The sequence below is a fragment of the Poecile atricapillus genome, chromosome 9, assembly GCF_030490865.1.
Source record: "Poecile atricapillus isolate bPoeAtr1 chromosome 9, bPoeAtr1.hap1, whole genome shotgun sequence".
NCBI classification, from domain to species: Eukaryota; Metazoa; Chordata; class Aves; order Passeriformes; family Paridae; genus Poecile; species Poecile atricapillus.
Genome location: NC_081257.1, coordinates 8,000,625 through 8,071,315, shown reverse-complemented (window position 1 = coordinate 8,071,315; position 70,691 = coordinate 8,000,625). Strand labels below are relative to the sequence as shown.

The 70,691-nt window shown below is 43.4% G+C and overlaps 2 protein-coding genes across 3 annotated transcripts in view; one reads left to right on the top strand and one right to left on the bottom strand.

The window, feature by feature from the left end:
- CISH (cytokine inducible SH2 containing protein) overlaps window positions 1–7,157 on the bottom strand; it is a 9,024-nt gene extending 1,867 nt beyond the window's left edge. The window contains exons 1-3 of the mRNA XM_058844849.1: window positions 6,404–7,157; window positions 1,610–1,833; window positions 1–1,160 (exon numbers count right to left, since the gene is read on the bottom strand). The exon at window positions 1–1,160 is cut by the window's left edge and continues 1,867 nt beyond it. Of these exons, the coding sequence (XP_058700832.1) occupies window positions 658–1,160; window positions 1,610–1,833; window positions 6,404–6,450 (774 nt within the window). The 5' untranslated portion in view covers window positions 6,451–7,157 and the 3' untranslated portion in view covers window positions 1–657. The remainder of the gene's footprint in view (window positions 1,161–1,609; window positions 1,834–6,403) is intronic.
- Window positions 7,158–14,395: 7,238 nt separating this feature from the next.
- On the top strand, window positions 14,396–67,561 carry MAPKAPK3 (MAPK activated protein kinase 3). 2 transcript variants are annotated; one of them, XM_058845208.1, is made up of 11 exons: window positions 14,396–14,493; window positions 15,254–15,603; window positions 47,329–47,468; window positions 48,302–48,366; window positions 50,446–50,525; window positions 51,962–52,085; window positions 53,542–53,617; window positions 53,797–53,921; window positions 55,768–55,853; window positions 58,488–58,568; window positions 59,928–67,561. In XM_058845208.1, the coding sequence occupies exons 2-11, from the start codon at window positions 15,379–15,381 to the stop codon at window positions 60,084–60,086; spliced, it is 1,161 nt and encodes a 386-aa protein (XP_058701191.1). In that variant the 5' UTR covers window positions 14,396–14,493; window positions 15,254–15,378; the 3' UTR covers window positions 60,087–67,561. The 2 variants fall into 2 exon arrangements, with proteins under 2 accessions (XP_058701191.1, XP_058701192.1); XM_058845209.1 differs by lacking the exon at window positions 14,396–14,493 and adding an exon at window positions 14,722–14,858.
- Window positions 67,562–70,691: the final 3,130 nt, after the last annotated feature.

The window sequence follows — 70,691 nt, the reverse complement described above, 5'->3', positions numbered from 1 at the left end:
TTCCCACTGTGCTCTGAGGTTGTGATACCCTCTTTAGCTAAGGAAGAAAAAACAAATAGTCTTTACCTCTGTAGAGGTGGGTCTGGATACAGTCATCTGAGTCTCACATACCCCAGAAGCCTAGGAGAGCTTGGATGTGGACTCCTGTAACCTGTCACAGGGACAGGCTCAAACAGAAACTGTTTGGATGTGAATCCAAATCCAAATTCCCAGAGACCTTTGGCTGCCAGTTGGCTGGGAGCCTTTATGCTATCTCTAATTCCACAAAAGAAACAAAAAAAACAATAAAGTAAAAGGTGCTTTAAAAATACCATGAGGAGAGAAACTGCCATGGAAATAAATAGCAAAAATAACAACGTTAACATGTCCGGTGTCACGGCAACTCTGACATTCAAGTAGTGTGGCCATGCCCACAGAGCTTCTCAGCCACTGCCGGCAGGGCCCGAGGGTCAGAGCTCGGCTGGTGCCCCATTGCTCACTGGAACAACCCACTCCTCCCTGGGGCTGGAATGGATGTGAAGAGAAGGGGAGAGGAAAGATGGATGCAGTCTCTGCTGACAATCAGGTCTTTGCTGTGCCCACCTTTAGCGGGACAGAGACACAAAGCTCTCGAGGTTGTATCTCTGTCGTTCGTGCCTGAGAGAGAACGGCCGCGCTTCAGAGCTGGAAAGGATATTGCTTCAGGTATTCCCACATGCGCCGGGGCAGGGGCAGCTGCTCCACGTTGGCCGTGCACTTGTTGATGCACAGCCGGCACAGGTGCTGCAGGCTGGGAATGCTGTCCTTGCGGCCCAGCGGCCGGATGAGCTTCAAGTGTACGGCAGCTGCTGCCATCTCCTTCTGCAGGGGAGGTAGAGGAGACGGAGGCGGGTAAGGAGCCTCGGTCTTGCTTTCCGTTGTGCAGGACGTGAGATAGTGCTGGATAAGACTGACCACGTCTGGGAAGGCCAGGATGCGAGGTTTGGACAGGTAGTTGGAGTCCAGGCGGAACTTGCTGTCAGTGTATTCGATGCGCACGTTGGTGGGCCCTCGGTTGGTCTTGACGGACAGTGTGAACAGGTAGCTGGGGTGGGTGCTGTCCCGCACCAGGAAGGTGCCCTCAGGCATCTTTTGCAGATGCTGCTTGGCCTCACTGGCGGTGATGGAACCCCAGTACCAACCTGGAAAAACATCCGAGAAGGAATTCGTTAGGGAAAGAACATATTATAGGATTGGCAGTATATTTAGGGAAGCCTTGAAACAACCGTGTTCAGGGTTCAGGAACCCTGTGTTCAGGGCCTGGGAAGCAACCAGAGCCAGAGTTGGCAAGACCTTCATAAATTATGACCAAGTTCTAAGGGTTTCCTGCCTATGCTTGGCATTGCTGTGCTGGGGCTTGGGATGAGGCTGGCGGCTGCTGCAGCAGCTGCAGTTTACAGAGAAAAAGCAGTTTGCTTTTTGCAATTCCTTCTCCCAATTCAGTAACAATAAATTAGTTCATGATATAAGTTTGTAGAGACTGCGGATACTTTTGCTGTGTGCACAAGAGCCAGCCACAGCTGTGACAGAACCAGGTTCCTGTCTGAAGTGGGGAATTGAGTCTTTTATTAATTAAATAATTGAGTCTTACCAGATTCTCGCAGGTAGGAGAAGGTTTTTGCAATGCAGAGAAGGTCTTCTTCAGGGTCCCGTGTCTGAGGTGGGTTGCTGTCTGGAACTGGAGCTGCAAGGGCAGGCGCAGACTCCTCCTGGAAGGCCATAACTGGGAGAGGCTGCATGATAGGCTCTGACAATTCCTCAATGCCCCTGAGTGACAGTCTCCTGATCTTTTCCTCTGCCAGCAAAGGATGAGGTCTGAAATGAAAGGCACACTCTGCTATTTCCCCTTGCCTTGAGATCAGTTGCAGGGTCTCTTCAGTGCATGCTACATTGTACTACAAGGTGTTATGTTTTGCAAACAGATCCTCAGCACCATTGTTTCTGAGAAAGGCAAAGGGGGAGGAAGGAACACAGCTAAAGATGAGCCTTTAAAAACAAGGACAGTGAGTTTGCCTCTTTGGCCTTATAGAAGGTGGTCAGTCTTGCCGTTTAGGATGATTTGAACCTGATATTTTTAGATGTTGCCTTTTAATACATATTTTGAGGGGCAGTAAGTTTTACAACAGCACTACGGTTTCATTTACATGATTGTGATGTTGGAGCATTTCTGTTTCCGCCAGTGGGATTGTCACTTGCTGCAATATAATGAGAAGCAGAATTGGGAATAGCTTGGATTTTGTCCTACCCACTTTCTGCTCAAGGATGACCCGATCCTAAATGAATCTATCAGAACTCAGAGTGAGCTGATCATGCAGGAGAACAATGGGAATTCTTTTTTTAGCCAAGCCTGTGCACTACACCCACCCCACCGTCAGCAGCTCAATGGAGGAGTCAATGTGGCTGTAATCCCTGCAGGACTGCAGGAGGAGGCTCTGCCATGGCCAGGCTGCTAGAACATGTATTCCCCTGTGGCCTAAAGTGGTGTAGCTATTCAGCATCTAAATGCATTTTCACAGAGCGTGGAGCTCTCATGGGTCATGGGTGTTCCTCCTCAGCAGCACAGGGATTGCTAAAGGAAAGCAGAGCTCCAGGAAGAGGAGGGATGTCAGAGGCCAGGAAAGTCTTCATTCTCAGGCAAGCTCCTGAGCTAAAATTAGTTTCTGTCCTAGTGTGTGTAAGCTCTTTGCCTCTGTGTCCCCTGTCCTGCTGCATGTCCTGTGTTACATCCCCCCACCATCCCCATAACACCTGAGGTGTTCTTTCAGACATTTTAAAGAGAAGATGGCTGAGGGAAATGCACTCAGTCCTCAGTGTGACGCTGCCACAGCACCACTGGAGCTGACAGTGATGGCACAGGGTGCAGCCACCTCCCCACATCGCTGAAGAGAAGCAGAAGGAGACTTTGAAGTCCTAAGTGCTTCCCTTCAGATCTTCCTCCTTCCCTGTGCTCTATGTGAACAGAGCCACTTTGGATACATAAATAAATGTGCTGGACTGCATCTCATCATAGCTGCACTCCACCACCTCAAACTGCTGAGAATCAAGTATGGGACAGAGAACAGAATGAAAATATGTGGGAGGAAAGTAGATTAGAGACAACCTGAAAACACCTTCACAGCTTGTAAGTGAGAACTATGATCAGTTCCACATCTCTGCATTTCTAAACAAACCATGGAGGTTTGGAGTATGGTTTTGTAAAACCACTGGTAAATTTAAATTTACAGAGGGATACTTCTTGCCCTTGCAATACATAGCAAACCCCTGCTATTCTGCTGGTATTTAGGAAAGAACATTCTTTCTTTTTCCATGTGTAAAATCACACTTCAGAAGAAGGATACCTGCTTGGCTTTCATGGTATCTAATCTATGTTTCTTAATTTCTATTAATGGGTAGGAAGCCAGGCTGAATAAAAGTGATTGCTGTCCTCACCAGGGACCCTTGGTCGCAGGACCTGCATTTTCAGGGGCTTTTGTACATCTGGATATATTTTTACACCTGGAGATCATTGTTGGGAAAGCTCTGAGTTCTCTTTTAAATCCTCCTGGAGATACATTTATACGTGTTGAGGGCTCAATTTTTCAAGATACTTGGATGACTCCCTCTTAATGTCATGGTCTTCACAAATGCCTAGCTACCTGTCTCCTTGGGGAAAGGAGATTCCAAATTCTCCATTACCCCCCTTTTTGCACAAGGAGGACCATTAACCAGCTCAGCTGCTTGGAAGATGGTGCAAATAACACCAAGCTCATGGATTTGATCCCCATACAGGTCATTCAGAGTTGGACTTGATCATCCTTGTGGGTCCCTTTCAACTCAGAACATTCTGTGATTCTGATCCTTGCCTGTGCTGAACCTAATTAACAATTGGTGCTGTGCAAAGGGGGTGTCCCAGGCCTGCTGGCAGAGCAATGTCTCTCATACCACCTGTTTCCTGAGCTGAAAATGACTGTGACTGATACTAAGGAAAATCAGTCCTGCACCATTCACTCCCCAGAACTCGAATACTGCAGTCCAAGTGCCAAATCTCTCTGAATTATTTTCTCCTGGACAGTTTTTCTGGCCTACCCTTCCAGAAAGGTTTGGAACATAAGAAAATTTTTCACAGCATGGAACTTTTCTTTTTATATACCAACTTCAGAGAGAAAATTAAGAATTGGCTGAGAGGCAGGGAAGGAAGGGAGAGAGAGCAAAGCTACACAGGGAAATGTCTGCCATGAATTGGGAGGAAAGTTGTTATGTCCAAGGGCTGTACCAGTTCACAGTTTGGTCCTCCAAAAAGCACATCAACTGTGTGAATTTGTCAGTAGGTTTCTCTTACAGAGCCCATGTGCTTGAGATGAGTTTTCTCATTGTACTTGTACTCTGCTGTCTTACTCTTTGTGCCACATGAGGCTGGAGGAGCCCAGATCCTGTGTAGGCACTGTGGGGATCCTTCCACTGCAGCCAGAGAAGGGCCGGGCTCACACATTTCCTATTTTCCTTCTACACATTTACCTTATGTCCCTACAAAACCTCCCAGTGCAGCTGTAGGCTCAGAGGAGCATGGTGGAAGAGAGGACAAGGATTAGAAATTTTGACAGACTGGGAGGTGCTGGTGTCCTAAACAAGTTTGTATGTAGGCTGAAGAAAGAAGAGCTGCTGCCAGGAGCAGAGCAGCTCCAAGCACAGGAATGGGAGAGCAGAGGGATCAGCAAGTAATGGCTGATAGTTCTTCTAATGCAAGAACACCTGCAAGAGGGTTAAGAAGAGTTTGCTGGGATAAGGACAGGTTGAAAAAGGTTTGCTGACATGAGAAAGTCAGCCCTTTGGTGGGGCAAAGAAAGGATTTGCAAATAGTGCTTGTAAGAGAGAAAGCAGAGGAAAGACGTGGAAAATCAGGACTGAATAGAGCAAAGTGTTCGTACAACAGCTGTGAGGAAGAAGCAAACAACCATATGAAATTTGGCATGTCTAGCTGGATGCACTCTCCAGAGAAACAGCAAATGAACTTCCCTATGCTTTGGCAATTAGTGTTTCAGAAAGCCGTGGAACGGCAAGAAAATTCAGGAGAATCAGATATGTCTGAGACCATTTAGTGTTTGCTTTGTAATTACTGTGCTGATAAGCTAAACTTTGTAACACAGTATAAACACTACAAGAAAAAGTGTGGAGCTGTGACCCTTCCCTCAGCCACATCCCAACACTCCAGTGGGAGCTTGGTCTGAATAGGATGGAGAATATGGAGTTCAGGATATATGAAATCCTAGAGGATAATGAAAATGGAGCAATAAAATAGACATGAAAAGAACAATATCCACACATCTGGCTCCATAATAAGTTCTTGGTGGGTAAGGGAAGCAGTAGCTCTGGTATGTTGACGCTGGAGAAAAGCTTCAGATAAGGGTTTCCCAAAGGCCAAGCTGAAAACCAAATTCCCTTTGCCATGGCTATTCATGGAACTAGGAACTGCAGCTACAGACTGAAAATAAGAGTGAAAAGAAACCTCCTTGCGTAGTAGGAAATTAGTGGTAAGCACGAGCTCTCCTTGTCTGTGGAACAGATTCTGGAGAGGGGGGAAATAGCAGAAAAATCCCCACGCTTCGGTCATTGCAAGCAGACAAGGAAGATTTTACTCTGAGGAAAATCCACCATACACCAGAGTGACAGGAAAATCTGACATGATGGCTCAGACTGAAACAAATGCTCACAATTTCCAAGTAAAATGTGTAAAAATATCAGGTGATTCCTGTGCACCAGGTATTCCTCAGCTGATGAACTGAGCTGGTCACAGGGACACTGAAGTGCCAACACATCAGTACTGATACCAGAGAAGGCACTTGGATGTCACCTGTTCTCCTGAAGGCAGATGTGGAATTATCCCTGTGCCCTCTGTAGCTCTCACTCTACAGAATGCTATGTATATGTACATACACTTAAATTTACACAAAATTGAAATTAATTTAGCATAAATATCTCCTTAAAAATAGACCAAAGCACCTAAACTCCAGGGAAGTTTTTCCCTGTAAGCAGTTTGATTCCAAGAGGACTTTAGAGAGCACCTATGGTGTTGGGTTGATGTTCACACTCGTGCTGTGTCCACCACGCTGAACAACACACTCCGAGTTATTTCTTACTCTCCCAAAGACTTTGAATACTGTGTAGTTTTTCAGCAATAGAAAGCACGGAAATCAGGAATACTTTATGGTTCTGTGATTCTGGCCTTGGAATCTAAACCCAGACACAGTAGGACAGACACGTAGAACTCAGCACTCGGCCAGCCAAAGTCATTCCCATTCCATTACAGTCACACATGACAACACACACGAGTGAAAAACTGTCCCAGAGAACCTTTCTAATTACAATTATCAAAGCACAGCTTTTCACGGAAGGCTGCAGAGTATCTTACCCCTGAACACAGAGGATCATGTCACTCCCGGACCAAGGGAAAAGCATTAAGTCTTCAAGAAGGTGGGAAATTATTTATCTTCTTCTTGCCTTCTTTGCTTTCCCGAAGCAGCGAGTTCAGCCTCTAGCTGGGGTTCACGGTGAGAGAAGGCTGGCGAGTCCCAGCAAACCCCTTCTGCAGGTTGTTTCAGACACAGGAAAAGCCAAGCAGAAGACGAGCTGTCCGACAAAGACTTCAGCAACTTTGGCCAAGAAAATGCGTGCACTCTCAGTGCTTTAGAAAAAATAATGTATTCTTGTTCTGCTTTTCAGAAAACAGCAGCAAAAAAAAAAGTTAAAAAAAAATAACCAGAGAAAAAGGAAATTACATATATTTAAAGAGGAACTGAACTTCCTTCAGAACACTCTGAAATAGTAATAAATAGGTACCAATAAATAAGATCTCCCCGAGTGCTGCGGGAAGAGCCGGAGCAGCGACCTGTCTCAGCGCTGGCTCCGGAGAAATGAAGCTCCGTGGAAAAAAAAAAAAAAAAAAAAAGGCAGACCTCCTTAGTAATCTTTTGTGTGTCCCTTTTAATCTGTTCCAGGAAGTGAGGGATTCCTGGAATCGTATTGTGTTCGCATCACTCTTCCTATATCAGCCACGAGGGGAGGGGGGAAAAGAAAAAAAGAGAGAAGGTATAAATAGCTGTGTCCAGCACGGCCGCGTCCATGCTGCCATGGCCGGGGAGGGAGCGGAGCGGAGCCCTCCCGGAGCGGGGCGGCCAGGGGAGGGGAGGGAGGGGAGGAGGGAAGGAAGGAGGGAGGGAGGGGAGCCGTGCGGGGCCGCTGCCGCGCGTGTTCGCGGAAACGCCTTTGATCCATTTCCAAGAACTTTCCAGGAACGCGGGGCCGGCGCGCCGGGCGCTGCCAATGGGCGCCGCCGCCGCATGCGCGGGGCCCGCCCGGGGCGGGGCCGGCAGCGCCCACCGCCTCCTGCCCGGGCTTGTGCGCTGATCCCTTTGATTGTCTCGCAGTTACGTGTCATTTTGCTTCCATTTGTTTTGAAGCATTCGTAGTTTTGCGGTGTCATTTTATGGCTCCCCTCCCCGGCGGTTCGGCATCCCCCCCGAGCTGACGGCGCCTCTCCGGGTCGCTTGAGCTCCGCTGCAGCGGGTGCTCGGGGACGGGCAAGGCCGTGGGACTGGAGGGACAATTTCCAGTGAAATCTGGGGAGTAGGAGGAAGATGTGCTGCAGGGTCTGCTACTCTGGGCAGCGACTGTGTGGTTGTCACGCTGCTTAGATTGTCTTAAAAGGGTTGTCTCGGTCACCTGAGAGTCTGCTGTGAGTCAGGTATCAGCTCAGTAAAGTCACCTGGGAAAGGCTACACCAGCACCCTTTTGTCCTGCCTGTATAGAATATTGTCGAGTTAAAATCTGGCAACTCACGAAGAAATATTTAGGTTTCTTTTAGGGCTATTGAGCCTTTTATATTGGAACACTTTATAACAAAAGCTTGGTTGCTTTTGTCTTTTCCTGCCACGAGTTGCCACCTCTTCGCTTATTAAAGATAAGAGAGAATGAGACATCTGCCACCTCCATTGGAGTAGGTTGAATACTTTAAAAATATTCCTTATACCACTCAGAACACTCAGAAGTGGATGAGGCCGGGAGTAGAAGGGAAGGCAGGATGCTGATAAGGGTGAGGTTAGAAGGGTGTTCCCTTCTAACCTCATGGACATGAGCCTGAGAGCAGGCAGCCTGTGTTCGGCTCCTGACTCAGCCTTTCACTCCCTGCAGTTTCATTTGGCAGCTGCTCAGCCTCCTCCACACTTCCATCTGTTTTCTGTCCTGCATCAGGGGCATCAGGAGCAGTGCAGTAATGAGGGCTGCTAATAATACACAGCTATGTGAAGAGAGAGGTGCTGAGGGCCATCGAAGTGTCCTGAGTATCCATCCATCCATCCAAGTACTCTGAGAGCCATGTCAAGGGAGTGGAAATGTCAGCCTGCAGGCACTCCTTGACCAGTTAGCTTCTGAGCCTGACAGACTTCAGCTCCCACTTCCTCTGAATGTGTGTAAATTCACAGAGGAGGCCAGGGGCTGGCAGAGGAATTTCAATCCTCACCTTTCCTGTGTACAGCAAGCACAACATTCAGACGATCATTCGGAGGCCTCTTTGTAGCTCTGGCTCAGAGTTGCAGAGGGCACCTGTGTGCCTGTGCCCCTTCACGTCTAAATCTGAGGTTGTTTAAACCTGTCGGTGGCGCAGCAGCACGATGCTTTTGAACAGATCTAGACTGCCTAGACTGAGCTGGGAGCAGCTCTTGTCTCCGGCAAACCACAGTGAACCTGCACATTCGGAAGGTATTTAATTCGTCGTCAGCCTCGGGGGGGATGCTGAGGTCCCAGCTTGGTGTGCCGGCAGGAGCGCTGCAGCCCGGCGCCGGCAGTGAGGTGTCTGCATCTTTTTTCCACTTAGAATCGGGCTCCATCTAGTGATCCTCGCCCAGAGAAGGCTTTTTGTGTCGGCTCTGAGCTAGGACTAAGCAGCCATTTGTATCTGAGGCTCAGGGAAGCCCCGCTCAGAGCTGTGCAGAGCAAACATCCCCGCAGAATCTCCAGCACTGGTTTTCCAGCCGCACTCACCGGACCCGAGCCGCTCTGCTCGCGGCCCTGCAGGACCCGGGGAGATGAGCATTGTCTCGAAATAGCTGAGGGTGTGCACATAAATGAAAGGAGCTTGAATTTGCAATGGAAACTTCTTTAGGAGATCATATTTAAAAAAAAAAAAAAAATAAAAAAAAAAAATCAGGCTAATGCCTGGGCTGTTTTATCTGAGAAATCAGTGATCTGGTTGAAGTCAGGAGCACTCAGCAGTGTGAACGTTGTGCTCACTGGCACTCCTCGGGCACAGGGCAATGCCCCAAGAGGGGAAGAGCACACTGTGCCCGATGTGCCAGTGTCCCAGGCCCTGCAGTCAATATAAATTGCAGCCATTCACACTAATTAGTTGTTTAAACCCAGTTTATATTCATATAAACGGTTTTCCAGAGTACTGTCCTGAATAATAAGGACATTACAGAGGCAGTAGCAAGAAATATTATTGAGTGATATAATTGAATGCTAGGCTTCAGTTATGAAAGGTATTAAAGAAAGCTCAAAACTCGCAATAAAGTCAAGGAAGAAAATCCAGGAACAGCGAGGCAGTTAGTCCCTCAGGAAAGTTCACTGACACAAGAGCACCATCTGCTGCTAAATGTGTGCTTGGAAAAACCGGTGGCCAGAGTCCCTTCCCACTGCGGGTGTTACACGGCTTCTGCTGGGCATTTGGACATTCCTGTGATCTTGTAGAGTTGGTGTAAATGAAAAGTGTCATCCAGAATCGAAATTCTTGAGAGGAGTCTGTGTGCCCGGGGACTGGATTTTACCTTAACCAGTAGCTTGAAAGACTGAAAATAAGTCACCCCTTTGGTTGCTGCCTGGCCTTTACCCTGAGGAACACTCTGAGTGACCCAGCGTTACCAATAACAAGCAGCTGTTCCTTGTTTAGAGGGGCCAGCTCGTTATTCGAGTAGGACACACCAATTCCTGTAATCAACAACAGGTGGTTCATTTAATGTTGTGGTTTTGATTTCCCAACCTTGTGAGTAACAATGGAGGAGTCTCCAGGGTGTGGGATGTGCCATGGATACAGGGACATCTGAGCTGGCTCCATGAGAAGTGGGATGTGCAGAAAGGAATGGGTTTCATTTCAACCTGTGAAAAAATAACCTGGGTTATTATAAGGAGCTCAGCATATTTGTTGTCCCAAGGCTTGTGGCACATGGTGACCTAGAAGTCACACCAAGGCAGTGTGGCATCTGTTAGGAGTTTTGCTGCTTGATTTGAATGCTGCAAAAATTGTATTCCTGAGTGGTCTGGAAGGCCGCCCCACAACTACCAGGCAATGCTGTCATACCCATTAGTTGCAGGATGTTTCAATGAAAGAGATTAATTTCTTCTGCTCTACTGCAGCATAAAATGAAGCACTATCTCCTGTAGACAGATTAGAAAGGTTTTTATGATTTTGATTTATGATTCTTCTGTTAAAAAAAAAAAAAGTTTTTTCTTTTCCTGTCTGCTGAAAAGGAAATGTTCAGCTGGTATCTCTCTGACTCCCCCCATCAATAAGCTGTGGAGGAACATGGATGGAGCCTCCCAAAACTTTCTCATTGACAAGGACAAGGTACCTGTAATAGAATGCCTGAGGCCATGCATAAAAAAACAGTTTTTCTATGCTCATCTGTATTTCTATAGGAAAATACCTGCTACGTGCTGACATGGAGGAATTCATCTTGAGGAACAAAGGTACTAGGACAGGCTCTCTAGATGGTGAGAGTGATGTTCTTGAGACTTCCCTTTCCTTAACTAGAAGCTGCTTCATAGCCAGAATTTTAATTCCTCCTGGAAACCATGCTGTAATCCCACTGACACAAGGGCAGGGGGTGTTGAGAATAAAAGAGAAGTTGTTCTAGCAACAAAGCATCAGTAAAGATCATTGCCTGTGAAAGAACTTTATAAACCTGGTTTTGTGTCAGCCAGGAGAGAAAAGAGCCAGGCTGTTTGCTGATGAGCTTTTTGAGTTCGGCTTTTTTTTCATGCCTTTTTGATAAGTCTGAGACAGACACCTCCGGAGCAGAGCCAAAAGACAGGTGAAAAAACATGCATATAGTTTGTGTTTCAGACCACTGTGTACATGACAGACTAAACTAAAGATCCTGCAAGAAGCTGCTTTTGTTCTCCTTCATATCAAAATATTACTCTGTAGAGCTGCCCTTTCTTTCTTTTAATATCACAGATGCAGTTTCTGAAGAACTTCCTGGGGGATTTAATAAGGTTGTTGCAACCGCCCAACCAAACAAAGCCATGTCCTCACTTCAACCTGACAGTACAGAGGATTTTCTCTTTGGTGACATCTATATAATGCATCCTGTGAGCATGGATTTCTCATACCAACAGAGAAAAAAATAGAGAGCTGTTACTCAGACAAAGCAAAGTTTCAGAAAAACAACTCACAAGTTTTCAGCTGATAATTTCTTGATCATAACTGGTGAGATTTCCATGAGACATTGCTGTGGAAGGGCTGACCCCCCAAGCAAATAACTTTTGTGTATAAGGAAACTGCAATCCCTGTACCATTCAGGCATCACTCCTCAAGATATGCCATCAGTTAGAGAACATTTGATGACATCAGCTTTCCTAGCTCTCCAGATGACAGCAAACTCAGTTATTTAATTTTGGTTTTATTAGGAAATTAGACATTTGAAAGTCTGAAATAGCTTTGATCCCAGTTATTGAATTGCTGCAGCATGGCAAAGAGGCAGTGAAAATACCCAGTGGAACAGCCAGAATGAACCTTCTCTGTTTAAACAGAGTGGTGCTGTTTGTAAAGCAGGTATCTGTGATATCCAAGACATGATAAAACCAGGGAGAACATATCCAAACTTTGTGCTAGCTAAAATAAAAAGCTTCTCCAGGTTAAGACACCAGTTAGAGGAAAGGGGATGCTGCCCCAAAGCTTCTTGATAGAACAGTGCCTTAATATTTGCTACTTTCTCCTGTAAGCCTTTTTTTTTTTTTTTTTTTTTTTTTTTTGGGACAAAGAAGGCATAACTGAGCTACCAATTCTCTTTTGAAATTCAAATTGTTTTGTGTTGTTGCTGTTGGGGACTTCTGGTAAAAATAGGATTATGTTTAATTTACAGTGTTAGGGATTTTTGTGAAGATGAAAGAACCTTTGCTGTAGTGGGCTCTTAGCCTGTAATAGTACTGTTTTAGGCTTTTGGATTTTTTTTTAACTTCAAAAACCAAACATCAATAAATAAATAAAAACATCTGTTTGAATGGAAAACGTCCCCCGGCTCAAGGAACTGCAGTGGGCCTGTCAGTTTACTCTCTATCAGCATCTCCAGAGAATGCTAATGGAGCTCCACCTGCCACGAGCACAAAGAGAGGCTTCAGGAGTTGATTTTTATTTTGGGGTCATCCTTGTGTAGAGTGAGGCTGCCTAATGCTTGGGCTGGTGCTAGAAAGGCTTTTTAGGAATTTGCAGTGGTAGAAATTAGCAGAGGGTTGATGTAAGGCCATATTAACTATGATTCACATTGGATTTTTAAGGTATTTTGTCCTGTTTAAACTCATTACTGCTAAAATGATGAACTTTGCCAAGAGGATATCCAGGCAACATCAGGTAGTGAACTCAAACAACTTTTTCATCCAGTGAGATACCCCATTACTTGAAAAATGTGGTTTGTATCCTCCCAGTTTAACTCTTCTCATCAGGAGACGGCTCATAACTGAGACATGTAGAACCAAGTAATTTCACACATCCTTGTCTCATTCCCTCATCTTTCCTCCTTGCTTTCCATGCACAGCTGATTTTTTTAGAAACTCATTCTTGTAATAGTTAGAGTCATAGTTTCTTAATGAAATTCCTTACTTCTGACACACTATAAAAAGTAGCAACCCCTTAAGTAGACATCTGCTTGGAATTTTTGCAACATTTAATATTTCCTAGAATAGAGCCATAAATCGTCTTGTACCAGCTTCAATGTGCTAGTCAGTGTAACTCCTGCCTGCTTTGGGCAGCCAGAGGCTTTTGGGCGAGAGTTACATGGAAAGATCCAAAGTGGGGCCAGGAATGGGAGCTACAGATGGGTGAGAGCAAGTATAGTTTTCAAATTAAAAAATGCAGAAGAAACCAGAGAGATTTAGAAGTTTTCTGAAGGGTCTGCCCCCCAGTGACTGAATGCGAAGAAGAGGACTAATAGTTACCTGTTGCAAAGAGAAGCAAGTTACTATCCAGGACAAACAGAAAAGCAAAGACAGGCAGAAGCCATGGAAGGAAAATCACAGCAAGCCAGTGACCGCAGAACCATGTTATCGAAGGTTTGGAACCTGGGAGCTCACAGTTACATATACATTTCTCTGAGACTACCGCAGTGGGAGGTGATGCAAAGACTAAGAAGGCTGACAGCTAAACCTGAAAAGATTTGAAATAGCTGTTTTCCTCAGGGATTTGATTAGCCCAGAATAGGTGAACTGAATCAGGGGACCAGGCTCTCCAACAGCTGAACTGCTGAAAGCCTGGAAGGGAAACCTGAGGCAGAATTGCTGTAGCGTCACATCACATGGTGATGTACTGCAGATCTGCATCCTGCTAAGTTGAACTACTTTTTATTCCTTGGAGAAAGGTCTCATTAGCCCTTTTAATTATTTTCCTATCTGCTAGAACTCCAGATGCCATTATGTTACGTAAAATGACAAATGTATTTTTAACTTGTAAAGCATGTGAACTTTAAGCTCCTTCCAGTGATACCAATACAGCTCCATTTCGATGCATGACTCATCTTCACATGTAGGGAAAAAAGATCAGCATTTCACATCCCTGGAACCACACTCTTGTGCACCAGCGATGAGCGACAGTTGCTGTGGGAACCATCACTTTTAGTATCCTGACTGTGCATCTGAAAGTGCCGAGAAACACTGACCGCGTCTTTGGTCGCGTTTAGTGACTGCATGTAGTGAGAGCACCCTTTCGATAGCCAAGCGCCTTAAAGATCACTGTCCGCTATCGGGTCTCATTGCAACAGCCTGTTTAACGCAGGCTTTGGAGCGAACGTGGCGATTCTCCCCAGAGGAGCCATCGGGGGAAGGGCCGGCGGTGCCGCCGCGCGGGCGCGCTGCGGTACCAGCCCGGAGCCGCCGCCGCTGCAGCCTCATTTCCCTCCTCTATCGGGGCCGTTTACCCCAATAAATTCATATCGTGATTAAAATCGCCGCCCTAAATCACCTTAAAATCACCGCGAGGGTTGTTCCCCGCCAGGGTTGTTCAGAGGAACCCGAGCAGTGGAACCTGGCCACGAGGGAGCTCCCGCTCCCCGCTCGGGCCCGGCCCGGTCCCGGCCGCTTGTGGGGGGCTCGGGCCGGTCCCGCCGCCGGCAGCCCGGCGCGGTTCGGGGCGGGAAGGCGGCGCGCACCTGCCCGGGGCGGCGGGGCGGACCCAGGCAGAGCCCGCCTTCCCCGAGCCGCTCCGGGAAGCCTCGGCTGGGGCCGCGCCGCCACAGGCAGGTAATCGAGCTCCGGCGTGGAGCTGCCCCCGCTCGGCTCCCGCCGCCGCCGCCGCCACCCCCCGCTCTCCCGGCTTCGCCTCAGGGCTTTCCCGCCCTCCGCCGCCGCCTCAGCGCGGGGGGCTGAGCGAGCGGCCCCTCTGCTCGTGGGAACGGGGCTGCTGGCACCGGGACCCGCCCCGGGGATCCCCCTCAGTCCCCAGCGGGACCCGCTCGGCTTTGGGAGCCGCGCCATGGCATCTCCACGGACTTCAGTTTTTGGGTGGTTTGATGGTCCCTGCTCCTCGCTTGTGGACCCAGGCAATTAAAGCACAGTCCCAGGGTTCGGTTCCTGCCCAAGCAGTGCCGATCTGGGGTTCAGTCCAGGTATTCGTGGTTCTCTTGCGTAATTTGGGAGTGTCGGGATGAGGCAGGGGACCATTGTGAGGATTTCTACATAAAACATTGAGACAACAAGTAGTTGATGCGGGTTTATAAGCTCGAAGCACTGCTCTGTTGTACAGTTCTTAGCTGTAGTGTTATTCCAAGTCTCAGCAGTTACTCAGTTACTTTTTGTTGCAGTAAAAGCAGTGATTTATACCTGCAGATTGAGAGCTGTGTGTATTGGAACTGGGGTCTGTAAAGCCAAAGTGTGCTTTCCTGAGGTGACCCTCCACTTCTGTTCTCCCTGGCACCTGGTCATCTTGCTAAGAGAAAAGCGGTGAGGTGGGACAACAGTTAGTTGACATCAATTACTAACACTTGTTTACATTTTTACTCAGGACTAAATGACAAGAAAATGGACCGTTTGAAGCACTGAGTTTGATTGCTTGAGAGAAGGGGCTCTGCTGAGGATACCCCACAGGAATCTGTCGGGTGTCTCTGTCATCCCAGACTCTTCCCTGATATGGAACAAAGTGAAGGTGAACAGGAATCCCAGGCAGAGAGTCACGTGGAGAGTAAGAGCAGTGTGAAATCCTTGCCTGGGGGAACGGCCCATGTCAAACTAGAGATAAAAAAACATGCAGTTACAGACGACTACAAACTCTCCAAACGTGTGCTAGGGTTAGGAATCAATGGCAAAGTACTGGAGTGTTTCAACAAGGAGACAGGCCAGAAATGTGCTTTGAAGGTATGTACATTTTGTACTTTCTCCTTATTTATGGTTTGGAGGCCAGAGTTCACTCCCAGAACCCTGTAAAAGCTACTTGTTCTGTTGCTTACCTTTCACAAAGCGTGATGGGTGAAGAATCTGAATACGTGGAAACATTTGCTATTGCAACACTGGAGTCCCAGCCTGAGCCTTTTCCAGAATATTCTGTGTAGTTTCCAGAAAAACGTTATCAGCTGTGAAATTCTCGTGTTCATATTTAAAAGACAAAAAAGCGGGGGAGAGAACCGTGTCTTGGTGTGTTCTGGGAGAAAACCTGTTAGATTTTGAATGAATATATTATGCAATACTCACGAAGGAAACTATTTTGGATCTTGTGCAGTGAATAGGCCTAAGCTGTGAAATACTTAAATGCTCATTAATCTTTAGTCTTTCCTCTGTTTGAAGACTTTTCTTAAGGAGTGTTTCTAGTTGTTCATTTATTTTCCTACTTTATTTTTGCAATCCACTTACCGAAAGATATTTCCTGGGAAAGCACTGGTTACACCAGTAGGGTAAATGAGTTTAGTAGATATTTATGGTGATAAGTACCACTTAAATAAATGGAGCAATAACCATTCATTAGAGAACATAAAGCTTACTTGCCTTTTGTTCTGCAGCTTTTAAACTTGAAAATTTCCCTGATGCTCTTAAACCACATTATTAGGAAAAAAAAAAAAGCTGCCTAAATGAGCCTGGTTCAGTACCAGAAGACTAAAAACAGCTGAAGTAATTGTCATGAGAATTACTTATGTGTGTTACAGATTCCTTGCTTGTGTTAATCTGATAGGTCCAGAAGGCTCTCAGGTATCCTTCCTTTCCCTAAACATGCTCCATGTGTGCTGGGAGCAGAGTGGATCTGCCAGTGGACAGCTGGATGCTCTGCCAAGGCCTGGAGATGTTCTCTACCAAACAGAACATGTCCCCATCAAAGCTTTTGTGTTGTGATAGAGAAGCCTGGAAATACCTGGCAGCTTTGGGTACTGAAAAAAAAATTAATAGAGGAACTAGAAAAGCTTATAATACAATGTTTTGTATTATGATTAATAATGATTAGCAGGTGATTAATTCACGTGTTTCCAACACTCTCATGTACTTTATCACACTTTTGTATTAGTTTTACACAGCTGACTCACAGAAGTTTATCATAGGAAAACTGGAGGTTTTGACAGACTTCAGGTACTGGGGTTTTGCACCTGCCATGGGGAGTGTCACATCTTTGCCTCTCTGAGGGGATCCATTAATCAGGTCCTTCTGGAGTGCTAGTAACAAGAATTTCTAAACATAGCATTCTGTGATGAAGGATAATAGTTAATGCTGAAGCTGATCTGCTGTTTCTGAAGAGTTCAGTGACTGTTGCTGGTTAGAGGTCATTCATACTTGAAAGGGTTTGCAGTCATAAGGGCTGAAAGCATTTTAAAACAGAAGTTGCCTTTCCAGAGAGCAATTCAGTAGCAACAAGTATGTTCCAGAGCAAATTCTGTAACTCTGGAATGAAGTAGGAAATATATTCCGATGTATATTAGTATTCAGAAAATACTTTATTTTAGCCTTCAAAGTTGGGGAGAGGGAGAAGAGAATGGAAGTTGCTGTGCCCTGATAGAATGTCTTCTGCGTGATGGGTTGGAAGAACCTATGGTGGAGTCTCTAATACCTGAGTGTGTTTAGCACTGATTGTGTTGGCTGATTTTTTTTAGAACTTTTAATATGTCTTGAGGACCAAAGTTTCACTTCCTCAGTCATTACAGGTCAGTAATAGCTGATGTATCACTGAACTTACCCTGTAAATGTGTTTGCCATCCTGTTTCACATCCAGCTGTGGAATGTGTGCACTTTTCTTCTGAAAGGGACAGAAGTATGGCAGCAATATTAAGATGTTTATGAGTTCTCTAGGGAGTTTGAATGGCAGATAATACTTTGCTGCTTGCATGTGTGCGTTTCTCATCATTATGGGTTTAAGTGCTGAATAAAAAGTTAAACATGCAATTAAGTAAAACTGCCAGCAGCCCAGAGAGAATCCACTGCTCTCTGCAAGGGTGGTCTACTGAGAAGATTACTCGACAAGGAGGGATAAAAACTCTGCTTGGTTAATTGGCAAGAATAGAAAGATCTTTTCTCAGCCCTGAAGATATTTGCAAGGATGAAAATATTCAGAGGAAGTTTTTCCTTTGTTTCTTGTGAAACCTGAACTGGGCCACACAAGTCCCAAACCTGCTCCAGATGACACTTCAGAGCAAATCATCCAGTCAAAGCAGTTACGTAAAAGTTAGAAGAAGCTTGGGAAAAAATATTCAGAAATGGCTTCGGAGCAGAATTCTCTGTATAGGGACAACAGGGCCTTGCCACTACCCATTCCTCTCAGGTATGATGGCAGGGTTATCATTCACTTACAGGAATAGAAAGTGGAGGCTGATGAAGCTGTCACAGAACAAACCCAACTGGTATGACAGGTAAAGAGAAATGGTAAGACTGAACTGCAAGTTAAACATGAAAAAAAAGGGGATGCTGGATGGATTTTTTTCTGGAGGTTGCTTGCACATATCCATTGAGATTTATGTGTATTTGTGGACAAATACTTCAGGCATGAGAGTGCTTGCTGTAACCTGCTCCTGGGAAAGGAAGAACATCACTCCTGCTGCTGAAGATAAAGTGTATTAGGCTGTTCTCCTTCACATCAAACTTGCCCATTAAAGCAGCTCCTGACTGGGCAGATGGCACTGCTTTCTGCCTGCAGGTTTTCTTTTAAGTGGGAACAGAGCCAGCACAGCCAGTGTCTGGATAGAAATTACTCAATGGAAGGAATTTTAGCAGAGGTACTCAAGAGGAAAGGGCTTGAACAGGCAAAAATGTTCATCCCCAGAGCCATATGACAGTCAAGCACTCCATGCTGTAATTGGGAGGTCCCTGTTGTTTTGTTAGTCCATATGCATAATTGGAACCGGTTGGAATTTCACTAATCATTTTGGAGTGGGAAAACACAAGGCATCCTTTTGGAGATACTGCAGGGTTTTGGTTATTTTCCTAAAATACTGTGTGCCTTAGTTTACTCTGCTTGGCATTGTGATTTGCTGCCCAGTTTACAATGTGCTGTCAGCTTTGTTTCTGTTAAATTGAAATGCCACATGCATTGCTGTCCTGCTCCAGAAAATCTCATCTGGTTTCTCACTTAGACATATAATGACATTTTGGCTGAACAGCACTGTTTCCAAATAGTGAGAACATGGGGATTTAGAAAAGTAGAAGCAAAAACAAAACTGCTGTGCAGGGCTGTGGCCTTCTGGAAGGCAGCTATGTTTTGGTCTCTGTCTCCCTTACAAATAGAAAAGCTTCTCAGATCTCTTTCCATAGTTGATCCAGAAATAGCTGTCAAGTGAAGTCTAGTCACTCTTCTATTTTTATCTCCTCTCTGCCAGCCTGCCCCCTTCTGTTCACTTTGCCTTTTGGGGCTTTAGGGCAAGTTTAACCTCTGCTTCTTTAACACTGACATCAGCCGGAGTGTTCTCTGCTGGTGTTTGCACTCTTCACTGTTTTTAGGGAGAGGAGGAGACCAAAATAGCTGGTTAACCTGTGAGGATAAATGTGAACTCCTGGGATTTGCCTTCCATTTAAAAAACCCCCAACCTACATCTCCTTGTTCTTTCTTTCCTTCTCCCTCATTTCTTTTTTGGCACAAATTCCTGCTAAGTGGTGTCAAAATAATACTTCAGTGTATTTGATGATCTCCTTTATTTTTTTGTGGAAGATGGTAGGAAGGGCTCAGAGCTGGGATTAAATAAGAATAGAACAGAGAGGTAGAGAGCCTCCTGTTGGGTATTGGGGCTTCTCTGCATCTGCAGCTTCAGGATTTTAGTGGATGTTTCAGGATGTAAAAGCAGTGTTACATGTCATTGCCATACTATTTCTCTTCAGTAGACAGATGGTGCTTCTTTCCAGAAGGAAAGGAAGGACAATTCAGGCATAGCCACAAACCAAAGACCCTTGGAACTTCAGGAAAGCTGAGTACCTTGGTTGTGGGGGCATTTTTGGGATGAGTAACTCCTGAGTAGCAGTGGTAAAATACTTCTCCCCTAAGCACTGAGCACATCCCCTGTGTACTGCAGGTGCCTCCAGCCACTCGACACTTCCAGGTTCAGGTGGAGTGTGTATGAATGGACCTGCTACTTCATGGAATTGTTTAAACTTGAAAAGACCTTAAAGATCATCAAGTCCAACCACTAACCCAGCACTTCCAAGTCCACCACTGAACCATGTCCCCAAGTGCCACGTCTACACACAGACCTTATCCGCTAGAATAAATAGTGAGTTAAGCCATCCCCTGCCTCATGGAAAGCGTGTTGTGCTCCTGAGTGCCAGCAGTAAAATGAGTGTGACTTGCTGATTTGAAGACAAATAGGCATAGCCCAAATGTTAAATAAAGCAAAAAGCAAACACAAAATTGAACACCTTCCTTGCCTTTTAGATTTGAAGAATGTTTAGTGAATGATAGAAATGGTAATTGTAGAGTAGGAGTCTCTGCTGTTATGCCTGAGAGTGTTAGCATAACTTTCTTCTCAGAAGGAAAGAAAACAGATAATGGAGAAAGAAATTTTGCAAGGAAAGTCGTTCCCAAAATGATTCTTAGGACCCAAACATAGCACTATCTAGAGAATGTTCTGCTTTCCATAGGTGAGTTGCTGTGGACAGAGCTGGACAATTTGTCTCAGTTTCATTTAGTCTCAAGCTATGTTTCTGTCTCTCACTCAGTTTTAATGTTTCTGATTACATTAAATAGTTCTGCATGACACAAGCTAATAGTGGGATAGTCTGTTTTCAGTTAGTGTACCCTGAAGCCAGGTCATGATTGCTCACAAACAGGGGACTGTACAGTCCAAAGTATTTGTTTTGCAAGTTATCTAAATAGCTGGTGCTTGTAAAATACCCTGCTTGCTGCCTAAAGTAAGATGATGACCAAGGAAAATGATGCAGCAATGGAGAAAGCACTGCACACAGTGAAAGTGAAGGTTATTTTAGGCTGGTGATTGCTTGTAGAATAGGAAATGGTAACAATCTTCTTAGATGCTGCAGATTGCATTTTTAGAAGAGAATTATGCCAGATTAGGAATGAAACATTTCAACATTTTTGGCATAAGGAAGAATAATGGTGTGCTAAACTTAGAACTGTGATGACAATTTGGGGAACCAAGTGTAATGGTTGGTTCGGTTTTATCCAGGGTGAAGCAGCTCTTCTGGAATGATTGTATGTTTCTGGAGGAAATTAGCACTTTCTAGTGAATTATTCTGTAGCTCTCTCTTACCTACCACGTTTCCTGCAGTGCTTATGCTGGTTTATCTCATGCTACAGTAAATTCAGTGTCAGTAACGCAGCTTAGTCTGAGTAACAAAGTCCGTGAGCTGTGTTGTAGATCAAAGCTGGATACAGCATAGAATGAATATGAGTTCAGAAGAGTTCTAGTTAAATAGCAGCCCTGTCTACAGAGGAGTGCCTAGAATATGGCTAGCATCAGACTGGTCTTGAATTTTATCCTTCAGTGCCAATCTTGGTGACTATTACGTAAATATGCATAAAATACCTAAAATAACTTCCAGTCGATTAAAAAGTGGGTCGTTTCTACTGCTAGAAGAATTGTTTTTAAACCAGTGAGTCATTCAAAGACCAGAGTCTTTGAGCATTTTGTACTTATTGGGGCCAGACTGGCACCTTTTAAAGTGTCGGTTGGACTAGTTAATTTTTAAAAAACAAGGACTTACCAATTTACTTTGAAGATCTGACATTCTTGACTGGTCTCCTCTTTACTTGAAATACAGCAAATAATTTAAAAAGAAAGAGGTGGGCTCGGTCTGAAATAATGAAATTATATGTAATAAATTTATTTTTTTCAATGGCAATTCATTAAGTCTAAAAAGCAGAAACAGCCAAATGCTATAAACCATTAAGTCATCTTGAAAAAGCAAAACTATGTTGATGCTACTTTGCACCTTGTCTGTTCTCCCCTAGTCTCTCAGCAAGCTGGCACAAGTTAGAGCCTGACTTGAGTGGCAACAAAGCTTGGGAAGATCAAGGCGTGTTCCCCGCCTTGCCAGGTTCAAAGACCTGATAATGTTCCAGATAAGTGTCTTACTGCAGCTGCGAAGGTGCTGAAAGCAGAGCACGTGTGTGCCTGGTCAGACTCCCCTGATCGCCTGACGCCCTTCTCGGACTGGACTAGAAGGCTCCCTCTCCTCGCTTTAGAGTATAAATTCTCCTGTGGAGGAAAACCTCGCTGATTTGTGCTAGTGGGAGTCTCGTTACAGGTAACTGGATTTTGCAAATCAGCTTAACTGCAAAGGAGCAATATACAAGAATTTTAAACTTAATTTACAACACAAGTGTACTTCAGGTGTATTTACTTATGGTCATATCATGTAGAGAGAGTTCCAGATTGGAAAAGCCTGATAACCTTCGGAAAGAATCAGGTCCACACCTGAAAGCCAGGGCTCACACACAATCCCTTTTTTCTTTGTGTATTTCCCTCTGTCTGTGGTAGCACCCTGCATAAGTGTGGCCTGGGCTGAGAATAAATGCTTCTTCTTGTTTATGCCTGTTCAGTTTCAGCAGAAAGCAGAGATTATGTTCATGCTGTGATAAATTCATGGCAAGCACAGAGAAGGAAGGTGTCACCGTTATTGAGAGCAAGAGCCAATGTGATTTTGAGGAAGTTAGTGGATTAATATCTTGCCTATGAAGACTGTTCCATTTCAATCCCTTCACCATATACAGTGATTTATCTTTTTCTTTTAAAAAATGATACAATCTTTGATTTATTTACACCATCACACAGCATTTTGCATCCCTAAATATTTTTGCAGTTTGCTTGACCCTGAAGAAGTTCCCATTTCTCATTTGACCTGAATATGTTTCCCTGTTTTGGATGTTTTCCATGATAAATGTGCCTTTAGAACAGCAGCCTTTAGGATAGTGTGTAATATTCTATTAGCAGCAGTACAGCTGTCTGCAGAGCTTTATATCTTTTGTTCCTGCAGAGCTGTTTGAAGTCCGTGTGGCTCTTGCACTCTCCGAAGACACAATGATGCTGATGGGAAGGGAAGTGGTAGGGATGTGGCCAGTGCTGGGGGTGCAGAGTAGATGACCTGCTTCATTAATTGGAAAACTGTGAGAACTTCTTTCCATCAGCAGCAGTGAAAGCTGGAGGTGTGGTCTGTCTGGATTAGGGTGTATAAACTGCAGGGATTGTGGTATTTTACACAGACTTCCTAAGTACTTAAGATGATTCAAAGCTCCATAAATGAGATTAAGCTGTAACGCTGCAGCATTTTAATACCTCGGGAGTGAAGGGGGAGAGGATTCTTGCTCAGCATGTAAATCACAAGTGGCCTCCAAGTTCCTGAATCTTTGTGATACCTGGCATTTTGCACTGGAGCTTTCATGGCCTGTATTAAGAAAAAACACAAATATTAAATTTGTGTAGAAGTTCAATTTTCCTCCAGAGAAGTTTGCTTGTTGAATTTGTTTTAAAAAAACCCAAAAACCAAACAAACCACCATGAGTGTGCCATCTTTATAAGTAATTTCAGATGATCTGGTTAAGGAGCCAGTCTTATTAAGGTTGCACTGTGCACAGATCTTAAGCCTTGCCAGTTCAAACTCTGGCTCTTCTCCATAGGCTTTTTCCCAGGATTTTTTTTTCTTGAATACTCTCTTAAGGATGCTGGCATTCCAAGTAACAGGCCCTAAAGCAGCTCCTGGGATCTGAGTCAACAAAGGCTGAGGACAGATTTATTAAGACTGTTGCAAGGGGAGAAATCTGAAAAAAAAAATGGATTGTTTATGGGTTTTTTGGATGGCATTTCTGAGATATATAAAGTGTTCGGGAATGGCAGGGTGTGGAGCAACTCATGATCTCCATGGCCAGGTTTGTTGTGCTGAGGTTTTGGCGGGGTGGGTGCCTTGCCCAGGTGTGAGTCAGTGTGGGCCTTGCGAAAGCCCTTCGGTGCTGATTTGTACCAGCCTTGGCTTCTGTTGTACTGTGGGGTGGGGTTGGGTGTCATTTTGTTTTCAAAGGAGAGCGGTTAAAAACTGGATAGGGAGCAGCTGACTCCCACACCTGTGTTGTGTGTTGAACTCCTGTGTACTCCTTAGCCCTGAATCTACCATATATTTCAGGGATGAAATGTCCTTAAAATCCCTTTCCAGTGCCACAAGGCCTGGCGTTTGCCAGTGTTCTCCTTGCCTGTTGTTCTAACACTGAGAAATACTGCCTTTTACTTGCTTAATTTTTAACCAAAATTATATTTATTTTTCCTGAAAAGGATTAATTTCTCTCAGGGCCTTCCATTTTCCCACGTGTTGCTTTTAGTCAATGTGGCTTTGTCAGAAGCAGTCTGGTTTCCACAGCAACGAGTTGTTAGCACCAAAGATGTCAGAGCTCCAAGGTGGGGAGGGGAGGGGGCTGCATTTTCTGGCTCAGCCGCTGTGCCACGGTACCGGCCTTGCTGCAGCCACGCTACAGCACAACGTCCCCATTGTCTTCGTGAAGAGTGAAAGCCTTTCATTTTGTTCTCCTCTTCCCTTTCCAATCAATTTACAGTCAAAATCTGACACTTGGGAGGTAGATGGGGCTTGATGGTTCCTTGATGCTTTGAAGCTTCCTGTTCTTTCAAGCCCTCTCTCTGTTCTAAGGGTTCTGCTGTGTCCTCTGCTTTTTAAAGAGTTTTTCTGTGGACAAAATAGGGCTTTTGCATACATACAAACCCTGTAGAAGTAGGTTTGTGATAAAGGAGAGCAGGGCACTATTCTTTCTGACCCATGTTCAGTGTCTGCCTGTGAATGAGAACACGAAAAATTGTCAGTCCTTTCACCTTGCCCAGTAATGTGAAACCTGCTCCAATTAAACCTGCTTGGTTGGGTTTTCCCAGGCACCCATTTCCTTAGGGTGGGAACTGAGCCTCGCTGCTATTGACCTTGGAATATTGCATTATTTAAAAGGATTTTCTTAAACACAGTTAACCTGTGAAATTCGTTGCCCCAGGAGCTGAGAGGTTGTGATGCTGTGAAGATCTTGAAAGAAAACAGAGCTTCTCTGAGCATTTCAAATGAGAAGAAACCCCCTGTAGTTTTAATATACTGTACAAATTTGGCTGTGATCTTCCAGATCCTGTTGTTACAACTGATAAACACAAAACTGTCAGGATAAATAATGAAACTTTGAGCTTCAGAAGGCATATTATTGTTTCTCTTGTGTTAAGTGTACTCCTGCTGCAGGGATACAATATCCTCCTGTCTGAGGAGAGGGAAATGAGCTGTGGCCTCAGCTCTGCTGGTGGTTGTGCCTCTGGGTAATGTCCATCCTTTGCACAATAGTTTCATGTAAGGGTGTGTCTTTCTGGGCAACTTGTACTTGTCTAAACTTGGCTGTAAACATAAGGTGAAATAGATTTTTTTGCAGCAGTTATGCACATTTATATCCTTCCCCCCCCCCCCCCCATCCCTTCTGAAGGGCAGGAAGGCTTGTGGAAATACAGAGTAATGTTATTGAAACTTCTTTTCAGGCCCATTCTGCTCCTTATTTTCACCTTTAATATGAATTAGGGGAAAACCCAACTGCTAAAGATGGTTAAAAGCAGAAACTGAAACTTTAGAGACAGGGGTAGTTAATATTTTAAACTGCTTAAATATATGATGAAATCGTGCACCCCAATGCAGGTTTTAATTCAATTTTTTGCATTTGACTTTTAAAAGCTAAGCTTTATATCTGGAACTTGGAGTATAATTGCAAACTACTTTGGTAGCTGGTTGTATTCTTAGTCTTTATTTCACTTTCTTAACAAGTATCTGGCTTTGTATCAGAGTTCGTGGTACGTGAGTCGTGCTTACAAAGGGCAAAATATCTGCATGGCTGTCTTGTGTACTGGAATTAGGTGGTTTTCCAGATTTATCATGTTTAGTTGGGAGGGGTTAAGGTTGTTTGTTTTTTGGTTTTTTTAATGTTTGAAAACCCACAAAGTGACATCTCCCAAGGTTGCTGGCACCAGAGTGTAGGGAAGCAGAGTGCCAAAGTGAGAGTGGCACATGGGGAAAGGTCAATTAATTTAGAAACAGTTCTGGTTCTGGTGGATTGGTATCAAGTAGAATCTTTCTCCAGTCTCCTAGCCCTGTAATAACTTTATCTTGGTACTGAGATGCTGTTGTTAAAGGCCTCTTGAAGGCAGAGGGAGTGTGAGAGTGGCTTTCCTTTCCAGCTGGATTTCAGAAACCCAGATTGTCAGGGTGTCTGTAGTGACAGATGTGACTGCCTTGGCTTGGACTGGGCCTCTGTGTCTGCTACTGATGAAAAATGGGACAAGACACTCAAGATCTGCAAAAACTGGCCTCTTGGTGCACTTGGGAGGAGGAGAAAACAGCACTATACATTATTGATAAAACACTTCATACAAGACCAATTAGTTCTGAGCTTTCCCCACCTTTCTGCTGTCTGAATCAGTTGTGGAGGTGTGAGGGAGGGTGGATGCTGTGTTATGTTCACAAAAGCCAAGTCTCCCAAGGAAAATAAAGAAAAAGTTCTCCCAAGTGTTGGTTCAATAAAACATCCAACACAGCCATAATAATTTATTGTTAAATGGTTCCTGCTGTTTGTGGCAGTCTTCATTTTTGGTTATATGAGGTAATAACTGTGTAGGACTGCTTGGGTCTAAAACCAAAGCAGGATTTTTCCTCCATCCCACAAGAAGGGAGGAGGTTTGACAGAGAAATGTGAGAAAGGGCTGTGTGAGAGAAACCTCTGAGGGTAGCATAGGAAACCATCCATGATCCTCCTGCTCAGTGTGGGGCTTCTCCCATGTCTGCTATCCCATCTATCCCAAGCATCAAAGCTCATGAGATTGGTGTTCTCTGGTTTTGTTCATGTAAACCCTCTAAACACCTGAGGCCACTCAGTGTGCTGTGACCGTATTGTGTGCTCAACAACTGCTTTCTAACTCCTGCATGCAAGTTCCAGATGTTTATTTCTGCTTCTTGAGGATGCTGTGACTGGACAGACCAAAAGGGAAAATTCTGTCTTTTAATCTTGATCTTCCATCTTCATTTGAGCAACTTAAAATAGGGATGGCTTGGTAGGGGGAGGTGTTGTTATTATCACCACTGGCCACCAACTTCTCGTGTGCACAGCACACCACCTTCATCACCGACAAGCATTGCTCTGTTTCTATTAAAAATTAATAATATTAATGCGTCCCATCATCCCTTGGTTTCCTGCTGTGTAGGGGATTACCCAGAGACTACTGCTTGTCATTCCCCCTTTATGTCCACAAGAGCATTAAATGCTCTTTGGCTGAGATTAACACTGTTAATATAATATTAATATAAATTAAGGTTCTGGTTTATGTTGCTTTTTATTACCAAGAGCTCCTCGCCTTCTCTGAAGACCAGTATACTTAAAAGCTCCCCAGTTTACCAGATTTGCTTTTTTTTTGCAAAAGAGCTCACCAGGCTAGAACTCCCTCAGTTTTAACTTTTTAACTTGAAACCATTCATAGGAAGAACTTTTCTGATGCAGTGACCCTACTGAGAAATTAGGCTGCATTGAGGTGTCTGTTCAAGCCTTCAAATGATACTTAAACTTTAATTAAAAAATAAATTAACTTTAATAAGATAATTTACACTTTCATACCACATTTAATCTAAATCTGCCAGCTATTCATCAAAATACCTTCTACCTGTGGACTGTAGCAATCTTTAGATTCCTGTGCATGTTTTGTTGCATGATTATACAGAAATCTTGACTGGTGCTTTGTATCTGCACAGAGCAGTTGGTGTCCCAGCTTCAAAACTTGTGAGGGTTTTCCAATTTTCTGTTTACTTTTAGAAAACAGGTTAATTACATTTATAGAGCACTTTCCTAACCACACAAATAGAATCCTGTGCACCTTGTGAGTGTCAGTGTTGGTCACTGATTACTGGGCTGAGACATCAGGAGCAATGATCTCCCCCACTTTGGTGGGCCTGAGGGCCATTCAAGGTCCGGAGCTGACTGCTTGTTTTTCAGGGAGTATTTCTAGGGAGCCCAAAATCATATTCCTGGGAACCCTGACATCCCCCTTGTTTGGGAGAACTTCTGCAAACATGCGTGGTTTTGTGCTTTCATTCAGTTTATTCCACGCCTTTTAACTTGCATATAATCAGAGCAGAAGTTGGTTCCCTTCTCTTCCACCCCCACCTTTTTCTGATATTCATTCTCTGGAAGGATTACATTTTAACTACTAAATGTCAGTAAATGTCAACTTTTGCTTCCACCCCAAAACTTCAAATTTTTTATTAAAAAATAGATGACGGCAAAGTAATCTATGAGGCATCACTCTTTATGTTTTTTCCCTTTTTCTAAAATTAATTTAGCAGTCAATAAATAGAAATTGTAGTTCTGAAGTATGATTAAATATGCTGCTAATTTTTTCCAAACTACTAAATTTGGTGTTTTCAATGTGTAACTTTTTTTAATAAGGCAAAGAAGAGAAAAAGTAAAATAGCTTTAAAAATAAAACCAGAATTCGCATTTGAGCTTTTTCTGAGGCAAGATAGAGCTGTATTATCTCTACTTTTTCTTTACAGTTGATACACTCTTCATTTAGTGAGGCTTTTCCCTCTAATTTTATTTTTACTAGTTATATAGAAATATAAGCTCTGGTATATTATTTGCATGTTTCTTGTTTTCTGAAATCATGGACCTTGTTAGCTCAAAATAAAATACATTGGTTTGTCCTTTTTTTCATGTTTGTTTATATCTTTTTGTAAGAACATGAGAGCCAAAATTTGTATTATTTAGAGAAAAAGGACAAATAATCATTAATTACTGGGAACTGTAGCCCACTAGAGGCTTGTTACTAACTGCAAATATACAACAAACCCAAACTTGTAGAATCGGTAACTAAACCAGAAATGTTAGATGCCTTTCTGCCTTTTTCCTGAAAAGCCTATTGGAATTGGCTTGAATTGGGAGTTCAGTTTTGAGGCTCTATTTGTTTGCTCACTGACTGTGAAAGTAGAACTCAGGAAGCATTTTGGGGAATACTCAGGCTTCCATACATTCTGTAAATCAAGGATATAGGAAAGAGGAGTCCCAAAGCAGATGGTGCTGCTGCTGTTCCACGTAACTGTGCTGTCTTTGTGCCTCTGACCCTCCAGTAACCCAAGGTTCTTCCATTTAATGCTGTCCCCATGAGGTCTGTGTTCCAGCTTCAACATTTACATCTTCCTGTCTATCCACATAGCATTATATTTTACATCTTAAAATTTGCTAAAAATGTAAGTAGAAAAATTTGGATGTATGAGGCTTTTATTCAGCAGAATATGCCAAAGTTCACCTTGTTATTTTGTTTAAGTGCTCCCCTTGGAGGAGCTATGAGGCATGTTTATTGGCCAAAGTACTTTTTACCTGCAGTCATTATTTTTCTATGCAGTTTTAGAAGGCTGGGGGAGCAGTGGGGAGTGTTTCCTGTGCTGTTTCCCTCCAGGCTGGGCTGTGGGTTGTGCTGCTCTGCACAGTGGCTGCTGCCTATAGAGCTGGTCTGGGGGAAGAGCACAATCACTGCCCCACAACATCTCCATGCAATGGACAGGCTTTGAATTGCACAAGGACAAGGAGTATCCTGGCATATGTGCATCTGTTCTCCTAATGCACATGCTCTCCACTCAGGAGGCATCTCCAGGACCACCTCCCAAATGGCTTCTCTGCTGAGGTGACCCAGGTACAAGGCTGAGAGCAGCTGAGTTGGTCAGGGTGATCTGCATGATGACCCCACAGATGCTGAGGATCTCAGTGTTCCTTATGAGGAGTAGCTGAGGGCACTTGCTTTGTTCAGCCTGAAGGAGACTGAGGGGAGACCTCACTGGGGCCTTCAATGTCCTTTATGAGGGGCAGTGAAGGGGCAGGTATTGATCTCTTCACTCTCCTGACCAGTGAAAAGACTCAAAGGAATGACATGAAGTCAGGACAGGTTTAGGCTGGATATCAGAAAAATGTTCTTCCCCCAAGAATGGTGGGACACTGAACAGGCTCCCCAGGGAATGGCCCAAGGCTGCCAGAGCTCCAGGAGCATTTGGATAGCACTCTCAGGCACAGGGTGGGGTTGTTGGGGTGTCTGTGCAGGGCCAGGAGCTGGACTGGATGAGCCCTGTGGGTCCCTTCCCACTCAGGGTACTCTGTGATTCTACGAGGGCTGTAACCCAACATTGAATACAGGTGTCAGACTGCAGTCTGTAACCTTCATTTAGGGAAGGCAGCAAGGTTTAGTCTGCAACTGGCTGATGGAAAACCTGATCTGGCTGTTAGCACTGCAGCACTCACAGGAGGCTTGGCTGCTCCCAGAGCTCCATCAGCCTGCTTCTCCTTCCCTCACTCTGCTGAGAATTGGGGTCTCTGCTGGAGCGAGAGACATAAGGATCATAAAAGCCACAGAACTGGCCAAATAGTCTCAGACTTCTTTAGTTTGATTGCATTTATTTAAAATTCTCTTCTTAAAATATAATGTATTATTCATTGCCCCACAAATCGGGAAGTATGAAATAAGTGTCTTCTAATTTCACCTATTTTCTTGATAGCTTGAAATGTGAGGAAATAAGGCAGCAATTTACTTTCCAATAGACGTTTTAAGACAAAAAAAGTAAGGTACACAAATGATCTGGTATAGCCCAGTAGAACTGAAGAAAATAAAACCAATTAATAAGTATAGTGGGGCTGAAAGACATGGAGTTAATGACCCTTACTGAAAGAAGAGAGCAATCAGATAAATGAGTCTAAGAATTATTGATTTTATTATTTCAGTTAAAATAAAACAAAATCAGAGTGGTAGAAAATGACATACTTTTTAAAAGACTGTGTAGTGGCACAATTTTCAGTAATATAATGCTGAAATGAAGATAATTCCTAGTTTTGATTATTGGATCAATCAGGCATTAATAAAGGTAGCAAATCTTTTATTCAAGTATTTGATTCTTTACTACAGCAGAAAAATTAGGCTGTATTTGAGCAAAGCAAATGAAGAAGTTGCAGTAAAAGATGCTGATGGTTGTATTAAGTCATCGATTCCTCTGCTTTTGTAAATGATTTTCAAGCAGGAGTATGAGGTACAGATTAATAACAGTAAAGTCATCAATACCATGTTATGAAATCAAAACAAAATGGAAGACATGTACTTCTCCAGAAGATGTGAGAAATAGGCAGAAGTAAAATATGGAGCCTAATGCATCAGATACTTGAGTTTGTCCTTTCTGGGAATTAATTAATGACAGCAACAGCAGTATTAAAGTAGTTAAAGAATTTTCTATGGAGACCCTCAGTTATATTTGGTGCATTGGGGTTGATCTGATTTGCTACAATAGTGCTGGAACCACTTAATGTGTGGATGGAACTGCCTTAGCAGCCTGCAAATCTCAGCATCAAGTGACAGATACTGCCTATCAAGGAAACATCAACCATCTGAATTGTTCCAAAACAGATCGTTCTGGATAAGGGTGTTTGAAAGGAGAGCAGTGATGAAAGCTGAATAGATGTGGTTTGAAGACAGCATCAGGAAAAGGCATCTCAGAATGCTGATTACTTTCCTGATGTAATTAGCCTCTAGGGCAGTATCAGAGTTCATTGTGGAAAGAAACAAAAATAACCACCAAAGTCATTGTCCTTGCTCGGGCAAAATATCTGTAAGTTGATAGAGTAGTTTATCTTGGTGAAGACATCAGATCTGTGACTAATGGGATAAATCTTGTGTAAAAAGGAAAAAAATAGACATCAGGAGAAATGATGCTATTGTGAGGTCAATGCTATGAGTGCTTTTCCCAGGGAACTCCACTGTGCCTCTGGATAGAGGCAGAATTGGGCTGGACCAAGAACTTTGCTTCCTGTGGGATTGCCTTGGTCTGCACGGCCTCACACATCTTAATATTCTGACAGATTTGAAGGATGGGTTTTCCTGTGCTGAACTGAAATCGTTTTGCAGGAGTTGTTTGGGCAGAAATTTTTCAATCTTTTCCACAATAAGACTAGAGGAAAAAGTTGTTTTGAGTACATAAAATAAAAATTTAATGTCCAGTGATTTGCCTGTTATTTGGATTAGAGGTTTATTGAGGGGTGAATTTAGTTCTGGGCGTGTCTTGCCCTGTCACCCTTAAAAAATCATCCCAAGTTCAGCTAAGTTCCAAATCTGTAATGATCAGTCTGCTCTCACATACACAAAGCTCCCTCATAAATAGCAGTTTTGTGTTGGTAAACTGAGCATTCAGATGTGGAGCTGTCAGGATCCATGCTGTGTTTATACATCTGACTATCTTGCACTCTCTATTTTCCATCGCACTTAAGGATTTTTTCAGTGCACAGACGAAAATATTAGAGTGGTAAATGATTGATTTCAATAGCTAGTTTCATTGTCCTTGTTCAGTGTATGGATTTCTTTATTTCAGGTTAGCTTAGAGGGCTTGGGTTTGTTTTGTTTATTTCCTCCTGGCTGTGCTTTGGGGAGTTTTCACTCTAATGGCTGGATCACTGTTATTTTTTGCATTGTCTCTACTTTGTGTATGTGGAGCAGGTGAATAAGTTAAACTTATAAAGTTCCACCGTATTTTGTGAGCTGTGTGTGAAATATCCCAGACGAGGGGGCCTGGCTTTGGTTCCCGCCACAGGTCCAGATTGCACTTGAACTCAGTCGAGCTTTAGAGACAAAAGCTGTGTCCCAGCACTTCAGCAAATCCAGCCACAGTCCAGTCCTGGGAAATGAGGAGTAGGCAATTACAGAGTACCTGTGTGGCTCAGCTGACTTCCTGAGCATTGCATGAGACATCAGGAAGAAGAAGAATCCGGATTTCTGGCAGTAGCATTCAGCTGTGGTTAAATCACAAGACGCTTCTTTCTTATACCGCACTTTTCAGTGTCTGTGTAGAATGCAGAGGAGAAGGGAGGGGCTGCAGATGGCAGTTCTGTCACTCTGCATCCCAGCCTGCATCCTGACTGGGTTCAGCTTGTGCTCTGGTGTAAGGATGAAGGTAAAGGGAGAGGAAAGTGTGCAATAATACTGTGTTTAATGCATGCAAAGAGAGAAATATTCAGTTTACTCAAGCACCTTAATCCTGAAGTTCACTCATGTCAGAAAGGCCATTTTAATCATATTATAAAATCTGTATTTTGCTTTTGGTAATTGTCACAAAGGCCTGATCTTAGCACGTAGAAGATAGACAAATGATTCTCTTTTTTTCTGCAACATTTTATTTATTATGTATTTATTGAAAGGGTATTAAATGGTTCAGAGAAAACAATTTAGAGAAACAGCAGAACTGATGGAATTGCTCAGTTCTGCTGTGTGCACAGAATTTATATTATTAGGATTTATTACAGTTTCTGTCATCTCTGTTGAAGATTGCCAAATAATTTATGCCAAAGCACCCCACTGCAGTAAAAGGTGAGAAAGTGACATCCAGAGACAGGTTTTGTCCCAAAAGAAGTTTGTGACCCAGAAAAGGATCTGAGATTCCTGACTTCAGTCTCTTAATGGCAAGAGCTTACGCTCTTGACCAAGCCATAACAGTCCATGGGTTGCCTGTGTGTAAATACATTGTCCTTTCAGAAAAATCCATGGTGAAATCTTGCAGGCAATTCCAGGGCCATGAGCTGCAGGAAACGTGGAGTCAGTGCCACATGGAGAGAGTATCACACAACAGCCTTCAAGGAATACTGCTCAGGAGTTCAGTGGTGCTCGGTTTGTTGTTGATGCTGCCATCAGTCCCTTCCAATAAAGCCTCACTGTTCTTCCTTTGCTTCTCTGAAAGCAAAGGAAAACTGCAGTGAAAACTGCAACCTGGGCCTTGTCTGCTTTACTGCCAATTGATTTATTTTTTTAGACAGGAACACACAAAGAAGATGATTTTTTACTTCTTTATTTTTCTTCACAAATGTTACCTCATTTGCCTGGATCAGAGCTTCAGGGTTTTGAGTTGCCAAAGCTTCTTTTACAGGTGCTTCTGTGTGTGCAGTGGTCACAAGACACACTGCAAATGACCCTGGTGGGAAAATAAACTGTTTAGGCTGGGCTTTCCTTTCCAATTTTTATTGGCCTGACATTAACAGCTCAACTGTGTAAAAGAATATCAACATATCTGAAAATTTTAAACATTTCTGGAAGTTTGGAACCAGCAGCCCTGTGTGCTCTGGGCAATGGAAAGGATTCTTCTTGGGGTGCCGCAGGAGAGATGGGAGGCTCCAGGGCTGGAACAGAGGGAGGGAAGATGTGGGATTGTGGATGTGAAGCCCATTCTCTTCCACATGTTGAATTGGTAGCTACCACTGTAAATTCTATACTAACTTTACCCAAATAATAAAGACTTGGAAACGAGATGTCTGAGCTAAAGGTACAATAAATAATAAATCCCCACTGAACACAAGAGATTATTGATAATAAGAAAACCTATGGCAACGGTATTAACAGGCAAAGAGCATGGTGATGGGAAAGATAGGGTGAGGAATGTGACTGTTGACTGTGTGCCCTGGATTTTAGGACAGGCAAGAACAAATGTGTTTTGGAAGGCTTGCATAGTCAAAAGAGATAATGTTATCATATGTGGCCTAGATGAAATCTGGACGGGGAAATATTGGAAGCATGTACGACACTACAGACTATTTATAAATCTGTAATCTTTACATTTGACAGTATCTTTGCAGAATGCAACCTTTAAATTTCACCTTTCAAGTGCCAGAGAGCACTGGAATTTAAATATCTTTCTATCTTTTTCTTCTGCCAGATATCTGTTTGGCTTTGTACCTTTTGCAAGGTATGTAAGACAACTGTGTGGTTGTATCCAGGAGAACAAAGTTACTGCACACATTGCAAAACAGTCAGGGATTCAAGGCCAAGGCCTGCAGAGTTGAGCAGAGCTCAAAGGTGGGGAGAACTTATTTACAAGCTTCCAGAGACATGGGCATTGTGCAGCCAGACCTCTTTTGGGCAGAGTAAGAAGGAGCGTTGTGTCAAATTGTTGTAGCAAATATTAGAATTTCAAGTTTCCAGACATGTCTAAAGGAGCATGGCAGGCTCACTCCACTTGATTCACATTCTTGGATTGATTTCTGTTTCATTTTTAGTTCTGCTAAATAATTGCTTAATTTGAATATGAAACTTTATTTTTTTATAACATTATTTTTTTGGTTTGTGGGTTTGGTGCTATTCTGGGGTAGCCAGAATTTGGGTCGTGAAAAATAGACACTTAGTCATTTGAGTTAAGCATCCAGACTTCAGTCCTGTTCCTGCAGCCAAACCTTATTCCATCTTTCTCAAGAGGCAAGATAATTTTTCTTTCTGATTCAGAGGCTGAATCATCCTTTATTAGAAATTGCCTGGGTAAGCATGTTACAGAGTTATGAAGGGGCTTCACTTTCACATTCCAAGTCCCAAGTTCTTGTGGTCTTCTCACAGCAGGTTCCCCAGGTTACATGAATGAAAGAGATATTTCTGTACCAGTCCTTTGGGAAATAGCAGAAGTGTTTTTTCAGTAGTTTTTGCCATGGCAGTCTGTCATCTAGAAAGTAAATGCAGCTCTGGCCTGGCATCCCCTGAGATCTTGGGTGGAGCTCTCTGTTTCTGCCACTCTCATGAAACTTGCTTTAGGGGTGTTTCCTTTTTCAGGCTTTCTTCTGAATCCCCCTCACCCAGTAATGAATCCGTGTATCCCTGAGGAGGTTTTCTTGCTAAGGCTCACCTTTTCTTTTGTTCTGTGGCAATTGGTTTTGGAAATAGCTCCCTTAAAACTGAGCAGGAAATGGTATTGTGATTGCATGAAAACCTTATCAAATACAACAATTTGTATCCCCCACACTAAGAAGCACCCAGGAATTTTTAAAACTCCTCATGAGAAGTGAGAATAGCCATACCCTTCCCAAAATAGACAGTGGTTCCCCCTCAGCTGGGCTCTGAGGAATTCAGGGCTATGGCCCTATTTTGCCACCTTGTGTTTCTGGTGTGACAGCTGGGAGACACTGCACACTGTAGGCATGCAAAGAGTTCTCTGTAAGAGCTGGGGGGACTCAGGTGGTGAAGTGGAAGATCATTTAATTCAGGTAGAGCAAGGATCTGGAAGTAGATTTCTTCAGCCAGACTTAATAGGAATGTGGGTGTGCGTTATCACATCTGGAAATCCAGGGTCTCTTGGTGGTTTTCCATGGTGTTTCTGTCCAGGACCTAGGAATGCTTTTCTACCAATCTGCTGTATATTTTCATGTGGAAACTTCTAGTTTTGACAAAATTAGTTCTAATCTTGCAGTTGGAAATACAGATAATTATGAATTCTGGCAGAGCACCCCCCAATGTTCAAAATATCACAGCCTCCTAGTTTAGAATAGTCACTTCTAAGAAGAAACTGAGACTTCAGGAGTTTTGAGTTTTAATGCATTTAGGTTTGAAAAATGTCTCCAGATCCTGCAATAGTTGATATCATCATTTAGTATTAAGAAGTGTTTGGAAAGGGATTGCATTTGATGACCTGGTTGAGCTCAGTCTGCACAGCTGTGATGAGAACAATGTATCACTGTCTTGATGTTCTTTCCCTAGACCTTCAGGGATTCTTCTCCCTCGCCCAAAACAGAGCTGGGAGTGGAGAAGCCTGTGGTGTCAGGGACACTGGGATGCTCTTCAGAGCTGGTCCCCTGCTGGTTGTGAGCAGCCCTTGTAACTTCCATTAGAGACTGATGTGGGGCAGGAGGATCAAACATGTTTCTAAACTTACAAACAAATAACCCCCTCCCTTGGTTATGAAATGGTGAAAATGGATCAAGAAATGGTTCCTAAAGGTTTTCAAAGCAGCTCCCACTTGGGAAAGTGTTACATGGCCATATATAAATATAAAGCATTTTTGGTGATGGGAGGAGGATTAGCCCACGGAAGTTGAAATTACCACCACCTGACAGGTCTTGGACAAAATCCTGCATATTAAGCAGGTGTCATCCAGATCTGGGGTGTGGCATGATGTTCAAAATCTGCAAATTCCCCTTACCCATGCAGTCTCCACCTGGGGATCTGTCTTTCCAACCAGAGGGAAGAGCATCATGGCTGAGTGCCTTCTCCCCTTGCCACTGCCTGCTGTGAAGTGTTGGAGCAGCTGCACGCTCAGACAATCTGTTTTCCTGTTTCCCTGGTGGGTCACATCCAGGAGAATGAGACTGGATGGACACACATTGCTTCTGTGAAAGCATCACCTCAGGAGTCAGGAACACTTCCATGGGGCAGCTGTTTCCAGGGTACTGATGTTAGTTGGAAGCAGGCAGGTGACTCCTGAGTCTCTTTTCTGTTGCCCCAGCTTTGTCACTCCCTTCTCCCCCGCCTCAACCCAGACTCTGTCTCAGACACGCTGACTTGTGGAAGTGAGCCAACATTGCAGTGTACCACAGGCATCTACTGCTGCAGGGAGAGGAGGGGAAGGACAGTGCCTTAAGGAAGGGAAAGGGATATGCTTCAGCTTGGAAAGATGAAAAGGATCTAATTCCTGGAATGTTTCTTGGTTTTCAGCAGTGCTTTTGCTTCTTCTAATTTTTCTGACCCCTGTGCAGTCCTCTCAGCATGATGCTGATTTAGATGAGACATCAAAACATCAGACTTCCAAATATTCCTGAGATCCTCCTCCTCTTCCTTTTTCATGTACAGCCAACACAAGGCAGGGGGAGAGAGGAAATTATTCAGGAATGTGAAGGAAATGCTCTTGATTTTGGCAAAAAAACACCCTTCCATTTAAGCTGCCCTGTTCTACCTTTTGTGGTGTCTGATTGCTTCCTGTCAGCTTATTGCAGGGAACGTGAACCATTCCTCTCTAACCTCTGTCAAAGAAATGGAACATGGATGTTGGGGAAGAAGCCCTCTGCTCACACCTCTTGCTCCACAGCATATCCTGGTAGATGTTTTCCTGTTTCCTGTTTCTAAAGAAGCTTTAGAGGAGGCAAGGTGGCTAAAATCTGAAATAAAGTGGGCAGCAAAATGGAAAGATGTTGCCTTCCTTTGGGATCACTGGGGGAGTAAAATCACCTTGCCTGGAGTAGCTGGGAGCTGTGACTCCTCAGGAACAGGAGTTCCTGGAGAGTCTCCAGAGCTTGGGTGCTCAGACAGGCAGAGTGGGAGCCTGGATGGGCTGGGCAGGTGCCAGCTTTGGATGGAAATGGGAAGCTGTGGTCAGCAGGCTGTGGGTTAGAAGGATGGGGCATTTACCTGGTGAGGGGATCTTGATTCATGGTGGCTGGCAGGGTGTTTAAGGTTTCTGAAAGGAAGTGTGAAGGAGTATATGGCTGTGTATGAACTGGCAGATCCCAGCTGCGTTCTAAGAAGTGTTTTCCAGTATTGTGGATATTAAAGAGCACTTAATCAAATAATGAGTTCTGTAAGGCATTAGCTGCTCCAGGAGTGTGCTGTGGGGCTTGAAAGGAAAGTCCTGCTGGATTCTGCTGCCATTGTGGCAAAGCAGAGCTGTAACCAGGGGTGGCTGAGCCAGTGCACCCGGCAAAAGCCATCAATGAGAATTGTAACATAAATAACAGTTTTACTGCAGTGTCACTTGCCTGTTTTGATTCCATCTGTTGAATTCCCCCTCCTCCTGGAGTATTTTTCTTTTCTTTCCTTGCCTTTTCTGTGTACTGATTTACTTAGCTTTAGAACATATATTCAGACAAAATAAGGACAAGAAGTCTTGGGAGAACAATCTACTTTTTCTCTTAATGGCTTCCTTTGCATTTCTAGCTCTGCTGAATGCCGCAGAGTTTTGTTTCTGTTCACAGTCACACTATTCTCTGTCATGGCTGTACACAATAAGCAGTTCCAGGGATCTTTATGCCTGGAGGACCATTAAGCTTTCATCCACAGAGCTATGTACTGAGTTGTGCCTTAGAAACAGATACAGATCTTTGCTGGAAAATGCCGATGGCAGAGCTTGCACAGACATGAGTGTGAAAACATATAGCAGTGATTTGAAGCTCTAAAGAAATCTTACAGATGTCCTTGCTGAAGGCTTTAGGGCTTTGTTTTATTTTTGCAGATGAGTTAAGTTGTCACAGTTGACAGCTTTTAGGATTGAGTGTTTGATGTTGCGCTGGCCAGAGTCACTCCAGTCAGATTCCCAAGAACTGGGTCAAATCTCAGTATCTCTGCTGCAAGAGACGTGAGGTGGAGTGGCTGTCAGTGCCACTGGTGTCAGGGATTTAGCAAGTCCCCCCTTAAGGTAATGCTTAAAAAAAGTAGATGATCCCCATGGAATAGGAGAAGGAAGATTTGAGAGGTTTTTTGTTTATTTCTGGGTTCTTTGGATGATTTAGGAATACTTGAGACTGACGATGCAGCAGGAGAGAGACACTGCTTGGTCATGCGACAGAATGCACAAATGTGGGTGTAGAGGAAGGAGATGTCGAGGAAGAACAGCTCTGTCTGAGAAAGAGCTGGCCTGGGGTGGGATATTGCCAAGCTTTGCATGCATGGATGGCAGCCTGAAATTCATGTGGAAGGGGATGGGAAGTCAGCTAAAAAGGAGTTTAGGTGTGTGGGCAGTGGGATGACAGGACAGTATCTTCGTTCTGAATTTCTCTGCCAAATGCTGGGGCTGTGGAGGAGAACAGAGCTGCAGGTACTGGGGGAAGCTCACTGAAGTGTCCTGAAATGGGGCTGAGGTGCAGAGAAGGGTGAAAAAACAGACACATGGCAAATGGCCACAGCAGGAATCCAGCAGGCAACCCAAAAAGCCTCTGTTAAAGCCTTCTTGGGGGTTCTTGAGTGATTTAATCTTCATGACTGTAGTCACACATGCAAAAAATACAGAGAAAGGCTGAGGAACAGCTCAGGTTTCTCTCAGAGCTACTGTTATCTGTGGTTAATGAGATTAAACATGTTCCTAATTTCTGCTTTTACTTTGTATAGTATTATCACATCTGTGTTAATTTTCTTACTGCTGATTAGTGTGAAGGCTAGGAAAGAGAACATCAGACTTAGATTTTCTCAGTGCCTTCTGCCACATCCTGCTCCAGCAAAGCTGTGTCATGGCTTACTGATGTTGGTATCACTGCCCTGCTGTACCACACAGCAGTGCAGGTGTAGTGATGGCAGCTAGAACTGAAATTAGAGCACTTGGAATAACATCTGTATTTGCTCTTTCCCCCTCTTTCTGTGGAAAATGTGTGTAGAATGTTACTACTAGTTAGAGGAGTTTTGGTTTTATTAAAGAAAAACACAGTTGTAAGACAAAAATATAGCAAAATATAACAGAAATTATGTGGGATAACATATTATTGGGAAGAGGAGGGATTAGGGCTGGTTAAAATGGATCTTAGGATCTGTAGCTGTCAGTATTGGGAAGCATGTGAGAGGGTCACATGCTGGCAGACATGTTCCAGCCCATTTCATGGCCACAAAAAGTGCTGGTGTATTCTGGATGTATTGCTGCGTCACAGGCATTGCACAGAACAATGCCAAAGATAAGGAAATACTACTGGCACTTCAGAAAATACAGTTTTTGTGGAAATCTGTGTCTCAGTCTCAAACTGGCCCCAAGACAGCTCTGAGTCCTGGACAGGCAGGATGTGTTCTCATTGTGGGAGGTTTCACTATGGCAGGTGTCAAAACTGTTTGCTGTAGGGTACATCTCAAAGTTTAAAGTGATCTTTTATTTGCTTTGATTCAAGGCATAACGACCCTAAACATCTGGAAGATCAAGACTGTAGCCTTGAATTTACTTTAGTGTTCTATGAATACCTAAAGTTATAGCAGAGGGAAAGTTTGATTAGCTGAAGATGTGAGGAAGTGCCATGGTATTTTGTACTGCTGGAATTTTCTTACACAGCAAAGTTTCACAGGCAAGGTCCATTCATTTTGCTTAGTCAAGGATTGAGTTGTATAAACTATTAAGCCAAGTCAGCTGACTCCTTGTTATCAGAATTTATGAACTTATGGCTGGCAGGAGTGAAGTTTGTGTTGAGGGGTTTTTTTTTGGCTTTTTGTTTTGTTTCAGTTTGGTTTTTTCTCCTTTTTTATTTCCCTTTTCAAAGGTAAACCTTGTATCAGACACTTGAGTGAAATTATAAGGTAAGAAATATTTAAATCCCAGCTGAAAATTATGATTTCCTCTTCCTCAATTTGGAAATTTAGGAAGAGTGAATATAGTGGCAGATCTAGAGATTATTTTATTTTAATCACAGATTAGCGTGTCTGAGTTTTGGAAAGGGCTTTACAGCAAGTCTCTCCAGCTGCTGAATATTGACTGCAGGTGTTAAATGCAGTCCTCAGTGCTGGCTAAACAGCATTTTGTGGTAGAAATTGTCATCAGGAGAAGGTAGAGAGAGGAGCTGACTTCTAGGCCTTCTTGTAGAAACAAGTGTTTGAGGATGTTCCTGTCTGGTAGCAGAATGTTAGTAGCTGTTGGTGATTTATTTTTCTTCTAAAATCCATTTGCAGTGTTTTGAATACCAGAGAAGCCACATGCAGCTGGTTTGTAGCTGTCACAACTGAGAATAGCTGGAATCTTACAGTGCCAGTAGGAATATTTTTCCATCCACACAGAACAAGCACGGTATTAAAATACAAAGTAATATTATGGTTCTAGAAAAATACATGGTTTTTATTTATATCTCCACATACCCCATGGTATTGAATGTACAGTTGCATATGTTTGGCACTGATTGTAAGATTATCAGGGTATCAGGAAAGTCACTTTTCTTTGTGGGCATTTTGGCTCATTTTTCTGCTTCCTTTTATGCCAACCTCACGTGTGCAAGGAGATACCTTTGAAATGTATCCTGGCCCCCAGCTTTGCCATTTCAGTTGCATTCCCTGTATCTCCACTAACATTTATGAGCAAAGACAGCTGACCTTTGCAGAGTGAATGGCTAGTTGCATGTGTAATTAGAGCATTAATAGTGCTATGTCTCATTTATTTACCTCAGCTTGTAGAGTCACAGCGAGTACTGGTGGTGACTAGAGTACTGCTACAATAAATAAAATTCAGAAACCACACCAAAGTTATTTTTGAGAGACCTGGTTGATTCACTGCAGGAGAGAGGCTTGGAGCAAAATAATATTTATGTGGTGTGTGCTCTCTAGGGATGGAGAAGCAGGAGTGAGCGAAGTTCTTCAGCAGACTTGCTGTATGTCCACTGCTCAAATCCTTAGGGAAAAAAAAAATTCTCTGTTAACCTGTTGTTTTTTGTTTGGTTTTTTTTTTATCTTTGCCCATTCTACTCATTTCTCCTGTTTTTCCTTTCAAATGTGTGTAAGGAATTTGAAGTCGTGTGTGTCAGCAGGGAGCTGGTTTCAGCATGGCTCTGACTCCACGTGCAGAGAATCCTCCCCGAGTCCTTTGCACTTTCACTTGTGCTGGCAAGGTCCCAAAGATCTGCTGCAGCTCTTGCCATTTGCAGGATTAGCTGAGTAGAGACTGGAAGAGTGGAGGGAAGATGTGGGTAGAGAAGGGTCCCTCAGTGCAGGCAGTACAACCCTGACACTCAGTAGGCTGAGGGAAAGGATTCGATACTGGAGGCAGGAGTGATGGCAAATTGTGCTACTTGACTGTTGTTCCTATTATTAGCTTGGAGAAGCCCACCTTTGGGACTGGCTGTGTGTGTGAGCCCCCATGGAGAGGCCAGGGAATGCCAGCTGCTGTGGCAGCTTGAATGGCTCTGCAGGAATGGGGATGACACTTTGTTTCAATGGAGCCTCCAAGCAGGTTTAATTTCCAGCAGCCTAAACTGGATTTGAAATAACAGCAGACAACTGCAAGGTTTAAGATGACCCTCTACCTGTCCCTGCCCTGCTTTTAGCCCTTAGCTGTAGACTGATAAATAATAATAAATAAACTAAATAATTCAAGCAGAAGTGTGTTGTATTGTTTTCATTTTAAGGAGCAAAATCGGTGCTTTCTTGGAGATTTGCAGGAGTGGATTCCCCATTGCAGGCACACATGTGGTTCATGCTGCAGCTCAGCTGATGGGCATTGCTGATGTGTGAGGAAGGAAACCTTCATCATTTCAATTCCTTGAGTGTTCAAACACAAAGGATAGCTTTATCCCTTCTGAAGAGACCTGGAAACAGATAAAGATTGTCAACATTCAATTAAAAGATATATTGGAAATAATCAGGATGTAATAAAAGACAAAACATCCAAAGCCATACCATTAGCTCTTTTTTCTTTTCTTTTTTCTTTTTTTTCTTCCTCCCTTTTCTTTTAGTAGCATAGGGGAGGGAGGGAATGAAAGAAACATTATCCAAGCTTCTTTTTGCCATCAACCCCTCTTGAATAGAGAGAGACTGGAAGAACTGCTCTGCTGCAAATGGTGTCAGGTTCTGTGCATCAGCGTGAGTTCACTTCCTAAGGCTTATTTTTGTAGGATTCAGCATTTTTGTTACAGCCAGATACAAAGAAGAAAGCAAGCAAAAGATTGCTACATTTAGCCCCTTAGACCTTTTATTTCCCAGCTAGAAACATAAATAAGCTTGATACAAGTGCCTGTATGTCAGTATTGTGTGCTGAGGACCCTTAGGACTGAAAATTTCTGCAGGTTTCATTTCTGTTTTAATAATGGGAAGCCTTCCTGTGAGGAAGATAGCGTATAAAACTGATTGTCTTGTGGGGTTCAGATGCTGGAATTGGTGTATATAAGAAAGACACAGTTTCAATGTCAGATGCTGTTTTTCTCATCTACATGGAGTAGATGAGAACTGAGCCTGTAACACCTCTAATCCAAGCACAGCACCTGTTTGGAACTAGGAAGAACTGCTGACATTTAAAATAAATAAAAAAAGCATAGTGGAGGTCTTAATCTCCTATGTAGGGAGCAGATAGCAGGTCTGACAGGAATCTGTGTAATCTGGCAGTAATATTAAAGTGAAAGTCACTGAGAAGTGGTTGTTCCCTCTCCTCAGCCTGTTCCCTAGCCATGCCTATGGATATCTTCCCTCTCAGTTGTTACAGTTTCAGAGTCCAGATCACTTGCCACTCCCTGGAGCCCAGGGGTTATTTCCTGTATAGATCAGACCATTAAAGTATGGGTTCCTGCTGTCCTTCCTTGTGTACACCACACTGAATCAATGGGAAAGCAATTAGAAGATACTGTGTCACCTTTTGGCCTCCTTTTTTTTTTTTTTTTTTTTTTTTCCCCTTTCTTTCTTTCTATCAAGTTCTGCACAGGAAGAAATTGCACAGAGCCAGCCTTCCAAACTGCAGTTTAGAATTTGTTTGGCAGGTGCTCCCCAACCCAAGTTAGGCCAATGCCCCAGAATAAGAGTTCAGGCTTCCTTGCACTGCCCAGACCCTGAACTGGCAGCACATCCTGGAGTGTCTGCTGGCATCTGCCCTGTTGTTCCTCAGGAACAGCCTGAACACTCCCACTGTGCTGCTCTTTTCTCCAGCTTTTTCAGATATTGAGGACAGTTGTGTGGATCACATCCTGTGCTTTCTTGCCTTCCATCCGTCACCCCTGTTTTTGGTGACCTTCCTGTTTCATCTGCTGCTTTTAGGCAGTGGTTTGCTGATGCTGAGCTCCAGCAAAACTCCAGTTCTGTACTGAGCAGCTCCTGGTGCAAAATGTGTTGTCTGACCACACACTCGTGGAGTTGTGCAAGGGCTGCTGTGCTTTGTGCCATCTGGTCTCATGAGAAACTGGGAGATGGAGCATTTCTCTTGAGGTTTGTGTGCTTTTGAAATTGGGCTGGTTCATGATCCTGCCCCAGCCTATCGTGACATGCTGTGACTCAGCTGAACCCCGAGGGAACTTTAGGGCAGTGACTGGGGGCTCATGTTTCCAAAGCTGCTCTTTCCCCAAACCAGCAGCACTGGAAACCTGATCTGAAACTCTGGGTTTGTTCACAACTGTCTCTGCACTTTTGTACAGTCTCAGGGAACCTCATTGAAGCCTTATCAAAGCTATTGCAGCAATAGAAGTACAGTCGCTCTTTGGGCTCAGAAAGATGGCAAAATATCCATTTGGGTTCTTTGCAAGTTTGTGATATTTAATCACAAGTCTGAAATTTTAGACTGTGTTTCTAAATCACCTAAATTTTTCAGAAATTGGTGCTTTCAACCCTACACGGCTTTCATTTTAGAAGTGTCTGTGTCTCTAAAATGTCTTAAAAGGTACAGTTCTGCCTTCCAGTTTTAGACATAAAGAGAAGATTTCATTTATTTTTGAAGTTCAGAAGGAGAAATCCAAAGGTTAACAGTTGGTTGGTATATCAGATGTTACTTGGTATGTGTATCTGCTCTTTATTTTTGAATTTCCCTTTCTCTGCTCCTCCAGGTGTCATCTTGACATGAGTACATTCAATCTTGGCACGAAGAAGTGTACAAAACTTACTTGAAGGGTGGAGAAAAGAAACTGCAGCATCCTTGTGTGCATCAAAATGCCAAGTAAAAGCTCTTCAGAGAGTGAGAATTCAATTCTCTGAAACAATTTTCATAAGCACTTGGTACAAACCTGAAAAACAGCATCTCTGTGCACTGTGCAAGCACAATAGACACAGATGATAGTGCAGTTACATTAGTATAGAGAATGGGAATGTCTGATCAGTAGCACAGGATACAGGAGGAGTTTTTGGAAGTGTCCTGCTCACAAGTGGCATTAATCCAGTAATATCCAAGCAATAAACACTGTGAGGCCTGGTTAGTTTTGAGGGTGTTTGGGCTTTATTGTGGCACACATAATTTAATTAACTTTTGAAGAGACCGCTAGGCAACAGCCCAAACTCAGAAGGGCAGAGGGGAAAATTCTGATGGACAGTCCTACTGAGCTAGAACACAGTGGCTGTGAAGGAAAGGCTGCTGAATGGGCTGATGGCTGAAAGAAGCAAAGCAACCGCACTTGGACTCGCTAGTGGGCTCTTTGTCCAAATTGGAGCCATCTCTTTCTTTAGGAAGTTATTTGTGTTGGAAATGAGGCCATAGCCGGGCTGGAGCAGGAAGGAAGAGGCGGATAGTGATCTCTAAAGGGGGTGCTGTGGCTGCAGAATGACAGCCGTGCAGAAGGTTGGCTGCCAGGGCAATGAACTTGGCCAGAAAGTTCCTCCAGCCCCTTGCTCTGCTGTAAATCTGGTGCCGTGCTTTGGGGCCCGGGATGGGCACGGTGTGGGGTTCCTGCACATTCAGCTACAGAGCCAGCTGCCCTCCTGAGCCCACTTGTGCCCTCCTGCAGCCTTCCCATCCTTCACAGAAAAACAAAAATGTGCACTCAGTAGAGGAGTAGCTGTCACCCTTTTCCTGTTCCCGGCCTGGAAGAGAAGCATTTACCGTCTTTCCAGTCGTTCCTGAGCACTTCCCCAGCATTGTATGAAGGGCTGCAGACCTTTCCTGCCATGTTACCATGTCTGCTCTGCTGAAAGGGATGCTGAAACAGCAAAGAGGTGTGAGATTTTTTCCCAGTGATGTAAATTGTCTGTATTGAAGTAAATAAAGAAAACTGAATTTGTGTCTTCCTTCCTGTGACCTGTTTGCCTGTATTGAAGGTGCCCGTGACACCATTTGTGGCTTAAGTTGGCTATTAGATGGAAACAATTTCAGTTTCCTGCTCTGATTCATCAGTCCCTAATGACAGGTTACATGTTAATTCTTGCTTTCAGGAATTTTCATGCAGTTGTGTTTTCACTGGGATCCGATAGCAAATGTGAGCAGAAAGAGCTTCATGCTCAGGCCTAATAGTGCAGAAATGATTCTTTTTATTTGCCTGTCTGAAAACAGTTCCCCATAGTTGTTGTGGACCTTTTGTAACACAAATATATCAGAGGTGATTGTTCTTTGCTTGTTTTTTATTCTGTTTCACTACATTTAACAATGCTTTATATAGCATCAGTTTTGTTGTTGCTCCATCATCACCATGATTATTACCATAGGGCATAAAGTATCAAACTCAGATCACAGCTGTATTGTGCAGGAGCTGCACAAACGTGCAGTAAAGGGAGTCTCTGTCACAGAGTGTTAGTGGTGTCTGGAGAGCTGAGGCAGAGAGGAACAGGCACGATTCAGCAATGTGCCCCTACTGCACAAAAGCTCAGTTGTGGTGTCGGGTACAGAGCAGTGCTTCAGACAGGAAGGGACACACTTCTTGTGCACGAGGTTGCAGGATCAGAAAAGGATGAGCTCTTGCTGCCCTTATAGAGATTAGTGCCTTTAAAATAAACTGGCCTTGCATGTGACAGAAAAAAGTTCAAGCATCTGGATAGCCAAATGTCCCTTTCTTACCTTGTGGGGTCAGAAGCGTGTGTAGTATTTAAGAAGCACATTCAGAGTCATTGTAAAAGTCCTCATTGCTTGAAGTCTCACTTAAGTTGCAGGATTTGCACTGCACCCATCTGGAAGTATTTTGTCCCAGCAGCTGGGGGCAGGTGGGAGAGTTATTGTCCTTAGTAGGGTGATTCTCTGTTTAAAAGTTTTGCAAACAAGTAAGAAAAATTTTCCATTTCCCTTCCAGAAGTGGGTAAGATAGACCTGTCTCCATCTCACATTCAAAATCCCTCCTTACTGTCATTCAAGGCCCTTCCAGTTCCAAGGGACCAATTATTTCTGTATTCCTCAATCTAACTGGACAGCCCAGAGAAGGTGAAAATGTCATGATGGATTCTCATCCTTTGGCTGGAAAAGGTTTTCTGATCTGGGGCTCATCTCTGAGCCCCAGTGCATGTTGGTGCCAGTTGATAGGACGATGGTGCCTCACTTACTTTGCTCTCTGCTCTGTCTCCACAGCTCCTGTACGACAACCCCAAAGCCCGTCAGGAAGTCGAGTATCACTGGCGAGCCTCGGGCTGTCCTCACATTGTCCATGTCCTGGATGTGTATGAGAATATCCATCATGGAAAGAGATGCCTGCTCATTGTCATGGAATGGTAGGGACCAGCAGCAGCCCCTCACCAGGCACTGCCATGGGAGGGATGGAGGGAGTGGGAGAAGGTGTTGGCTTAGATGGCAGCTGGGGCATTTCTCAGCAGCACAATTTTGGTTTGCACAGGAAATCTCTTGTTCCATTTATGGAACAGGTAAGGAGATGTGCAGCTGCTTCAGCCACCCTGTGTGCTGGAAGAATGAAGAACCTTTACCAGAAAATAAATTTTCATTGTAATCCATAGCAACTGTCCTCATTAAAGTATTGACTGATTAGTACACTTTTGAAAGGTGTCTCTACCAATATGTTCTGCTTTGGTTGTGATCAGCTTCCAACTTCAGATGTAAATCCAAAGATCCAAATGTGATCTGTCCTGTCATAACTATTTTGACTCTAATTTTCTCTATTCTCTCCCTAGTCTCCAATACCACAGTTACTGTCCTTTTCACTGAGGACAAATTAATAATTCTTCTAGGTGTCTTTGCTTCTTTCTTTTTCTTCCTCTCCACCCTTTACATGAAACAAGATTATTGTCAGCCTCCCAGTGCTGGCATATCTGACTTCCCATCTTTGTGTGTCGTGTTCCCTGTGACAAGGTAGATTAAACTGAAAGCATCAAAATTCCCTGGTCTTATTTTGTTTTCTATTTATGCTGTACCAGAATGGCTTTCCACATTGATGTGAGTGTGATGTTTAGGAAGCACTGGCGTAGGAGGCAGCCTATAATCTTTATCTGTTCCTGCTTTGGTTCTATGAGATTATATGGATGCAAGTCAGGTGTTAATTTTGTCCTTTCTGCTAATATAAGGTGGGGTTTTTTTGTGTTCTTTGTTTCAGCATGGAGGGAGGAGAGCTGTTTAGCAGGATCCAGGAGAGAGGAGACCAAGCTTTCACTGAGAGAGGTGAAACATCACAAGTTTAAAATTAAAGTTTGTGAAAGGCTTTTTCTCCTCCATTTCTCTGTCCCATGTTTCCTTTTAGGAATTTTTCTTTGATTTTATTTATGGTAGTGTTTGATGCTATTATTATTGTTAATTATCCCACTGTGTGTTAAAAGTGATCATAAAAAGTTCTTGATAATCAGGAGTTATGAGAATTGGCCAAAGTTCAGGAAAAATGTGGAAGATTTAGAGAAAAACCTTTCTACAAATCTACTCCACTTTTTCATTCCTGTACCATGAGAGCATCTGTTCCTCTGATCCCTGGTCTCGTGCCAGACCACCTCTGCCATGATCAGTGCAGCTGCTGCTGTGCTCTCTCTCTGGCTGTCCCTCAAGCAGCATCACTGCACACTGTTAGGTCATGAGTATAATGAGCAAATCACATCTGATGAAACATCTCCTATTCAAGGGTTTTAAAGCACTACTTGAAAGGAAGTGTTATTAACCACACTGCAAACAAACCTTCCTGTCTGCAGGAGGGACTGAGCAAGTGTAAAGCCCTGCCATGAGGCAGGAACAGAGCTTGCACTGGACTAGTCTTGCCATTTTTGTTGTCTTTGCTATTTTTTATTGACAGAGAACCACAGGTCTGCCTGGCCATGGTTCTCCTTGCCCCTCATCATAGACAAGAGCTGCTCAGAGTAAAACCATTAATATTGGTATGGTGATAGTGTTTGTAACTATTGGCCTGACAGAGTGATTAGAAGCAGAAAAATATACACCTTGGCTTGTAAATTACTGTGACTCATTTTGCAGGTCCGGTGTAGAGGCCAGTCTGTTTTCTTCTCCTGTGTTTCTGAGCCTAGGATGAATCCTCTTTAGTCCTATAAGAGACTTGTGCAGGGAAAATGAGCATTTTTAGAAACTTTATTTGTTCTTCTCTAAAATACAAATTCCAGGGAGAAAACCGGTGCCATGAGCATTAGCAACTGCACTCTACTAAAAACATTATTTTTCTACATTATATAGCATTGTATAACATTATAAATACTTACTCAGAAATCACCTGGTTAAACAAAAAAACACCTTCTTTCTCTCCTGAGGTAAATGAACCCACTGGATTTCTCAGGTTCACTGCCTATTTACATAGCCACAGCTTCCCATTAGGACCAGGAAGGAGGAGGTTGTGCAGGGCTTCCCCCAAAGAATAGGAGTGTTTCTGCATTCTGATTGTCCTTGTCTGAGATTTTATAGTTTCAGTCTTGAGCCATGTGCAAAAGGATTCCAGGTTGCAGTACAAGTTCTGCCTATGCAGAACCCAGAGGATCAGGCTGAAGTTTCTATTGTTTCCCTGCCAATGGAGATGTGATATAAAGCTCACATGGGAATGTCATTCCTCCCTGCACTGAAACCCGTCCCTGTGTAAATGAACCCTTCCAGACTCCCAGAGCTCTGCTGTTGCAAGGCAGCTCCACCACTAGAATTTCCCATTGGGGCTATGTTAAATTTTTGAAATGTATTATTTCAAAGGTGGCAGTTTGGGCTTTGCTGAATAGAACTGTTGATTTTCTTCCTCCTGATGGAAAACTTCTAAAGACAGTGAGGAATTAAGATGTGACCTACCCTGAAATTACTATATTGTTATCTTGCTCTATTCTTAGAAAATATGATAGATCATCCTCCTACCCCTGAACTAGAAGCTGAAAGTTAAATTTCTGTCTCAAACAACCAAGGACATGTCCTGGACAATTAGAGATAAGGTGCTGGTTCTGGCTCCTTACTTAACAGTTGCTGCTTGTGTACCTGCTCTGCTCTTGCTGCTTTTTTTGGTAAATTAAAGCACGAATTTCCAAGCTCCTGAGGAGTCTGAGCTGCTGGGCTGCAACGCCCGCTCAGGAGGAGACTGAGCAGCCGGGCAGTCGGGGGCTTGGTGCCTGCAAACCCAAAACACAGCTGGTAGGGCTAATTTTAGGGTTTCTCTAGTCTTGACGCTTGCCCCATGTTCCAGCAAGCTGTTTGTAAGCCATAAGCATTCCCAAGCATGTCTCTGAATTACAGTGGGAATGTTAATGTGACCTTTCTCTAAAATTGTATTTATAGAGGCCTCTGAAATAATGAGAGACATTGGGACAGCCATCCAGTACCTCCACTCCATGAACATTGCGCACAGAGATGTCAAGGTGAGGCCCCAAGGTGTGTGGGCTGGGGAAGAGGACTTGTGGCAGGAAAAATCCTGGGCAGCAGTGATTTTAACAGAACTGGGAATGCAGTCAGATGGTCAAAGTGTTCCTGTTCCTCTGCCAGTGTGAGAACGGATTTGCTCACTAGTTTGCAACTAGTCCAAGGTTGGAATATTCATGTGTGCTAATGCCTTCCAGTTGTGTACGGAATGCAGAAAAATCTCATGATAGTCAGATGCTTAGTTAAAGAGGTACTGCCCACTTGCAATCCATTAATTAGCAAGAAAATAGCACTGCTTCAAGTGAACCTATAGCTTATAGATGCCTCTATTTACAGTCTTTGCTAGTTATTAGTTGCTTTCAGTATCATACCTGCATTAAAAAAAAAAAAAAAACAGGCAAAAGAAACCTCCACAAAATCCCCAAACAGCAAAACCCTTCAGAAAAAGGGGAAACTTCTGGGAGGAATAATAGCAATTTCATGCCTCTAACCCATTCAACATGTGTGAATATTTGGGAAAATAGGGAGGTCTCAGTTACTGCCAGTGTTTAATGAGGTAAAGTTTGAACCCCAGTCTCACTGTAGGGGTCTGACAGAGTTTGCAGGGTTGTATTTTGTGTTTGTGCTCTAAAGTGCACAGCACAAGCAAAGCCAAGCTCACTTCACCCCAGCATTTCCAACACAGGGACACAGTGAGGGATGATGGAATGTGCTGGAGAACAGGGCATGTAATGATACACTGAGGCATCAGATCAATTCCACAGCTCTGAGCTGCTGGATTTTCTACAGATGTTTGTGTGTTTAGCTGGAGGGAGAACTGACACATCATGGTGTCACCAGGGGGTAAACTGGGAAATGAGCTGATCTAATTGTAGATAATGGAAATACCCTGTTGTCCCTGTTCTTGGGCACAAGAGCTTGTATTTCCCTCTGTGCCACTTCTGCTTGTATGGAGTGTGGAGCAAGAGTGCAATTAACTCAGGTTTCAGGATCCAGAGGAGGGGGGAGCAGCAAAGGGTCTGTGTCTGTATCAGTTCATTGTGATGGAGTTGTTTCAGTTGCTCATGGAGGGTTTGGTTGAGGATTTTGCTTGTCCTGCCCCTTGGGTGCTTGAGGCACAGCGTGGTGTCAGATCAGCTGCTGTCACCACACAGATCAGTCCCAGGAGGTGCAGAGAGCTGTAAGAGGTTCCAGAAGCCAGGCTGGATACCTATTGGGTAGGGTCTTGTGGTTTGCTCTCCCAAACACCTTGCTAAGAAGGATGTTGATGCTTAGTCTGAGGAAAAGTGCTTCTTGTTGGGAGGGAACTTTCTGTGTGCTCAGTGGGGTTGTGATACAAGTAAGAAGACCTAAATGGTGGTGGTGAGTTTGACCTGTCAGCTCATTAGAGACATCTCTTCATTGTCCTGTTTATCCTCTTTTGGTGACCTTCCAGCCTGAAAACCTGCTTTACACATCTAAAGACAAAGATACTGTGCTCAAACTCACAGACTTCGGCTTTGCCAAAGAAACCACTGTAAATGCACTGCAGACCCCCTGTTACACTCCTTATTATGTGGGTGAGTTATCCAAGGCACATTTCTTCTGTGTTTCAGTCATTCCTTCCCTTCAAGTGGGTGGGAAGTCTTCTATTGTGGATGTAATGTGAAGTGTTAGCCTCCAGGATTTAAACTGGGATCCAATCCAAACCTACTCTGGTTCCAGTACAGCTCAGTGCTCCTGCTTTCTGCCTTGATGGCAGAGGAAACAGCCTTCACAGGAGATACAAATGAGGATATACAAGGAAAGAGAGGGAATTCCTTTTGATTACACTTGAAGTAAACTGATGTTTCCTCTGAATGATGCAATAAAAGCTGTAATTTTAATTGAGCTTCATGATATTTGGGTGTTTCTGTGCAAAACTTTCCTTAGCTTAAATTAATGCAATAAGAGAGAAGAGTCTTGCCTCAGCTGTAAAACTTCTTTAAGCTGGCAAATTGAGGAATTAGTAATAAAGAAGCAACGTGACTTAATCACAGCAGAATTTTTACTTCATTTTGTCCGAAGTTGAAGCACTGTGTAATGAATGCCACAGCAGACTGTCCTTTATGCACTCATTTTAGTCTTGAGTTAATAGTCATTTATCATATGGTTTGACTGGGGCAGTCCATGCTTGGAATTTCTTTGCTGAAAAAAGGACTTAATTTGTTCGAAAAATTACTTCTCTGATTAAAGTTTGTATAGTTTTCTGTATTGAAAGAGACTTACTCGCTGGGAGCAGATAATCACATTAGCAATACTCTTTTTCTGATGACTTCTTCTGTATTTTTGTAAGCTGGGTTTAGTGATAAAATGTTAAGGAGTTTACACACGTATGTTTTTATGCCTTTATATTTGTGTGTAAACAAGCTGACATTTCCCTTCTCAACACCTTTTTATAAACCAGCATGATTGCTCATATGTTTAAAGAATAATTTTCCTTACAAAATCAAGCTCCCTGCCAGTTTACCTGCCCCAGGGGATAAAGAATAAAATCCCCTCTAAATGTATCTCTGTCTAATTTTGTTACTTAGTGGAAAAAATATAATGCTCTGGGGACCAAAGAAAAATACAGTGCCCTATAGCTGCTGCAGCTAAACCCACCACCCAGGTATCGTTCAAAATTTTATCACAGCTCCAGTAGGGCCTTTCTATTCTGATTGCTGGAACATATGCTCCTGCCTCTTTCAGTGCAGTGTCTCCCTGTACACATTTAGCTGTAGCTCCTTCTGCTTTTTGGTAATCTTAGTACTCCCTTGAGCAGAGAGACACCAAGGTGAGGAGTAGGGCATTTTTCCAGCTCTGTTCCTCCTTTTTAAAGCTATTTTAGATGTCTTTAGGAACTTGTCAATCGAAAGTGCTACCCAGTTCCTGCAGTGAGTTGTATTTTTTAATGCCTTTAATACCTGTTGTTGAAGTGTGCTGCTACTTACAAGGTGATGGAGATGAAGAGAAGTACCTGGTACTCTGTTTACTTGTGATTTTCATTTTCCCCAGCCCCAGAAGTCCTTGGTCCTGAGAAGTATGACAAATCATGTGACATGTGGTCATTGGGTGTCATCACGTATATTCTGTAAGTATTTGGGAAGGAATGTGGTGAACAGAAAGAGAACACAACTCGTTAAATTTGCACTCACAAGTAATTGTTCACTGGGATTGTGCAGCCTGCAGTAGAGTATAAGCTTGAATAAAACTTTCTAAGAGGTTAAAGGACTCCCCTAGTTATGAAAATTCTTTTGTCCACTCCTACAGCCTGTGTGGGTTCCCTCCATTCTACTCAAACACCGGTCAAGCCATTTCTCCAGGGATGAAGAGAAGAATTCGCATGGGGCAATATGGATTTCCCAATCCAGAGTGGGCTGAAGTATCAGAGGAAGGTAAAAATCCTCCCTGGTGCTGATGAGTGTGAGCATGGTGGTGTGCAGTGCTGCAGTGCTTACAAAGAGACTATTTCTAAAAATCAGTCTGAGCTTTTGTTTTCCTTTCTTTTACTATTTAAATCAATTTTTTGTAAGGTGCTGCAGAGAACAACGGGGATCTCAGATACCAGCCAGCAACCTCAGTGCTACAAAAGTAAATGACTGCTGAAAACCTTCTTTCAAAATCCAGCTAGTGCTAGTGAATGCTGATATTAAACCCTCTGGAAACAGAAGTCTCTAATCCTGAGAAAGGAGACAGCCAGGACAGCTCCAATGAAAGCTGAGCTGGAAGAAAAGCAAACTGTCTTAAGAACTTATTCAGTCTTTGCCCTCCTTGGTGATCCAGCCAGCAAGGATGGCAAGTTTTCATGCTAGCTTTTTGGGATGTGGGAATTTGCCAGCCACCACTTAAATCAAGGTCAACAATTTATTTTGTATAAGTCATTGATCAAAAGCTGCTGGGCTCAAATCAATGTCCTGAAAGGGGGTATTTTTGATTCCCTCTTATCCTGACAGTCTCATAAGCTGGAACTATCACCTGCCTGTCATATTAAAGAGAAGGGTCGGCAGTGTCTGGGCTTATCTGTTTTTCTTGCAAGCCCTTTATATAGCTGTGATCCTGGTTTTGTCTGCTGTTTAGCAGTAACAAATAACCCTTGGACCCTGCTGTGCTCTGTGGCATCTTCACTCCTCACTGGATCTCGTGGCTGTGTGTGCAGCACAGCCAGCTGAACATTGTTGGGGGAGATGTTTTAGTCATGGGTTTCTAGTTAAATATTTTCTCTGCTTTGGGTCTTGTTCATATTCCAGCAGTTAAAAACAGGCTAGAGATGCTCAGTGAGAGAACATGTGCTTGGACTGTGTGTAGGGTTTCTGTATGTTTGAGTGGATGGAGATAGGGGCCCTCTACCTTCAATCCTATTAAAATTATCTCATCTGTGGGTGTTCTTTAGGCTGATGAGGCACCTTCAGCAAGTTGCTTTTTTCCCTGCTTTGTGCTGTGCTTGTCCTTTGCAGCCTCTCTCAACAAACTAAACATGTACCTTTGGCAACTCATTGCAAGCATTTAGTCATCTTGCATGTGATGTTCCTAAAAGAGACCTCTTATTTAGAAGTTTTTATAGGTTCCCTAAGGAGGTTTTGTGTAAGTCCTTCTAAATAACTTCCTTGGGATGCAATGTTTGCAGTCTGTCCACCCACATTAATGAAACTCTTGTCTAGACTCTCACCATCTCATATCTCGGTTATTAGTGCTCTTGCTTTGGTAGATCCCATGTTCACAGAAAGCTGCTGCAAAGCCTGTTTATGCAATCCATTTATTTGACTTTTTTTATCTTTTTAGTGGCCTCTCAGTTGTCAAAGTTCATTGTCCCTTTTATTCACAGCCTATGGTAGTTGTTGTCTTCCATCATTTCTCAAAACATCAGCTGATGTAGTCATTCAGCCCATAATGCCCAGCTTGTTGCCATCTTTGAGGCAGGCAGCTTAGCAGCTTTCTGTTCCTGTGCCTCTCTTTTCCTCCAGCTGTTGCCCTCAAAGCCATTGTTTTGGTGATGTAGAGATCATAGCTGGAATCCCCAGTCCTTTTCTTTCCTTCTTCCTCTTGTTTTGGATGTTTTCCTGTTTTGCCCCTTTAAACACAGTAACCTGCCCTACTGCATGTGGCTGAACAGAGTCACAGCAATCAGGAGGTGTTTTCAGTTCTGCAAAATTGTGCTTCTTCATTCAGCAAGTTCTTGTGTTCCCAAGATTATTTGGGAATGCAGTCCTAGACTACACCATGCCTGTTGGTTCTGTTTTTCAGCCAAACAGCTCATTCGCCATTTACTGAAGACTGACCCAACAGAGAGGATGACAGTCTCTCAGTTTATGAATCACCCATGGATTAATGTGAGTCTTGTATCTCTTTTTACACCATGAATTGATTCTTACATGCAAAACTTAGGTGTAGCTCCACACAGCACAGCAAAAGAAGGGCTGTTATTACTGTTGATCCCTTAATTAACCTCCTGTGCCCTCCACAGAGGGTCACCTGCCCATAAAACCACAATTCTTCTTGGTGTTAGCAGAGGACAGACAAGAGGAGACACCCACAGTCGTGTCCTTGGAAGCAACAGCCGAAGATGTCTTTCTGTTCTGTGAGCAGGCAGTCTCTGTTGACGCTGCAGCATATGCATGTGTTACTCTCTTTAAAAATATAAAAATAAACTATGTGCTTACTTCATCGGTGCAGGATTTAAAGAGCTATTATTAGTGGTCTCAGGCACCATTGTACATAGCTGTGTTAGGGTGAACATGTTCCTGTGCTCAGTGGGAATTCTCATCCTTGGCAGAGTTTGGAAATGCATGGGGGAGGAGCAAGGGTCTCTTGTTGCCCTGTGAGAGATTGCCACGTAGGGTGGCACACAGAGCTATTAATGGTCCCAGTTCAGGTTTCTTTCTATGATTTGATCGAATTTACATCTCCTTAAAAGAATTTTTTTGGGAAAAAGGGAAAAAAATCTTTATTAATACAAGATGGACTATTTCAAATAAGAGACACAAATCCCAGAAGTTACAAGACTGAGTTTGATGATACCATCTCTGCTCTGTAGGTGTCACCTGAAAATAGTAGGTTATACTTCTCACATTTGTGTCTAAAAAAATACCAGTCTTGTTCTCAAGGCCCAAAAAATCATCAGCCAGGAGCAGAATCACTTGTGCTATAGAATGCCCTTTGTTCCCATAGTGCTGGTGTGTCTGTGCTGATTCTCAAAGGATGGGGCAGAAGCAGAGGTGTGGCTGATAGTCCCCATTCCTACAGTGCCTGCTGCAGGATCTGAAAGCCCTTGGAATCAGATGAAATGCAGCTGTAAGACATCCTGACGAAGTAGAAAGGTGTTGTCATTCAGAGTTGAGAAAGCTGAGAAACTGAGGTTGTAAAGACTCTGTAGAACAGACCCCAGACAATGTTTGAGTCTTTTTATAACCAAATGAAAATGTAATCACTGCTTAGAATAAATACCTCCAGCTTTGAGTGTCTGAAGCCCCAATAAAGTGTTTCAGAAGTCAGCAGGTGAGGAATTTCATGGAGTGAGTGCCTAATAGCTAAGGAAGCTGCCACCCACGGCGACACTTGTTACTTGGAATATGCACAGAGCCAATTAAGGAGGAGGAGATTAGAGACAAGGTCTGCAGACTCTGCTGCACCTGCTCCAATTGGAGCCCTGCTCCAATACCCTTCCTGGAAGAAAGCTGCAGGTTGCCTTTTTTTTCTGCTGAACCTTTTGCACAGGGGGCAGAGGGAGGGAGAGGGAAAGACCGATACAGTGAATGTCTGTTCTCCCTTTTCCTAAATCCCAAAGTGGAAACACGTCTGGGGAGTTGCACAAGCAGCGGAGGAGGGTGCTTGTGTGTCGTTTCTTTTTATTTCCCCTCATTTTTTTTAATGAGATGGATGGCAGAAGTATTTTTCTGTGAACTAGGCAAAAATTGTCAGTTTAGGTGGAGCACAGACTCATTTAGCTCCTCGTGTATAAGGTTTCTTTTTAACAAGTAGCAGCAGAAAGGTGCTCTCCTTTCCTTTTCTCCCCAGGGACAGGGACACCACTGAAACCAGTCTGCTTGTTTTCTATTTCTCTTGTCCCAGCTGTGTTTGATAAAACTATGCTCTGGCCAGCTGTGTTCCTTGTCTAGAGGATGGAGGGGTCAGGATCTGTGACTGCTGCACTGCTGCTCTGAGCTCAGGGGATCATAAGCACAGGCTCCAGCGTAGGGTTTGTTTTACAGGGATGTACAGGGATCTCCTTAGACTTTGTTGACATGCAGCTGTAGGATGGCACAGCAACAAAGAGCAGATTTGGGTAGAAAGCGTAAGGAAAATATAGTATCCAAATGAAATTATAGTTTGGTTATGGCCTGGCAAGAATTGCCATGATTCTTGCTGAGTTTAGTCAGGGAACTGTGCTTCATGCTTTAGAAATTGTCCCTTATTCTAGTGTAAAGGATCTCCTGATCTTTCATGGCAGGTGAGCAGAGATCTGAGTTTCATGTAGATGCACTGTCTCCTGAGCTGTGCCTTGCTCAGAAGAACTGTGTCATTTCCTCTTTGGGGCTCACTTAGTCTGATGCAGAGGTAATCTCAGTTAATGCATACATGCAAGAAAATGTCTCCTACAGCAATTCCTAGGAGATAAAGGTCAAATTAACCACTTTGAGACATTGACTAATAAACAGTGAAATGAAGAGTTAAAATTTAAAACCATACATAAAAATTTATCCAACACTGGCTGGATAAATTGTTTGGACTGGAAGAGAGTAGAATGAAAGAAGCTCAGCACTAATTTCTCTCTCTTTTTGTGAGGGGGATTTAATCCTTTTCTCCTACACATATGAATTCATTTGTGGAGTGACTGGAAGCAGGAATAATGAGGGCTGTTGGAGGACGTTAGATCAAGTTTTATGCCCTTCATACACCGAGAGGAGCAAGAAATCACTTCCCAAATGTTGTTTTTCAGAACTTCTGGTATTTTTCTTTGTTCTCAGAGATCAATGTCGGTGCCACCAACTCCTCTTCACACTGCACGTGTCCTGCAAGAGGATAAAGACCACTGGGATGAAGTTAAAGTGAGTCAATCCAAATTCAGATTTAAGTCAAGTGTGATAGGAGATGAAATGTGCTGCTTTCTCTGGGGCTGTGCATTTCCTTGGATACTGTGGCTATTTTAAATACAATCATGTCAAACAAGGGAGACATAAACAGTCTTGGTTAGAACAGTAGTGTATATGATAACTGTTTAACAAAAACAAAGGAATGCTGTTTGAGTTTCATCTGGCAGCCTTACAGAGCAGATATCAACAAATATGGTCTTTATGATCAAAGGCATTAATGATGCTCCTACTGAGCCATAGCATGTACCCAGGGAGGAGAAGGACAGTGCTGGGGCTGTTTGAACTTTATTACAGTGAAGAATGTGCTGAAAATGTAGGGGGACAGGTGGGAGGGCTGAGCTGTATTCTGGTTTTCTGCAGTGCTTTTGAATTGTGGAACAACACTGAATAACCTTAGTTTTGTCTTATTGTAACATTTGGTGGGGGAAGAGGAGAGAAAAAAAAGATTGCCTTTTCTTAATCTAAGCAGGTGCCTCACTTACTGTGTGCACCAATGGCTGCTGAATGCTTCCTGCAAAGTGACTGTAGGGCATACTGAAAGTCTTAACTCTTTCCTGCTGGCCTTTAACAGGTTGGCATACTTTTACAATTAATTCTGAATTTTCTTCACTTCAGATTCCTAGAATTTTGACATTTGCAACATTCCTGTAGTGTATTTTATTCATTACTGATATTATTTAAATCACTGATGTGTAGTCTCAGCTGTTGAGCTATGTAATTGTACAATTTTCTAGGACCTAGGCAACATTTACCTTCTGAGTCAGAGATCAAGCAGATATTTTCACTTAGCTGCCTTATTTGCCATGTTTCTGAGAATTTCTTATGCTTGTGCTTTTGTATAGGTCCCAGAGGTATTCCCTCGAGCTACCAACGTACCCATGATATTGTATTTTTTTTTTCCTGAACCAAATGCTCAGGCATTTGTTCACCTAAACAAATTTTTCTTTATAACCTTATTAAAAAGTTAAAAATGTTCCTGTATTTAAGCATTAATTCAAACTAAGGAGATGTGTGAATTTGAAGCACATACTTTTAAAGATGTTCGTGTAGGGGCGCAGAGCCAGCCAGGGGGAAGCGCTGGGCATAGGGACACGGTGGAATTGAGGCCAGCAGAGCGTGGTCCTGTGTGAAATGCTGTGTGAACAGTTCCTGGTGCCCTGGTGGAAGGAATCTCTGCTCCTGGTGCAGTGCACAGAGCGGGCTCAGCTCTCCCTGCCTGGGGTGACAGAGGGCTCCCTGTGTCCGGGCTGTAGGGTGGGGTGGCCGTGTGCTGGCTGCCTCAGCGCCTTCACTGCACTGTTTGCTTGTTTGCAGGAGGAGATGACCAGTGCTCTGGCTACCATGAGGGTGGACTACGATCAGGTGAAAATCAAAGACTTGAAAACATCCAACAACCGCCTCCTGAACAAGCGCCGCAAGAAACAGAAGCAGGCGGGCGCCTCCTCTGCGGCCCCGGGCTGCAACAACCAGTGAGGGCAGCAGCCAAGGACCTGTGGGTAGAGGCTAAAAGTGAAACAGAGCAATTTAAATCATATGATCGCCTCAGTCCACACCACAAAGGCAATGAGACTGTGAAGATGCTCTCCTGCAAAGAGGGAACAGTGTGATAACGTTTTGATAACTTGAATCAGGGCTTTGCTTTTGAAGACTAATGGATCTGACATGATTCTGTTGCGTATTGCAAGGGAAGGTACAGTAATGCCAGAAATGTTACAGGTTTTTGGTTTGGCTTTAACTCTGTAGGACAAAAGGGGAGAACAGGAGGCAGTCTCAGCATCCTAATGCACTGAGGCTTTAACAGCCATCTACAATAGTAACTTCTGCTGCTGTTTTAAACTGGGGAATAGAAAAGTGCCAAGTGTTCTGCTAAGAGTGTTTTAGTAGTTTAGTAGAATTGGTAATAGTCTATATTTCCAAACTTACCTCCTGTAGTTACTGAATATCACCTAAACTGTAAACAGTTCTTCTTGTTACAGGAAAAAGCATCCATACATTTCCATTTCCATAAAGTCTTCATGTAATCTTATGTGAAGATTTGAGTTTGTTATGGATTCCCATTTGATAACATGTAAATTTTTCTGAGCTGTAGCCACTATGTTGTATCTTTGCCACTGTCAGACCCCTCTCTTGTAATGTTTTCAATTTAACTGGTACTTTATGTGAAGAGTTTCAGTAAGGATTTAAGTAGCTGAAAGTATCCTGCAGAGAATATTGCTGTTCCCCTTGGATCCACAACCTCCAGGACGTGCAGCTGGACATGCAAGGGATTGCTTTAGAAGAGAGACTTCTGAAATTTGGGAAGAAGTAGCAAGTGCATGTACTCTGAATGGACCCTGGTGTCTGCCAGCATCCCTTCTGGTAATTATCTCCAGATCCTGTGCCTAAGATGTGACAATCACAGCAAACTGTGGGGTGCTGGGGTTGGTTTGTTTCCCGGGGACAGGAGGGGGGAGGGTGCTACTTTATTTATGGTGATTTGGTGGTGTTTCAGGATCCAAAGATTATCACCACTTAAGGAAGATTACTTTTAAATACATCCACCCATTGCCTTTTTTTTCCTATTTTAATACCTTTTTCATAGGAACCTGGCCTTGGTTTGCTGGTATGTTTTATTTTGTGATCAAAATATTTTCTCACTGTATTTTGGGGTTTGGCTTTATTTTCAGTTTAGTTGAAGCAAATATTTGTGAAAGTGCTGTCAGAGTCTGGGATGAAAATGATGTGATTCCAGTGATTCAGGCACATACACCTTTGAGGTAGGCACACAGAGTTCTGGTGTGTTAATAGGCTTGGAAGAATGTAAAAAGATGAAAAGGAAAACAGGGCTCCAGAGTGGATCTGAATTGTCAGATCAGAGTGACACACAGCAAAGCTCAGCTCGAGGCTTTGGACCTCATCAGGGGAGCCCAGTTCCCATCTTCAGAGTGGTGAATGAGACCTCAGTTCTCCTTTGTGAACTGGTCCTAGGGTTTTGTAACATGATTTATTAAAATCAGTTTTTAACATTCCTTCCTCCTGTCATCCCCGTTTTTGTTGAATTGTTGCAGAGTTTGTATTGCTTTGCAAGATACATCAGTGTTGAAGGTGACAGGGAAGAGGAGAAGGAAAGTGTTCCATGATGTCCACATTCAAAAGCTGCCCAACTTTGAACATTTTTTAAGATCACAAGGATTTGGTTTTAAGTATCAATCTCTTGAAAATTATTTCATGTTTCTGGTATCTGTGATTATAGCATGTCTTGTATGTTTTTGTTTTGCCATATCACTCCAGTGAATTATGCAAATATTATTCACTACCTGTAAATGAAGACTTGTGATGTGTTCAGGGTGCAACAGTTGGAGTTAGAGCCAGGTCCACGTTTCTGTCCCTTTATCTAATTTTTTTGAGGGAGGAATGTACATTATTGCTGCTATTCCATCTCTGTGCCCCATCAGGGTGATGGGTGTTCCCAGGGCAAGTGTACAGTGTGCTGTCCTGTCTGCCTCAGGGACAGTGCCATTGAAAGTCTTGCAAACCAGCTTTTTTCCTCTGCCTTGGCCAAGGTTTGAGCAGGAGCTCTCAGTTCCCACCTGGTGCCTGCTGGCTTGTCAGTTCAGTCTGGAGCTCAAAGATATATGTCTGTTCCTGGGCATTTTTCTGTAAAAAACCTGTAAAACACGCCTGGGTTTGATTCCTTCCTGTGGGTTCCAGTATTCACTGCAGATCAGAACCTGGAACTGAGGCACCTGGCACAGCACCTTTAGCTTTCTGTCCCTATGTGGCAGGACAACCCCATCTCATTAAACTCAGACTAAGAGTTCTTGTTTTCTATGCTGCAGCAACAGCACCCAGGAATGCTGTAAAGCCCCACAGGAAGCAGAGGAGGGCCTCAAAATGGCAGACATGGAAGTGTATGCAAATATTGGACAGAAGGGTTTGTGTTTATTGCATAGAGAGAAGGAGGAGACTCCTTGGGAGCTGGGAAACAGCTGCCCTGTGATGTTTGGAGCCTCAAACTGCTGCTCTGCTCCAGGTACTGCTGCCTTCTGCAGCCCAGTGCAGCAGGACAGCTCGTGTTTTATCTGGCTCTGTGTTACCTGGAGCTGGGAGGAGCTGCCAGAGAGCAGGTTTGGGGTGCAGACATTCCCCCAGCAAGGCCTGTGTGCTCCATGGAGATGTAGGGATGCACAGAGCATCCAATGGACTCAGCTCTGCCTGGCCCCACTGCACCACCTGGCCTCTGCCCTGCCAGCTCCGAGAGTTCCCCAGATCCGAACCTGCCATCAGCTCCCCAAATCTGAACCTGCCATCAGCTCCCCAAAACCCAGCCTGCCATCAGCTCCCCAAATCTGAACCTGCCACCAGCTCCCCAGATCTGAACCTGCCATCAGCTCCCCAAATCTGAACCTGCCATCAGCTCCCCAAATCTGAACCTGCCATCAGCTCCCCAAATCTGAACCTGCCATCAGCTCCCCAAACCCTGCAGCATCACAGGCCCTTCTCTGGGTCTGTGACTCTTCAAAAGGTGTAGCATCTCTGGCTGCCAGCAAGGCTCTGGGGAGGACCCTCCTCCTCCCTGCATTCACATGTTATAAAGAGCTCTGGTGAGCTGGTGGTGGTGTTTGGGTCTTGCCTCTTCCCCCAGCCATGTCATATAATAGGCTTTTTAGAACCTGCTGCTCAGGATCCAAATTTATAGCCTGTTTTTAGAAAGGGTAGGCTATTACAGAACTGATTATGCATTTGCATATTCATCAGCCATATAGAGGAGGTAAAGAACTGGGAAGGGACAGAAGAAATGAATGGTCAATAGAGAAGGCTTCAAAGAGAACACAGATTAAAAGGTCTATTTATTTTTTACAGAAGAAGCTAAAAAAAGGACTGTGCACAATTCCCCACCCCCATCCCTTTTCACAGTGATTGCTCATGGGCCGCTGCCTCCCCTTGTGTTTCTCTGCACTGTGCTCTTCACACACGTGGTTCATGTGCTCTCACCAGTGCTCTTGCTCTGATCCACACACAAATTTGTGCCCAGGCATGCAGGAAATTTCCTCCCTGTCTTTCCCAGCTTTTGCACCATACCTGTGCAATGTGCCTGGGTTTGACATGGTACAATTAAAAACTCACATTAATGATAAGCTCTTGGCCTAAGTCTGTGTTTTTCTATTTGTCAAAACCCAGCATGCAGTCCTGGGATTGCTTTTCTGTCTTAACACTTCACTGCCTTGAATCTGGAGGCCCAATTACGTAAGTGCTTCTGACTTGTCTGACATGAGGGATAATGAGAATGCTACATACTCAGTTTGATCTAATTTCCCTGTCCTCTTTTCAATTCACACTTTATTTGGCCCATGTTTAGACAAAGGAGCTTTTGGGAAGAGGAAGGAGAGAGCCAATGGTTTTAATTACTTGCAGGGAATCATGAACACTTGTACTGTTTTAGACCTGTGGTCCAGGTGGGGAGGAGGTGTTAACGTAGGTTCAGCTGCTCTGATGTGTTCTCCTGCTTAGCCCAAGGATGGAGCCAGCTCAGCTAACTAACCTCAGGGACAAGGAGAAGGAAGCAAGCAGGGAATGCTTTCACATGCAGGAGAACTCCTTTTTTTCCAAGAGTAAATGTTTTGGGGAGTTTTATTGTGGAAATATCAGAATTTTCTTTTTTTTAGGTTCCAATATCCCCCCTTTTCACCCAGCTGTTCTCAGTAGTGGAGCTGGTGTAGCTGGGAATGGACATGGTTAATTCTCTTTTAGAGAGCCTAAAAGGGATGAAAGCAATGAAACAAACCTAAGAGACAAAACACACACTCAAAACCTCAAAATCTTGTTAAAAATTCTTGCAAGCTAACAGGCAAGCCTTCAGCTCCATCCTGAAATGTATCTCACCTGTGGAAAATTGAGGTTAGAGCAAACCTAGGTAATAACATTTGCTGAAGAAATGTTTCCCTGAAATCTTTGCACCAGGTAAGAAAATTCTTTTTGAGAATTAAGTTCAGCTTTAAAATAGGATTATTTCTTTTTGGTTTGTGTTGTAGAGGAATTTAATGGAGAAAGGGAGCAGAAATGGGGCATGATACGTCATGTTGAAGAATAAGATAAGAAATGTCTGCCGTTGTGTTCAACTTACTTTTTTACTGCAAGTGCTACCTCTGTACAGACATAGCAAGATAGATTCAACTCTTTATTAGACTTTTTTAGCACTGGAGGAGGATGTTGCTGCACTCTAGGGAAATGTGGAAGATAACCCTGTGACTGTAGATGAACATCTATTCTGGTAAATCTGTAAATGATGCCTAGCATTAGATTTATTTTAAAATTTCCTGCCTCATGAATCTGCCAGATGTCTCACAGGTCTGCTCTAACTGCATCAATGCACAGAGACATCACTGTCAGTGGGTTTCCTCCTGCTATTTGGGACCACAAAAAGAAGTTGCTGAAATCTACTGCACTGGTTTTAGTTTCCAGGAGCCAAAAGAGGAAAAAGGTGGCTTTCAAATAGCCAGAGATGGCAGAAAGGGCCAGGCTCTCTTTTATCTGGAAAGAAAAATCTTGACCTTCAGTTCCAGCTCCAGCGCTGCTGGTAGCAAACCAGTTTGAGTTGTGTGGGGCTGCAGGCCCTGCTGAAATCTCTGCTGCTTTGACACTGTGCAGGGGCCCTTCCCACTGTGAGCCAGGGAAATGCACTTACTGGGGCCATGGTTGCAAACCATTGAGTATTCTTGGTCCTGGGGCTGCAGTGAAGCTGAATAATGCCAGAGAGGAGGAGCTGCATTGTTTGCTTCCATGTTAGGCTTCTGAGTGTATCTGTTGAATTTTCCTGCCTCCAAGGACCATCCCAGTACTGCCAGTGTAGCAGCTGTTTCTTCATTTGTTAACAGGGAGCACAAATTCTTCTTTTGGGCACTGCATTTCTTTCTCTGAATCTCAAAGCTGGAATGAAACTCTTAAACAGCATGGTTATTTTGCCTAATGTCTTCTCCCCAAACTTCCAGGCTAATCCATTTGGGAAACATGGAAGATGTTCTCAAGAGACTTCTTATTGCCTAGCTACTGAAGCACCTGCTAAAACTGAGCTCTTTTAAAAACTGAAAATTATTTAAATGTGAAAAAGAGTGGGTTGATCTGCAAAAAAAACTTCTCAAAAGACTAAAATTAGAATGGAATGTGTTAGAGGAGAAATACTGGTGGGGGAGAAGGACTAAGGTTTTTTTTAAAATAAAAATGCTACTGCTTGAGTAATGATCAAGGAAATTCTGGTTAGGATATTAGCTGCTGCTCCAACCCAGAGCAGTTCTTGGATTCAGAAATAATTATGTTTTCCTAAAGATAGATCTACAGTTCAGACTCCAGGGTTTTTACTGAGTTAGTCTAAAGCAAGGATCAGCTTGATGTTTATAAATGAAATTTTTTGAGTAAATGCTGGTAGTAAACCAAATAAATAGGGCTTTTTTTTTTGTTTTTTTTTTAAGTGCAACTAATAACTGAATAAATAAGCTTTGCAGATTAACTTCTGCTCTCCTAAAGTTGCCTGAGTGAGCTGCTTGCAGAAACCTTGTAAGGTGAAGTTACCTTTCATTTTTGCTTTTGGAATTTTGCATTTCTATCTTGCACTTTGCTGCATGTTTGACTTTTGTCTTGAATAAAATTCTAATTAGTTGTCCCAAGGCTACCATTCCATGATGCGAGGTTTTTTCTCTGTTCTTGGCTCAATAGCAGTTGTGCCACTTCTTCTTTTATTTCTGAACTCCTTGTGGTGTGAGGGATTGGAAGAGTTTCAAGGAATCCCATTACCTGGCAGGAAGCAAAAAACTTCATTGTCTGTAAAATGATAAGGAGGAACGTTCCAAGCAATGGCTAGTAGTAGGAAAAATTACCCTCTGAGGAAAAGAGAAGGTCTCTACAAAGAAATGCACCCAACTAAAAAGAGTAAAATGATGTGGTCTGGATATTTTCCTTTGAAATCCTCTGATTTTCTTCTCCTTCTTGATTTCAACAGTTTGATGTGTTTTATACTGCTTGGAAGTCATGAGTGCTTCCTTTAGAGAGACCTGACTGCAGTATTTCAGTTTCTTCCCTAAACATAAAAAAAAAAAATAAAATCCTATAGAAGTTTTATGCTGTAGGATGTTTTAAATCTGAGGAGTAGGAAGGAATTGCATTTCCTGATTTAAAGTGACTCAGCTCGGTCTGCCTCCTTGTTTCGTAATAGATTCTCTGCATCCAGCTCAAACCTTGGCTGGCACTCGGGAGAGCTATCAGATGTTTTCTCCAATGATTTGTCATTCCTGCACAAAGTCAGTATTTAAGCTGTTCCTTGAGGATGCTGGAACAGCCATCTAGTAAGCAGTGATTAGCTCAGAAGGTGCGTGTCTGTGTCACAAGGCATCTGCTGCTGTTCCTTGGAGCCTGGTCAGCTCCTGTTGGACAGTGCCGTGCCTGGCCAACAGGAACTCAGCAATCATCAGTCATTACTGTGTTCATATTCTTTGCTTTATAGTATCTGCAGCCACTCACACACATCAAACCTTATTCCCATAACCACAGTCCCAGATGAAGTGTTACTTTTATTTCTGTGCAAAACCTTCATGGTGATCATGTTTTGTACTAAGTAAATTAATTTCAAAGTATTTTCTTTTAAGCCTGATACCTTTTTTTTTTGTAGAATTCCTGAGATTTTGTGTTTTCCTTTGGAACAGATATTGTTCCCACAACCAGAAAATTATTTCCAGTGAGAATTTGAAAGGAAAGTTCATATTTGTTAAAAAGAAAGTTGATATTTGTATGCCATGTATGGATGCATATGACGAAGTCATAATGTGGAAGAATCTAATTAGTACTATCCAGGCAACGGAAGACCTTGAGCTTGCTTGATTAGAATTAACTGCTGCATACATGAAAGGAGAAAATTTAATTCAAATTTCTATTAATCAGAAATACCATCCTGCCTGAATGATTAAAATAAAATAAAAAAAAGCCATACTAATTTCTGTTTGGATGATGATGATGTCCATGTCAAGAGCGATTTTTGTGTTGCTTTGATCTTTGAAGTTACAGATCCTAAAGTAATGTACAAGCAGAAATATTTCAAGTTTTGCAATCTGAATGCTTTCAATTCAGAATCACAAATATATATATATTTATGTACATAAAAGTAGGTGGTCTGGCACAAAGCCTCCAAAAATGTTGTTGTCAAGTTGCCCTCAGCATCATGCAGGTAAGGTTCTTCCTGCCAGTGAATATTGTCTGGTTCCATTTCTCTGTTTCCTCTTTCCCCTCTGCCACTGGGCATTGCTTTGTGCGAGGAAGAGGAGGAGAGCAGCAGAGGGGAAGAGCCCTGGCTGGAGTTGCCTGTTGTTCTGCACATCAGGTGAGGCCTGGCAGGACAGGGACTTGTGGGTCTGTAAATGTTGGTCAGTCATTGCACCTCAGCTCTGCAGGAAACTTCAGTGGCAGATGGTGACCACTTCTATGTCATATTTGGGGTTTCTTCTGTTCTTTCTCCAACAATTGGAGAGAAAATTATAAATTATAAGAAAACTATGCTCTGAAATAGTCTTACATTAGGGAAAGGCTGTTTGATGTGCTGAATGCCAGCTTTGTGTTGGTTTGTGTGTCACAAGCTATCAAGGAGTGTGATGAAATAGTGACTCTCGATCTCAAGTGCTGCCAGACACAAGGATGCCCCCATCCTGTCTCAGATAGGTTTGGAGGCTCTCTGTCCATCTTTGTAAGTCTTGAGAAGTCTGGGTGACACAACTCAACGTGCTGTGGCAATATCACAGACCAGGAATGTATTTTAGGCAGATTCTTCTGTTTGTGTCCAATTGGCTCAAAAACCTCACATGTGACCAATTGTCACAAAAATGGAAATGCATCACTCACATGAGAAGTCATGTACAAGTTGTTGATCTGCAGTGGGAGCAGGAAAAAAGTAATCGCCATCATGGAATGGCCAATTATTGAATTTCATGTTCTGTTGGACTGTGTGTTTAGCTGAAGGGTTAAGCATCACCCTCCTAGGTATAAAAATTAATGGATTCTCTTTGAAAGTGGATCAGAGCAGGGTATGTTCAACTGTGCATCAAAGTGCAGAAATATAAACGTTAGACTAAATTCCAGAATCTCAAGCACATGTAGCAACAAAAGGGAAAGAATATGTAAAGTGCACAAACTTAGCTTCATGCTTTATTTTGAAAATAATTTATTGCAATCTGTGTGTAAGTTAGAGTGCCATCTCTGGGAACCGAATACTTGTTTTATGAAGGAAGTGTTCCTATCCTTGAAAGTTGAAAGGGACTTACTAAACACCTTACAGTGTTTGAAATAATGGTCCTAAGGTTTAGCTCTGTGTATGCTTTTGAGGGAGGCTGATTGATTCTGTGAATCCCAAATGAGCTGGGATGGAGCGTGGGCTGCACTGAGCATCAGTTCATCCGTACCTGCAGCTGCAGGACTGCAAGGGACAGTCAAACCCAGGCTTCCATGATGGCAGATAGACCTTGAATTCCTGTAATTGGGAGGGCAAAACTGAGGCTACACTAATTTGTTTCTCATTTAGTCCTTGATCTTGTGTCTTTATTCATGTCACTGGAGATGGGATGGCTCTGACAGCTCTGGAGGGGGAGCAGGATATTTCATGTGGCTGCTGGCCATATCTGTGATAAAAGGAGAGCCCTGGCCATGTACACAGAGCCAACCCCCAGCCTTGGAGCATGGGCTGAGTTCCAGCCTGGTTCATGTGAGATCTGACCTTGTGCTGCTGCAGGCACGCCCCTGTGTCTGGCATCACAGCTGTTTGTGTTTCTCACACCTTTTTATAAAAACTTTTTTTTTTTTTTTTTAATAGGAAAGGTAAAAGATTCCTTTGCTCTTCTTTTTAACTTGCATGTATGTTCCTTTCCACTGATTCTGGGATTAAGGTCCCTTCCAACCCAGCCTGTTCTGTGACTACTCTATGATTTACAGTCATTGCACTCACTGTGTGAGAGTTATAAGGAGCATGCAGAGATCATCTTCTGATCCTGCAGTGTAGTCACTGGCTGAGCCAAGCACCAGCCATTGACAAAGAGGAAATAATGTCCCTTTGCATGTCCCCAGTTAGGATAATTCTGTTTTTCAGCTGTTCATTCATTAGCAGAGAAGTAAACAGTGCAGCAGAAGGTTGTGAAGCAGGGTGTTTATTCACTTGTTTTCTGGCCTTCTCTCTGGATTAATGAAATGACTCATGGACAGTAATAACATGCTTGGAGGGGAAAATAAAAAGGAATAGAAATATCTGGAGGTGGGACGTATAAGGCCAAATCCTTCTGTTAGGACACCCACAGCTCACCTTACATATGTGATCTGATTCTTTGTGTTAAATGTAAAGAATGATTCACAGGCAAAACCCCAGGGCAAAAGAATAAAATGATCATCTAAAATGTGCAGGGTGGTTTAAATCTGTGTGGAAGAAAAGGCTTGGTGGAATGTGAGGCTCTGCAATTGCTTGTAAATGTTTCTATGCAACTTGGCCTTGTCTGATACCATGTTCCCCTGTGCCCAAGAGCAGGGACAGTGTGTGTGATGTCTCACAGAGGTTTTCACACAGGTCAGGAACACGACACAGCACAGCTGACCCGTTCTGGCTCTGCCTCTGTGGTCCTGCTCACCCCCTCTCTGCTTCCAAAGTCCCGTCCCATGGTGATGCTCAAACCTGTACCAGCCTCACAAAATGCTGAAAGGAGAATAGTGAGACTGCTCTGATTTCAAAGATACTCAAGGACTCGCTGTCCTTGGAGAATATGGAGCTGAAAGACTTGAAAAGGTCACATGGATTTTGGGCAGAGAAGGAAACCAAACAGGTATCACAGATGCATTTGGAACACCCAACCATCTCGGTCCTCTCTACTACAGCTTCCCAAGGAGCACTCAGACCCGTCTTTGTGAAGGTGATATATCTGCTGCTCAATTATTTACTAATAAAATTCTAAAATTTTCCACATTAAAAGCTGCATCAGCAATGAAGCACAGGTATCTTTTAGTTTAACAGCACAATTTTTTCAGCAAGGTTCAACAAACTGAAAGCAGGACAAGGGAGGAATAATAATCATGGAATCCTGAGAA

Excerpts from the sequence above, each read along its gene's own strand:
- MAPKAPK3 (XM_058845208.1), top strand. The coding sequence starts at position 15,379 with ATGGAACAAAGTGAAGGTGAACAGGAATCCCAGGCAGAGAGTCACGTG. Across the intron at positions 48,367-50,445 it reads CCAAGCTTTCACTGAGAGAG|AGGCCTCTGAAATAATGAGA; the intron begins GTGAAACATCAC and ends TTGTATTTATAG. Across the intron at positions 50,526-51,961 it reads TTGCGCACAGAGATGTCAAG|CCTGAAAACCTGCTTTACAC; the intron begins GTGAGGCCCCAA and ends GTGACCTTCCAG.